Source organism: Oncorhynchus tshawytscha, linkage group LG21, assembly GCF_018296145.1.
Source record: "Oncorhynchus tshawytscha isolate Ot180627B linkage group LG21, Otsh_v2.0, whole genome shotgun sequence".
NCBI lineage: Eukaryota > Metazoa > Chordata > Actinopteri > Salmoniformes > Salmonidae > Oncorhynchus > Oncorhynchus tshawytscha.
The window spans coordinates 44,800,472-44,867,692 of record NC_056449.1 but is presented as its reverse complement, the minus strand read 5'-3'; the positions used below and the strand labels follow the sequence as shown (position 1 = coordinate 44,867,692).

Genomic DNA, 67,221 nt, shown 5'->3' with positions numbered 1-67,221 from the left:
CCCTAATCTTACCTAATTTCCACTCACTGTATATATACTTTTTCTACTGTATTATTGACTGTATGTTTGTTTTACTCCATGTGTAACTATGTGTTGTTTGTGTCGCACTGCTTTGCTTTATCTTGGTCAGGTCGCAGTTGTAAATGAGAACTTGGTTAAATAAAGGTGAAAAAATAAATACAAATCGTACTGTCACAGTGTAGTCTAATTACCATAGTTCTGTCAGTACTGTCAGTCTACCTACCATCATATTGTAAGTACTGTCAGTCTGTCTACCATTATACTGTCACAGTGTAATATACCTACCATCGTTCTGTCAGTACTGTCAGTCTACCAAACATTGTACGGTCATAGTGTAGTCCACATACAATCATACCGTCACAGAGTAGTGTGGGGCACTCTGTTCACAACGTTAACATCAGCAAACCGCTCGCCCACACGACGCCATACACCCTGTCTGCCATCTGCCTGGTTGAAATCGGGATTTATCCACTTCTCCAGCGTGCCAGTGGTGACCGAAGGTGAGGTGGGTTATGACCCTGAACTGCAGTCAGGTCAAGACCCCGATGAAGACGAGGAGAGGGGATGGCTGCCGTTTTACGGGCTCCTAACCAACTGTGCTCTTTGTGTGTTTTGAATCATTGTTTGTAACTTATTTTGTACATAATGTTGCTGCCACTGTCTCTTATGACCCGAAAAGATCTTCTGGACATCAGAACAAAGATTACTCAACAAAGATTTTTTTCTTTAATGAGTCCGACGCAAAGGATATACTGCTTTGCCAAGACAAATCCCCGTCATCAGCGTGAAGAAAAGACGGAGAAAAGGGAGAGGTGGTGCTTTGTAAGGATTCGCCACCACTTCCTTCCGTATTATTGGCCAACGATGGGTTTGATTCATCCTGGGCTGAAAACAAACTGGATGATCTATGATTAAGATGATTCTACCAACAGGACATTAAAAACTGTAATGTCTTATGTTTCACCGAGACGTGAACGACGACACGGATAATATAGTGCTGGCTGGCTTCTCCGTGCATCGGCAGGACAGAGCAGCTATGTCTGGTAAGATGAGCGGCGTGTGTGTGTCTATTTGTCAAAAACTGCTAGTGCGCGATGTCTAATATTAAAGAAGTATCGAGGTATTGTTTGACTGAGGTAGAATACCTCATTATAAGCTGTAGACCACACTATCTACCAAGTGAGTTCTCATCTTTATTATTCGTAGCTGTCTATTTACCACCACAAACCGATGCTGGCACTAAGACCACACTCAACGAGCTGCATAAGGCCTAAAGCAAACAAGAAAATGCTCATCCAGAAGCGGTGCTCCTAGTGGCCGGGGACTTTAATGCAGGAAAACTTAAATCCGTTTTACCTCATTTCTACCAGCATGCCACATGTGCAACCAGAGGAAAACAACTCTAGACCACCTTAACTCCACACAGAGACGCATACAAAGCTCTCCCTCGTCCTCCATTTGGCAAATCTGACCATAGTTCTATCCTCCTGATTCCTACAAGCAAAAACTAAAGCAGGAAATACCAGGTACTCTCAATATGGAAGTGTTCAGATGACATGGATGCTAAACTACAGGACTGTTTTGCAGCACAGACTGGAATATGTTCCGGGATTCACCCAATGGCATTGGAGTATACCACCTTAGTCACCGGCTTCATCAATAAGTGCATCGACGACGTTGTCCCCACAGTGACTGTACGTACATATCCAACCAGAAGCTGTGGATTACAGGCAATCTCCTCACCAAGCTAAAGGCTAGAGCTGCCACTTTCAGGGAGCAGGACACTAATCCGGACGCTTATGAGAAATCCCGCTATGCCCTCAGACAAACCATCAAACAGGCAAAGCGTCAATACAGGAATAAGATTGAATCCTGCTACACTGGCTCTGACGCTTGTTCAATGTGGCAGGGTTTGTAAACTATTAAGGACTAAAAATCTGAAACCCAGTCGCGAGCCTACCAGACGAGCTAAATGCCTTTTATGCTCGCTTCGAGGCAAGCAACACTGAAGCATGCATGAGAGCACCAGCTATTTTGGACGACTATGTGATCACGCTCTCCATAGCCGATGTGAGCAAGACCTTTAAACAAGTCAACATTCACAAAGCCGCGGGGCCAGACAGATTACCAGGTGTACTCAAAGCATGCACGGACTAACTGGCAAGTCTCTTCACTGACATTTTCAAACTCTCCCTGACCGAGTCTGTAATCCCTACATGTTTCAAACAGACCACCATATTCCCTGTGCCCAAGGAAGCGAAGGTAACCTACTTAAATGATTACCGCCCCGTAGCACTCATGTCAATAGCCAGGCTGGTCATGGCTCATATCAACAGCATCCTCCCGGATATCCTAGACCCACTCCAATTCGCATACCGCCCCAACAGATCCACAGATGACACCATCTCGATCGCACTACACACTGCCCTTTCCCACCTGGACAAAAGGAACACCTATGTGAGAATGCTGTTCATTGACTACAGCTCAGAATTCAACACCATAGTGCTCACAAAGCTCATCACTGAGCTAAAGACCCGGGGACTAAACACCTCCCACTGCAACTGGATCCTGGACGTCCTGACGGTGGTAAGGGTAGGCAACAACATCTGCCACGCTGATCCTCAACACTGAGGCCCCTTAGGGGTGCGTGCTTAGTCCCCTCCGGTACTCCCTGTTCACCCACGACTGCTTGGCCAAGCATAACACCAACACCATTATTAAGTTTGCTGATGATACAACAGTGGTAGGCCTGATCACCGACAATGATGAGCCAGCCTATAGGGAGGATGTCAGAGACCTGGCAGTGTGGTGCCAGGACAACAACCTCTCCCTCAATGTGAGGAAGACAAAGGAGCTGATCGTGGACTATAGGAAAAGAAGGGCATGTGACCGTTAGGCGCTAGAGAGGGTAGTATGTACAGTCCAGTACATCACTGGGGCCAAGATCCTGACATCCAGGACCTATATTGTTGGCGGTGTCAGAGGAAGGCCCAAAAAATTGTCAGACTGTTCCCTCTGCTACCGCATGGCAAGTGGTAACAGAGCGCCAAGTCTAGGACCAAAATGCTCCTTATTAACAGCTTCTACCCCCAAGCCATCAGACTGCTGAACAACTAATCAAATGGCCACCTGGACTATTTACATTGACCCCCCCCAAAAAAAAGAATAATACGTTTGAATAATAAGCTTTTTGTGCGTATAAAACACTTCTGGAATCCTTCATTTCAGCTCATTAAACCAACACTTAACATTTTAGCAGAAGCACTTAGCCAGAGTGGTGGGTGCGGAGGCAGGCGAAGAGAGCAGAGGGTTAAGGAAAAAACCGATTGTTATGTCTTTGTTTTAGGTTGGTCAGAGCGTGAGTTGGGGTGGGTTGTCTATGTTCGTTTTTCTATGTTGTGTTTTGCGTTTGGCCTGGTATGGTTCTCAATCAGAGGCAGGTGTCGTTAGTTGTCTCTGATTGAGAATCATACTTAGGTAGCCTTTTCCCACCTGTGTTTCGTGGGTGATTGTTTTCTGTCTTTGTGTATGTCACCAGACAGGACTGTTTCATTTCGTGTCATTCTCTTTGTTATTTTTGTTTTAGTGTTCTGCGTATAATAAATTCATCATGAACACGTACAACGCTGCACATTGGTCCTCCGATCCTTTATACTCCTCAGACGAGGAACGTTACAGAATCACCCACCGCCAAAAGACAAAGCAGCGTGGTATCGGGCAGCAGCAGAAATCCCTGGACTCATGGACATGGGAGGAGATTCTGGATGGCAAGGGACCCTGGGCAAAGGCTGGGGAATATCGCCACCCCAAAGCAGAGCTGGAGGCAGCGAAAGCTGAGCGGCGGTGGTATGAGGAGGCAGCACGGCAGCGTGGCTGGGACGAGAGGCAGACCCAAAAATGTATTGGGGGGTTGCACACGGGGAGTGTGGCTAAGTCAGGTAGGAGACCTGAGCCAACTCCCCATGCTTACCGTGGAGAGAGGTGGACCGGGCAGGCACCGTGTTATGCCGTGAGGCGCATGGTATCCCCGGTGCGCAGGCATAGCCCGGTGCGTTACATCGCAGCACCTCGTATCGGCCGGGCTAGAGTGGGTATCGAGCCAGGTGCCATGAAGCCGGCTCGGCGCATCTGGTCTCCAGTGCGTCTCCTCGGGCCGGGGTACATGGCACCAGCCCTAAGCACGGTGTCCCCGGATCGCCAGCGCAGCCCAGGGCGGTCTGTTCCACCTCGCCGTACTGGCCTGGCGACGGGGAGTATCCAGCCAGGTAGGGTTGTGCAGGCTCGGTGCTCGAGACCTCCAGTGCGCCTCCACAGTCCGGTCTATCCGGTGCCTCCTCCAAGCACCAGGCCTCCGGTGGCAGCTCCCCGCACCAGGCTGTCTCTCCGTCTCCATCCTCCAGGTGCTCCCGCCTGTACAGCGCTGCCAAAGTCTCCCGCCTGTCCTGAGCTGCCGGAGTCGCCCGTCTGACCCGAGCTGCCGGAGTCGCCCGTCTGACCCGAGCTGCCGGAGTCGCCCGTCTGTCCCGAGCTGCCGGAGTCGCCCGTCTGTCCCGAGCTGCCGGAGTCGCCCGTCTGTCCCGAGCTGCCGGAGTCGCCCGTCTGTCCCGAGCTGCCGGAGTCGCCCGTCTGTCCCGAGCTGCCGAAGTCGCCCGTCTGTCCCGAGCTACCGGAGTCGCCTGTCTGTCCCGAGCTGCCGGAGTCGCCCGTCTGTCCCGAGCTGCCGAAGTCGCCCGTCTGTCCCGAGCTGCCGAAGTCACCCGTCTGTCCCGAGCTGCCGGAGTCGCCCGTCTCTCCCGAGCTGCCGGAGTCGCCCGTCTCTCCCGAGCTGCCGGAGTCGCCCGTCTGTCCCGAGCTGCCGCAACCGCCCGTCAGTCAGGGGCTGCCGGAGCCGCCCGTCTGTCCTGAGTTGCCGGAGCCGCCCGTCTGTCCTGAGTTGCCGGAGCCGCCCGTCTGTCCTGAGTTGCCGGAGCCGCCCGTCTGTCCTGAGTTGCCGGAGCCGCCCGTCTGTCCTGAGCTGCCGGAGCCGCCCGTCTGTCCTGAGCTGCCGGAGCCGCCCGTCAGACAGGAGCTGCCGGAGCCGCCCGTCTGTCCTGAGCTGCCGGAGCCACCCGTCAGTCTGGAGCTGCCGGAATCGCCCTTCACTCCGGAGCTGCCGGAGTCTCCCGCCTGTCCAGTGCTGCCGGTATCTCCCGTCCATTCAGGACCCGTTGCTAGGGTCCCCAGTCCAAGATCGGCGGCAACACGTACCACGCTGCACATTGGTCCTCCGATCCTTTATACTCCTCAGACGAGGACGACGAACGTTACACTGATTTATTCCAGTGATAAATAGTCATGCCAAAACAACAGGCGAATAAATGACCGTCCCAAAACAGGACCCAAACAGCCCGGAAAAAATACAAACTATACCCTCCACAGCAGGCAGGCATACAAGGCTTAAACCAAACCCCAAATGAGGAACAGGTGAAACCAATAAGACATAACCAACAGAAAAGGGAAAAGGTGGCAGCTAGAAGACCGGTGACGATGACTGCCGAGCGTTGCCCGAACAGGAAGGTGGAATTTGTGACAGAGTGAGACATTTTCATAGGTTTTTCATACTTTTTGAATCAATCCCACAACCATGGCGTTGCAAGTGCACACAGGACAATGTTGCAATTATATTTTTGTTCTGTGCATATTTTAGATGAGACACCTGTCAAAGCTGTCATCAAGGCAAAGAGTGGCTACTTTGAAGAATCTCAAATATAAAATATATTTTGATATGTTTAACACTTTTTGGTTACTACTTGATTCCATATGTGTTATCTCATAGTGTTGATGTCTTCACTATTATTCTACAATGTAGAAAATAGTAAAAATGAAGAAAAACCCTGGAATGAGTCGGTATGTCCAAACTTTTGACTGGCACTGTACATTAATAAAAATGTATTCTTGAGACTTTATTTTTAACCTTTTAAATCATAAGATGTAGAGGTCCAGAGAGCCCAGCTCACCTGGGGATGGGGGATATACACAGGGAGGAGAGAGCACGAGTCAGGACAGTAAAGCCAATCCAACCATTGGCCCTGGATAATATGCTAGCATCACACGAAGCAGACTACCATAGTGAAGGAGGTTTACATAGTGCATCACGTACACTTTTATGGATGGAGCTTCTCTGTGCTCTGGAGGTCCTTGGACTCACTTGGTAACTTACCATACTTCTCTGACCAACTAGACATTACTTCAGCCATTCTCTGCCCGACTCCTTGTTGCCTGCTCCAGTCTATAGGTCTTCTTCTAGGTTCAAAACGATACAGCTTCACTGTAAAAGAAACCCACACTGCCATCTGGTGCAGTCAGGTGCAATGGCTCAGCATTTTAAAAGTATTCACCTGAATCTACGTCAAGCCTGGACAATGTTAGACGTCATATTTTTATGGTGTGCATGCAGCCCAAAATGGATTACCTCTCCGATTTACAATGGGAAAAAAGTGATTGATACAGATATGCAACACTCATCATTGTTGGGTTAAAGTGGGCTCTCGAGTTGGGACTGCATCTCCAGTACTAGAGGCGTCACTACAGACCCTGGTTTGATTCCAGGCTGTATCACAATTGGCCCAGCGTCGTCCGGGTTAGGGTTTGGTCGTGGTAGGCCGTTATTGTAAAAAATATTTTTTTTATTGACTCGTCTAGTTAAATAAAGATAGATAAAAAAGTGAAACATGGCCTTCAACATACATACTCACTTTAGACGAGGACTTGACCAAAGAATTTATTCCATATAATATTTTTCTGTTTTGTGTTTGATTCATCATGGGCTGGAACACTGTGGTGTTCAATGGGTTTGATTCATCATGGGCTGGAACACTGTGGTGTTCCCTGGGTTTGATTCATCATGGGCCGGAACACTGTGGTGTTCAATGGGTTTGATTCATCATGGGCTGGAACACTGTGGTGTTCAATGGGTTTGATTCATCATGGGCCGGAACACTGTGGTGTTCAATGGATTTGATTCATCATGGGCCGGAACACTGTGGTGTTCAATGGGTTTGATTCATCATGGGCTGGAACACTGTGGTGTTCAATGGGTTTGATTCATCATGGGCCGGAACACTGTGGTGTTCAATGGATTTGATTCATCATGGGCTGGAACACTGTGGTGTTCAATGGGTTTGATTCATCATGGGCTGGAACACTGTGGTGTTCAATGGGTTTGATTCATCATGGGCTGGAACACTGTGGTGTTCAATGGGTTTGATTCATCATGGGCCGGAACACTGTGGTGTTCAATGGGTTTGATTCATCATGGGCTGGAACACTGTGGTGTTCAATGGGTTTGATTCATCATGGGCTGGAACACTGTGGTGTTGCCTGGGTTTGATTCATCATGGGCCGGAACACTGTGGGGTTCAATGGGTTTGATTCATCATGGGTTGGAACACTGTGGTATTCAATGGGTTTGATTCATCATGGGCTGGAACACTGTGGTGTTCAATGGGTTTGATTCATCATGGGCCAGAACACTGTGGTGTTCAATGGGTTTGTTGGGTCAGTTCTGTTTGTGTAAAATAAAGATTAAAGTAGTGGTTTACTATTTCTGCAGTAAATTCATTTTTAATGTAAATGTCATGTCATAGAAGGGTCCAAACACCTGTCTTTTTAAAACTTACAGCAACCAGTGATTCCCTCCCTCGTTGTTCTGCAGTATGGGGGAAAAACGTGAACACCCAGTGATGTGTTCGCTTTGGGGACCTTTAACAGAATGTGACTGGCAGAACTGGGGTGGTATGCGGAGGATGAGGGCTGCAGTAGGCATCTCAGAGAGGGGGGAGTAAGGCCTAGGTAGGGTTGTAAAGGGTCGGAAACTTTTCTGTAAATTTCCAGAATCTTTCTACGTGAAGTTAAGCTCTGGAATTTGGGGAATTTTGTTTAAATTCATCAAAAAAGTTAGCTTATAACAGTGAACCTTTTTGTGGGATAAACAAGGCAGTTCTAGGTCTTGTGACATTGGATAAAGGTCTTGGGACATTTGGGTAAACTATCCACAATTCAATGGAATTGCAACCCTTTGCATGCACAGTGCTTCCATCACATGTACAGTGCTTCCTTCACATGTACAGTGCTTCCATCACATGTACAGTGCTTCCATCACATGTACAGTGCTTCCATCACATGCACAGTGCTTCCATCACATGTACAGTGCTTCCATCACATGTACAGTGCTTCCATCACATGTACAGTGCTTCCATCACATGTACAGTGCTTCCTTCACATGTACAGTGCTTCCTTCACATGTACAGTGCTTCCATCACATGTACAGCTGATTCTCAAGATCTTGCACACTAATGAGATGCTATTGAGCCCACTACTACACTGTCTGAGCCCAGGACTACATGCTTTCTGGTAAGTTTTGATAATAATACTGGGTAGGGTGAATACATTTTAAATTACATACATTGTATTTGTTAACAAGTAAATAGTAGCCTACAGCAAAGTGTGTTTAAATCATTTCTAACTTCTTCACAATGTGGGTTTTTAGCTTCCTTGAGCCTGGTAACTGAGGAGTGTTAATTCACCTGTTTCCATAGCTTCCTTGAGCCTGGTAACTGAGGAGTGTTAATTCACCTGTTTCCATAGCTTCCTTGAGCCTGGTAACTGAGGAGTGTTAATTCACCTGTTTCCATAGCTTCCTTGAGCCTGGTAACTGAGGAGTGTTAATTCACCCATTTCCATGCGTTTAATTTGAAAACATCTTACAAAGGAGTTGTTCAATCTAACTGCTTAACTATTTATCTGTACATGGAATTGTTTTTGTTTTTTTTACTAATTTTCTCCTAATCTTTACAGGAAAATGTCACGGGCACTATCTGATGTGTGGAGACATTTCACTGCAGCTAATGTAAACTCAGCAAAAAATGAAACGTCCCTTTTTCAGGACCCTGTCTTTCAAAGATAATTTGTAAAAATCCAAATAACTTCACAGATTTTCACTGTAAAGGGTTTAAACACTGTTTCCCATGCTTGTTCAATGAACCATACACAATTAATGAACATGCACCTGTGGAAAGGTTGTAAGACACTAGCAGCTTACAGACGGTAGGCAATTAAGGTCACAGTTATGAAAATTTAGGACACTAAAGAGGAATTTCTACTGACTCTGAAAAACACCAAAACAAAGATGCCCAGGGTCCCTGCTCATCTGCGTGAACATGCCTTAGGCATGCTGCAAGGAGGCATGAGGACTGCAGATGTGTCCCGGGCAATAAATGGCAATGTCTGTACCGTGAGACACCAAAGACAGCGCTACAGGGAGACAGGATGGACAGCTGATCGTCCTTGCAGTGGCAGGCCACGTGTAACAACACCTGCACAGGATCGGTACATCCGAACATCACACCTGCGGGACAGGTACAGGATGGCAACAACAACTGCCCGAGTTACACCAGGAACGCACAATCCCTCCATCAGTGCTCAGACTGTCTACAATAGGCTGAGAGAGGCTGGACTGAGGGCTTGTAGGCCTGTTGTAAGGCAGGTCCTCACCAGACATCACCAGCAACAACGTTGCCTATGGGCACAAACCCACCGTCGCTGGACCAGACCGGACTGGCAAAAAGTGCTCTTCACTGACAAGTCACGGTTTTGTCTCACCAGGGGTGATGGTCGCATTCGCGTTTATCGTCGAAGGAATGAGTGTTACACCGAGGCCTGTACTCTGGAGCGGGATCGATTTGGAGGTGGAGGGTCCGTCATGGTCTGGGGCGGTGTATCACAGCATCATCGAACTGAGCTTGTTGTCATTGCAGGCAATCTCAACGCTGTGCGTTACAGGGAAGACATCCTCCTCCCTCATGTGGTACCCTTCCTGCAGGCTCATCCTGACATGACCCTCCAGCATGACAATGCCACCAGCCATACTGCTCGTTCTGTGATTTCCTGCAAGACAGGAATGTCAGTGTTCTACCATGGCCAGAGAAGATCCCGGATCTCAATCCCATTGAGCACATCTGGGACCTGTTGGATCGGAGGGTGAGGGCTAGGGCCATTCCCCCCAGAAATATCCAGGAACTTGCAGGTGCCTTGGTGGAAGAGTGGGGTAACTCTGGTGCAGTCCATAAGGACTGCCGTACTTAATGCAGCTGGTGGCCACACCAGATACTGACTGTTACTTTTAATTTTGACCCCCTCCTTTGTTCAGGGACACATTATTCCATTTCAGTTGGTCACGTCTGTGGAACTTGTTCAGTTTATGTCTCCGTTGTTGAATCTTGTTATGTTCATACAAATATAAACATTAAGTTTGCTGAAAATAAACACAGTTGACAGTGTGAGGACATTTCTTTTTTTGCTGAGTTTATTTAGCTGGCTAGTTAGCTTGCTAGTAACAATGTAATCCTGCAGGCTAACTTGGTAACAAAGGATAAACTGTTGGCTAGCTAACATTAGATAGAAAAGCACATTTTAGCTTTCGCTTGCATCACATTGAGTATTGAATTAATTATTTAGGCTAGCTGGAAACAGGACATTATTGTGCAGAATGAAGAACTTGCTATTTTCAATTTACCTTGTTTAGCTTTTTTTGCTGCTCGTTCCTGCAGAATTTTGTTCGTCCTCTTCTTCCATTCTTCCTCTTCTTCCCTTCTTCCATCACTTTTTCCCCTCACATGTTTTCTAATCCTGTCAGACATCTCCTCCTCTGTCTGCTCTCAGTCCTCCCGCCTCCTCTCCATTTTCATTGGTTGTTCATAATAATTTCTGCCAAAATAATGATGGGCAACTGGGCATTTTTATACATGACCATAAGCATGATGGGATGTTAATTGCTTAATTAAGTCAGGAACCACACCTGTGAGGAAGCACCTGCTTTCAATATACTTTGTATCCTTCAGGTGTTTCCTTTATTTTGATAGTTACCTTCACATCTTGCTGATAAGCACACATACACACTCCTCTTCCAGTAACTCTGTCTTCACTATCCTCTAGCTGAGCAATCAGAGTTCACAACAAAGAAAACTCGTACCACGTGCTCAACTCACCACTCAAACATCCACACACACTATGCCTGGCATACTCCATCTGAAACAAACATGAAAGAACAGAAGCATGTAATATCATGAAGAGTTGTATTTAATCCGTTCAGGATCAGCATGGCATCTGTATAGACAGGACTCTGTAACACAGACAGGCTTCCAGTTTCTCTCCCCAAATCCGTCCTCACCACAGCAACGATAGTATTGTTTTAACAGGTTCCACAACACTAACTGGTCAGGGACATTTAAAGCTTTGCTTTTCAACGACTACATTATTTCAACAACAAAACAGATTGTTTATGCATAGTTGATTGGCTACCTTTCTGTTAAAGGCATGGCCATATATACCAGTCAAACATACTAATAACATACTAATAACATGGAATGCCAAATATACCAGTCAAACATACTAATAACATGGAATGCCAAATATACCAGTCAAACATACTAATAACATGGGATGCCATATATACCAGTCAAACATACTAATAACATACTAATAACATGGGATGCCAAATATACCAGTCAAACATACTAATAACATATATACCAGTAAAACATACTAATAACATATATACCAGTAAAACATACTAATAACATGGGATGCCAAATATACCAGTCAAACATACTAATAACATATATACCAGTAAAACATACTAATAACATATATACCAGTAAAACATACTAATAACATGGGATGCCATATATACCAGTCAAACATACTAATAACATACTAATAACATGGGATGCCAAATATACCAGTCAAACATACTAATAACATGGGATGACAAATATACCAGTCAAACATACTAATAACATGGAATGCTCTATTGTGTAGGTATGTTTTGTGTAATTTGGTCAATAATCTAAACTAGGGACATAGGGACCCATTTACGACTGAACCTTAAGGCCATTCGATGAAAAATCGTTGAATCAAAGCAACACACTCTCTCTATCGCTCTGTCTCTCTCTCTCTCTCTATCTGTCTTTCTCTCTCAATCTCTATCTCTCTCTCTATATATATATATATCTCTCTGTCTCTCTCAATCTCTATCTCTCTCTCTCTATATATATATATATCTCTCTGTCTCTCTCAATCTCTATCTCTCTCTCTCTATATATATATATCTATCTGTCTCTCTCAATCTCTCTCTCTCTCTATATATATATATATATATATATCTCTGTCTCTCTCAATCTCTATCTCTCTCTGTCTCTCTCTCTCTAATCCTACAGAAACTTCTAGTCCAATCTCTCAACTAAGAACTGTTGTGAGAGCGATTCCAGTCATCCCCCACATGACATGTCCTTTACAGCCATAGTCCAGTCTAATGTTCACCGCAGAGGTCAACGAAAAGCTACAGCATCACATACAGTGTGACACAGTGTCTTAAGTTAAAGGCAGATATACAGAGTCATCAAATCAGCTGTGGAGCAATATGGCCACTGTCATTCAATCAATATGTATCTAATATAATATGGCTGTTTTCATTGTTTAAACCAAAAGCCTGTTAGCAAACAGGCTAGAGGCTGAGGCACAGGCTGATGGTGTGGCTGAAGTGCTATTCCCTCTTCATACCCCGTCCCATGAGGCAGGCGAACACAGTCATCACCATCTTTGGTTTCACCTCCACCAGGTCCTCGGGTAGGGCGTACACACGGGCTCCGATCTTCCTTGCCATGGACACAGCGTACCTGGAGGCAGAGGTTAGAGGTCAGGGGTCAGTAAACCATATAACACTAGTTATTATAGTATTGTACCAGACTTTTCGAGCCCCAAACCTATACCGTAGTGTCCCAAATGACACATTGCAGTGTGTGTGTCTGCGTGTGTGTGGTACATGCGTGTGTGTGTGTATCTGCGTGTGTGTGTATGTGGTGCGTGTGTGTTATGTGCGTGTGTGTGTATGTGGTGCGTGTGTGTGTATGTGGTGCGTGTGTCTGCATGTGTATGTCAGACTGACTTGGCATTGTCCAATCTGTCAACGTCAGAGAGCGTTCCAGTCTTGACAAGGTCATAGTTCACGCTGCGTGGCTGGATGGAGTCAATCAGGTCCAGGACAGGAAGACTACTGCTGATACCACGATCCTGGAGAGAGAGAGTGAGACACACACACACACACACACCTGTAAACACTACTTTCAGAGTTTAGAGCTATATAGAAGCACTGGGGTTAGAGCTATAGAAACACTGGTTTTAGAGCTATAGAGAACACTGGGTTTAGAGCTATATAGAACCACTGGGTTTAGAGCTATAGAGAACACTGGGTTTAGAGCTATAGATAACACTGGGTTTAGAGCTATATAGAACCACTGGGTTTAGAGCTATAGAGAACACTGGGTTTAGAGCTATAGAGAACACTGGGTTTAGAGCTATAGAGAACCACTGGGTTTAGAGCTATAGAGAACACTGGGTTTAGAGCTATAGAGAACACTGGGTTTAGAGCTATATAGAACCACTGGGTTTAGAGCTATAGAGAACACTGGGTTTAGAGCTATAGAGAACCACTGGGTTTAGAGCTATAGAGAACACTGGGTTTAGAGCTATATAGAACCACTGGGTTTAGAGCTATAGAGAACACTGGGTTTAGAGCTATAGAGAACCACTGGGGTTAGAGCTATATAGAACACTGGGTTTAGAGCTATATAGAACCACTAGGTTTAGAGCTATATAGAACCACTGGATTTAGAGCTATAGAGAACACTGGGTTTAGAGCTATAGAGAACCACTGGTTTTAGGGCTATAGAGAACCACTGGTTTTAGGGCTATAGAGAACCACTGGTTTTAGGGCTATAGAGAACCACTGGTTTTAGGGCTATAGAGAACCACTGGTTTTAGGGCTATAGAGAACCACTGGTTTTAGGGCTATAGAGAACCACTGGTTTTTAGGGCTATAGAGAACCACTGGTTTTAGGGCTATAGAGAACACTGGGTTTAGAGCTATAGAGAACCACTGGGTTTAGAGCTATAGAGAACCGCTGGGTTTAGAGCTATAGAGAAACACTGGGTTTAGAGCTATAGAGAACCCCTGGGTCTATGGTTTAGTAACTGAGAGTTCCTAGTGATTCACAGATCACACAGTATAACAGACATTATAAAGCCACCCCGTTCCATATGTCTTGTCACCTTGAAGCTGGAGATCTTAGAGTTCTTCCCGGCTCCAGTCAGGGTTCTGTTGACCCAGTTGATGATGAGGTCATCGTTAGCAGCCTCTCCATGTCCAAGGTCCTCCAGAACATTCAGAGTGTATCTGAGGAGGTTATCTATTAGTCAGGTCTGATAGAGGATCAGGAGGTGGTTATCGGTTAGTCAAGTCTGATAGAGGGTCAGGAGGTTATCTATTAGTCAGGTATGATAGAGGATGAGGCAAATGTTATCTACTAGTCAGGTCTGATAGAGGATCAGGAGGTGGTTATCTATTAGTCAGGTCTGATAGAGGATTTTTATTCATTTTTATTTCACCTTTATTTAACCAGGTAGGCCAGCTGAGAACAAGTTCTCATTTACAGCTGCGACTTGGCCAAGATAAAGCAAAGCAGTGAGAGACAAACAACAACACAGAGTTACACATGGAATAAACAAACATACAGTCAATAATACAATAGAAAAAGTCTATATACAGTCAGTGTGTGCAAATGAGGTAAGATAAGGGAGGTAAGGCAATACAATAGGCCATAGTGGCGAAGTAATTACAATATAGCAAATTAACACTGGAGTGATAGATGTGCAGATGATGATGTGCAAGTAGAAATACTGCTGTGCAAAAGAGCAAAAAAACAAATATGGGGGTGAGGTAGGTGGTTGGTTGGATGGATTTTTTACAGATGGGCTCTGTACAGCTGCAGCGATCGGTAAGCTGCTCTGACAGCTGACGCTTAAAGTTAGAGAGGGAGATATAAGCCTCCAACTTCAGTGATTTTTGCAATTCGTTCCAGTCATTGGCAGCAGGGAACTGGAAGGAAAGGCGGCCAAAGGAGGAATTGGCTTTAAGGATGACCAGTGAAATATACCTGCTGGAGCGCGTGCTACGGGTGGGTGTTGTTATGGTGACAAGTGAGCTGAGCTAAAGGCTCACCTTAACCTAGCAAAGACTCATAGATGGATCAGGAGGTTATCTATTAGTCAGGTCTGATAGAGGAGCAGGAGGAGGTGATCTATTAGTCAGGTCCCACCCCCTCTCTCTACCCCCCCCTCCCTCCCTCTCTCTCTCTCCTACCTCCTCATCAGTTGCCAGACCAGAGCCAGGGTGAGGGTGGGGTTTCCGTCGTTAAGGTCCTGTCCTCCGATGCCGACCAGAGAGAACCCTGCCTTGGCCTTCCCGAGGTCCACTGCGTAGTTACAGTTCTCCAGCTTCTTCATGTTGGCCCCTAGCTTGGGGTAGGGAGGGCGGTTGACTTTGTGGTCCCAGTCCACTGCAACCTTAATCCTCTCATACAGCTGGAGGATGACCAGCGCATCTAACAGATCACTGGAGGGAGGAAGAGAGGGGGAGGGAGGGGGGGGGAAGAGAGGGGGAGGTAGAGGGAGGGGAGAGAGGGGGAGGGAGGGAGGGGGAGGGAGGGAAGAGAGGGGGGGGGGTAGAGGGAGGGGGAAGTAGAGGGAAGAGAGGGGGAGGGGGAGGGAGGGAGGGAGAGGGGGGAGGGAGGGAAGAGAGGGGGAGGTAGAGGGAGGGGAGAGAGGGGGAGGTAGAGGGAGGGAGGGAGGGAGGGAGGGAGGGAGGGAGGGAGGGAGGGAGGGAGGGAGGGAGGGAGGGAGGGAGGGGAGGGAGGGAGGGAGGGAGGGAGGAGGGGGGAGGGAGGGAAGAGGGGGGAGGTAGAGGGAGGGGGAGGGGGAGGGAGGGAGGGAGGGGGAGGGAGGGAAGAGAGGGGGAGGTAGAGCGAGGGGGTGTGGAAGTAGAGGGTGGGGAAGTAGAGGTAGTTACTCGTATATATGGTTAACATGAGGATTGATGTTATAGTAAAGGTAGTTACCCGTATATATGGTTAACATGAGGGTTGATATTATAGTAAAGGTAGTTACCCGTATATATGGTTAACATGAGGGTTGACTCCCAGAGAATTCATCCAGTTCCTGAAGGTTCTCTCCTCTCTCGTCTCACCTGAGGAAACAGGAGGAGTTACCACTGGGTGTGTTTAGTAGGGGAGAAGTGTGTGTGTGTGTGTGTGTGTTACCACTGGGTTTATTTAGTAGGGGAGACGTGTGTGTGTGTGTGTTACCACTGGGTTTATTTAGTAGGGGAGAAGTGTGTGTGTGTGTGTTACCACTGGGTGTGTTTAGTAGGGGAGGCGTGTGTGTGTTACCACTGGGTGTGTTTAGTAGGGAGAAGTGTGTGTGTGTGTGTTACCACTGGGTGTGTTTAGTAGGGGAGGCGTGTGTGTGTGTTACCACTGGGTGTGTTTAGTAGGGGAGACGTGTGTGTGTGTGTGTGTTACCACTGGGTGTATTTAGTAGGGGAGAAGTGTGTGTGTGTGTGTTACCACTGGGTGTGTTTAGTAGGGGAGACGTGGGTGTGTTACCACTGGGTGTATTTAGTAGGGGAGACGTGTGTGTGTGTGTGTTACCACGGTGTATTTAGTAGGGGAGACGTGTGTGTGTGTGTTACCACTGGGTGTATTTAGTAGGGGAGACGTGCGTGTGTGTGTGTGTTACCACTGGGTGTATTTAGTAGGGGAGACGTGTGTGTGTCTGTGTTACCACTGGGTGTATTTAGTAGGGGAGACGTGTGTGTGTGTGTTACCACTGGGTTTATTTAGTAGGGGAGATGTGTGTGTGTGTGTGTTACCACTGGGTGTATTTAGTAGGGGAGTGTGTGTGTGTGTGTGTGTGTGTGTGTGTGTGTGTGTGTGTGTGTGTGTGTGTGTGTGTGTGTGTGTGTGTGTTACCACTGGGTGTATTTAGTAGGGGAGACGTGTGTGTACTGTACATGGAACAATATGTTAAAGATGTCAAAACCTCCACCTTGACACCGGCCAGCTGAAGATAATTGGTGAAAGAAGCTGGCTAGTTATATCCTAGGCTAGATATCCTAGGCTAGATATCCTAGGCTAGATATCCTAGGCTAGATATCCTAGGCTAGATATCCTAGGCTAGATATCCTAGGCTAGATATCCTAGGCTAGATATCCTAGGCTAGATATCCTAGGCTAGATATCCTAGGCTAGATATCCTAGGCTAGATATCCTAGGCTAGATATCCTAGGCTAGATATCCTAGGCTAGATATCCTAGGCTACTTCCAGACCTGGTTAGACTGCTAGTTATCTGTAGAAAGGTGAGTGACTGTAACTGTTTTGACAGGGTGAATGTCCAAACTCTTCCCACCTTCAAACACACACAAGAGACAGCCACATCAAAACACACCTCCCAGACCCACATCTGGTTCTCAGACGGGTCTTTCTTTTTCCCAACACAGTCAGAACCACACCCCGTTATTCAGAGTGGTGTTCTACTACGCTCCCATTGGCTAGCTAACGTTGTCTCAGTTCAGTGAAAACCACACCCCGTTATTCAGAGTGGTGTTCTACTACGCTCCCATTGGCTAGCTAACGCTGTCTCAGTTCAGTCAGAACTACACCCCGTTATTCAGAGCGGTGTTCTACTACGCTCCCATTGGCTAGCTAACGCTGTCTCAGTTCAGTCAGAACCACACCCCGTTATTCAGAGTGGTGTTCTACTACGCTCCCATTGGCTAGCTAACGCTGTCTCAGTTCAGTCAGAACCACACCCCGTTATTCAGAGCGGTGTTCTACTACGCTCCCATTGGCTAGCTAATGTTGTCTCAGTTCAGTGAAAACCACACCCCGTTATTCAGAGTAGTGTTCTACTACGCTCCCATTGGCTAGCTAATGTTGTCTCAGTTCAGTGAAAACCACACCCCGTTATTCAGAGCGGTGTTCTACTACGCTCCCATTGGCTAGCTAGCGTTGTCTCAGTCACAGGTGATCAGTGCAGAGACGTGACCTTCCAAGGTAAGGATGGAAAGTGTCATTTAACAGTTAGCTGCCTACAGTAATGCAGGCCTATTATCATCATGTTTGGTAACATTTGCCCATGTATTTATTTTCAGCGTTTCAATGAGTTGTAAAAATGTCTCTGAGAACTCTGCTGAATTCCCTGTATTGAAGGTCAGCTAAGTTAACCGAGGCTACTTAACGTTACTAGGTCGGTATTTGTAGTTGTTATATTATCATTAGTAGTCTATTATCAGGTTAAAGCATATTCTAATTATTCATAATTTCTCAAATATTTATTACTAGGTCGGTATTTGTAGTTGTTATATTATCATTAGTAGTCTATTATCAGGTTAAAGCATATTCTAATTATTCATAATTTCTCAAATATTTATTAGCAGCTATTGAATCTGAGCGTTAAGGGACGTCAATGGCTAGCTCGGTCCATGACATTATGTTATTATATTTTTCAGCCTTGAAATACAAATACAGGTATATCTACATGGACACTAGGTATATCTACAGGGGTACTAGGTATATCTACAGGGGGTATATCTACAGGGGTACTAGGTATATCTACAGGGGTACTAGGTATATCTACAGGGGTACTAGGTATATCTACAGGGGGTATATCTACAGGGGTACTAGGTATATCTACAGGGGGGCACTAGGTATATCTACAGGGGGTATATCTACAGGGGGTATATCTACAGGGGTACTAGGTATATCTGCAGGGGTATATCTACAGGGGTACTAGGTATATCTACAGGGGTATATCTACAGGGGCCCTAGGTATATCTACAGGGGGTATATCTACAGGGGGTATATCTACAGGGGCACTAGGTATATCTGCAGGGGGTATATCTACAGGGGTACTAGGTATATCTACAGGGGGTATATCTACAGGGGGTATATCTACAGGGGGTATATCTACAGGGGCACTAGGTATATCTACAGGGGTACTAGGGGTATATCTACAGGGGTATATCTACAGGGGGTATATCTACAGTACTAGGTATATCTACAGGGGTATATCTACAGGGGCACTAGGTATATCTACAGGGGTATATCTACAGGGGTACTAGGTATATCTACAGGGGGTATATCTACAGGGGTACTAGGTATATCTACAGGGGTATATCTACAGGGGTACTAGGTATATCTACAGGGGTATATCTACATGGGTACTAGGTATATCTTCAGGGGTACTAGGTATATCTACATGGGCACTAGGTATATCTACAGGGGTACTAGGTATATCTACAGGGTACTAGGTATATCTACAGGGTACTAGGCATATCTACAGGGGCACTAGGTATATCTACAGGGGCACTAGGTATATCTACAGGGGTACTAGGTATATCTACAGGGGTATATCTACAGGGGCACTAGGTATATCTACAGGGGTACTAGGTATATCTACAGGGGTACTAGGTATATCTACAGGGGTATATCTACAGGGGCACTAGGTATATCTACAGGGGTACTAGGTATATCTACAGGGGTATATCTACAGGGGTACTAGGTATATCTACAGGGGGTATATCTACAGGGGGTATATCTACAGGGGCACTAGGTATATCTACAGGGGTACTACGTATATCTACATTGGTACTAGGTATATCTACAGGGGTACTTGAGAAGTCATGAGACCATAGGCTTACTAGTAAAATACGCATGAGTGTGTACTTCCGAGGTACTCTGGGCAGAGCAGAATTGACTTGGTGGTACATGGGGCGGCAGGGTAGCCTAGCGGTGGACTAGTAACTGGAAGGTTGCAAGTTCAAACCCCCGAGCTGACAAGGTAAAAATCTGTCGTTCTGCCCCTGAACAGGCAGTTAACCCACTGTTCCTAGGCCATCATTGAAAATAAGAATTTGTTCTTAACTGACTTGCCTAGTAAAATAAAGGTTAAAAAAATTAAATAAAAACATGTAGAGTATATTGTAAGTGTACCCACCCTCCAGTTTGGCCCAGTCCAGGTCCTGCCCCTCAGGCTTGGTGAGTGATGGGTATTTATTAAACAGGTTGGCAACGAAGGCCAGGTTGAGTTTGGGGTTCCCACAGACCACATCAGTAGGGGTCACAAACTGTCTACAGCCCAACCTGTCAGCCTGAACCAGCATACTCTCTGCCCTACGCAGGTCATCTTTCTCCTGGAGAGGGGTAAGAGAGAGAGAGAGAGCTGACAGTTATATACACAGATTTAACAAAAAAAACAGAGCAAACTAGAATGCTATTTGGCCCTAAACAGAGAGTACACAGTGGCAGAATACCTGACCACGGTGACTGACCCAAACTTAAGGAAAGCTTTGACTATGTACAGATTCAGTGAGCATAGCCTTGCTATTGAGAAAGGCCGCCGTAGGCAGACATGGCTCTCAAAAGAAGACACTGCCCACAAAATGAACTGAGTTGCACTTCCTAACCTCCTGCCCAATGTATGACCATATTAGAGACACATATTTCCCTCAGATTACCCAGATCCACAAAGAATTCTTGAACAAATCCAAATTTGATAAACTCCCATATCTACTGGGGGAAATTCCAGAGTGTGCCATCACAGCAGCAAGATGTGTGACCTGTTGCCACAAGAAAAGGGCAACCAGTGAAGAACAAACACCATTGTAAATAAAACCATATTTATGTTTATGTTTTTTCCATTGTGTACTTTAACTATTTGCAAATCATGACAACATTGTAACACTGCTGCTGGTTTCTGTTTATTATCTATGCATAGTCACTTTACAAATTACCCCCTGTATATATCCTCATTACTAACCTGTATTTACCTATCAGCAGGTCAGACTATATTTACCTATCAGTAGGTCAGACTATATTTACCTATCAGCAGGTAAGTCTATATTCATCCATCAGCAGGTAAGTCTATATTTATCCATCAGCAGGTCAGTCTATATTTATCTATCAGCAGGTCAGTCTATATTTATCCATCAGCAGGTCAGTCTATATTGACCTATCAGCAGGTCAGTCTATATTAATCCATCAGCAGGTCAGTCTATAATTATCCATCAGCAGGTCAGTCTATATTTATCCATCAGCAGGTCAGTCTATATTTATCTATCAGCAGGTCAGTCTATATTTATCTATCAGCAGGTCAGACTATATTTATCCATCAGCAGGTCAGTCTATATTGACCTATCAGCAGGTCAGTCTATATTTATCCATCAGCAGGTCAGTCTATATTTATCTATCAGCAGGTCAGTCTATATTTATCTATCAGCAGGTCAGACTATATTTATCCATCAGCAGGTCAGTCTATATTGACCTATCAGCAGGTCAGTCTATATTTATCCATCAGCAGGTCAGGCTATATATATCCATCAGCAGGTCAGACTATATTTACCTATCAGCAGGTCAGTCTATATTTATCCATGAGCAGGTCAGACTATATTTGTCTATCAGCAGGTCAGACTATATTTACCTATCAGCAGGTCAGACTATATTTATATAGCAGTAGGTCAGACTATATTTACCTATCAGCATGTCAGACTATATTTATCTATCAGCAGGTCAGACTATATTTACCTATCAGCAGGTCAGACTATATTCATCTATCAGCAGGTCAGACTATATTGACCTATCAGCAGGTCAGACTATATTCATCTATCAGCAGGTCAGACTATATTTACCTATCAGCAGGTCAGACTATATTTACCTATCAGCAGGTCAGACTATATTTATATATCAGCAGGTCAGACTATGTCACCTATCAGCAGGTCAGTCTATATGTATCCATCAGCAGGTAAGTCTATATTCATCCATCAGCAGGTAAGTCTATATTTATCCATCAGCAGGTCAGTCTATATTATCTATCAGCAGGTCAGTCTATATTTATCCATCAGCAGGTCAGTCTATATTGACCTATCAGCAGGTCAGTCTATATTTATCCATCAGCAGGTCAGTCTATATTTATCCATCAGCAGGTCAGTCTATATTTATCCATCAGCAGGCCAGACTATATTTATCCATCAGCAGGTCAGTCTATATTTATCTATCAGCAGGTCAGTCTATATTTATCTATCAGCAGGTCAGACTATATTTATCCATCAGCAGGTCAGTCTATATTTACCTATCAGCAGGTCAGTCTATATTTATCCATCAGCAGGTCAGGCTATATATATATCCATCAGCAGGTCAGACTATAATTACCTATCAGCAGGTCAGTCTATATTTATCCATGAGCAGGTCAGACTATATTTGTCTATCGGCAGATCACTCTATATTTTATCCATCAGCAGGTCAGTCTATATTTATCTATCAGCAGGTCAGACTATATGTACCTATCAGCAGGTCAGTCTATATTTATCCATCAGCAGGTCAGACTATATATTTACCAATCAGCAGGTCAGTCTATATTTATCTATCAGCAGGTCAGTCTATATTTATCTATCAGCAGGTCAGTCTATATTTGTCTATTGGCAGGTCAGTCTATATTTATCCATCAGCAGGTCAGTCTATATTTAACTATCACCAGGTCAGACTATATTTATCTATCATTAGGTCAGACTATATTTACCTATCAGCAGGTCAGACTATATTTACCTATCAGCAGGTCAGACTATATTTACCTATCAGCAGGTCAGACTATATTTACCTATCAGCAGGTCAGACTATATTTATATATCAGTAGGTCAAACTATAATTACCTATCAGCAGGTCAGACTATATTTACCTATCAGCAGGTCAGACTATATTTACATGTCAGCAGGTCAGACTATATTTATATAGCAGTAGGTCAGACTATATTTACCTATCAGCGGGTCAGACTATATTTATCTATCAGCAGGTCAGACTATATTTACATATCAGCAGGTCAGTCTATATTTATCCATCAGCAGGTCAGACTATATTTTTTTATCCATCAGCAGGTCAGACTATATTTATCCATCAGCAGGTCAGTATATATGTATCCATCAGCAGGTCAGTCTATATTTGCATATCAGCAGGTCAGTCTATATTTATCCATCAGCAGGTCAGACTATTTTACCTATCAGCAGGTCAGTCTATATATTTATCCATCAGCAGGTCAGTCTATATTTACCCATCAGCAGGTCAGTCTATATTTATCTATCAGCTGGTCAGTCTATATTTATCTATCAGCAGGTCAGACTATATTTACATATCAGCAGGTCAGTCTATATTTATCCATCAGCAGGTCAGACTATTTTACCTATCAGCAGGTCAGTCTATATATTTATCCATCAGCAGGTCAGTCTATATTTATCTATCAGCAGGTCAGACTATATTTGTCTATCGGCAGATCAGTCTATATTTATCCATCAGCAGGTCAGTCTATATTTATCTATCAGCTGGTCAGTCTATATTTATCCATCAGCAGGTCAGTCTATATTTAACTATCAGCAAGTAATTCATATTTAGAAGCTTTTGCTCTGTAGTACAATTACTAATGTGTGTGTGTGTGTGTGTGTGTGTGTGTGTGTGTGTGTGTGTATGTGTGTGTACTGTGTGTATGTGTGCGTGTGCGTGTGTGTGTGTGTGTGGCCCTGAGGGAGAGAATCTGGAGGAGTTGATGACACACAATGTGCAGGCTGAACAGAACAGGAGGAAATGGTTTCATCCGCAGGGAAATTCCTACCTTCTGATAGTCCCATATCCTCCTCCTGCATTCCACAGTTCTATTAACCCTGGAGCCTACTACTACTTCAGACAAACAGCCCGCTTCCCAAATGGGACTCTGTTCCCTATATAGTGCACTACTTTTGACCGGGGCCCTATAGTAGTGCACTATTTATGGAATAGGGTGCCATATTGGGACGGAAACATAGGTTATGTGGAATGGAAATGACAGGATGTCATGTAGAACATGGAATCATGACAGCTCTACGTGTTCTATTTCTATCACCAGATCTGAATGGGCTGTCTGACCTGGTCCAATCAGGGTTCACCTCTTGACTATATGACCTGGTCCAATCAGGGTTCACCTCTAGACTATATGACCTGGTCCAATCAGGGTTCACCTCTAGACTGTATGATCTGGTCCTATATGACCTGGTCCAATCAGGGTTCACCTCTAGACTGTATGTCCTGGTCCTATATGACCTGGTCCAATCAGGGTTCACCTCTAGACTGAATGACCTGGTCCAATCAGGGTTCACCTCTAGACTGTATGACCTGGTCCTATATGACCTGGTCCAATCAGGGTTCACCTCTAGACTGAATGACCTGGTCCAATCAGGGTTCACCTCTAGACTGTATGACCTGGTCCTATATGACCTGGTCCAATCAGGGTTCACCTCTAGACTGAATGACCTGGTCCAATCAGGGTTCACCTCTAGACTGTATGACCTGGTCCTATATGACCTGGTCCAATAAAAGCTTCACCTCTAGACTGAATGACCTGGTCCAATCAGGGTTCACCTCTAGACTGTATGACCTAGTCCAATCAGGGTTCACCTCTAGACTGTATGATCTGGTCCAATTAGGGTTCACCTCTAGACTGTATGACCTAGTCCAATCAGGGTTCACCTCTAGACTATATGACCTGGTCCAATCAGGGTTCACCTCTAGACTGTATGACCTAGTCCAATCAGGGTTCACCTCTAGACTATATGACCTGGTCCAATCAGGGTTCACCTCTAGACTGAATGACCTGGTCCAATCAGGGTTCACCTCTAGACTATATGACCTGGTCCAATCAGGGTTCACCTCTGTGCTGTGTAACCTCGTCCAATCAGGGTTTCATTCAGCTCAACACAAATTGAACAAACAAGATCACAATGGTGTGAACGGGAGCTGACAGCATCGTGATTTAGACCTGAGATTGTCCAATCGGATGCCTCTGATAAGAGACCAGGGGTCAGAGGTTATCACTGTCACCATGAAAATAGACCATCCAACATTCCAACAGGACTTTGTTAGTTAGTTAACAGCACTCATTCACACACCTGGTGAGAGCCATATACTGTACACTGTGTGCACATAACATTAAGAATACCGTCCTAATATTGAGTTACACCCCCATTTGCCCTCAGAACAGCCTCAATTCATCGGGGCATGGACTCTACAAGGTATCGAAAGCGTTCCACAGGGATGCTGGCCCATGTTGACTCCAATGCATCCCAGTTTTGTCAAGTTGTCTGGATGTCCTTTGGGTGGTGGACCATTAATACACACAGGAAACTGTTGTGTGAAAAATCGAGCAGCGTTGCAGTTCTTGACCCAAACCTGTGGCACCTACTACCAGACCCTGTTCAAAGACACGTTCATCTTCCAATTCACCCTCTGAATGGAACACATACACAATCCATTTCTCAATTGTCTCAAGACTTATAAATCCTTCTTTAACCTGTCTCTTCATCGAAAACCACTTCCTAGTACGAGTTCATCTGGGGGTTGAATGAACAATAACCAACAACCTGTTATATGGTGTCAGTGGGAAGCAAGGCCACAGTGTGATAATTATGTCAACATGCAGAGCACGCCCCCATCCACATCGATGGGGCTGTAGTGGAGTCGAGAGCTTCAAATTCCTTGGTGTCAAATCAAATTGTATTAGTCACATGTGCCGAATACAACAGGTGTAGACCTCACAGTGAAATGCTGAATACAACAGGTGTAGACCTCACAGTGAAATGCTGAATACAACAGGTGTAGACCTCACAGTGAAATACTGAATACAACAGGTGTAGTAGACCTCACAGTGAAATGCTGAATAAAACCTAAGAGTGAAACACTTACTTACGAGCCCCTAACCAACAATGCAGTTTCAAAAAAATACAGATAAGAATAAGAGATAAAAGTAACAAGTAATTAAAGATCAGCAGTAAAATAACAATAAGAGGCTATATACAGGGGGTACCAGTACAGAGTCAATGTGGAGGCTATATAACAGGGTAATTACGGTATCAGAGTCAATGTGGAGGCTATATACAGGGTATTACGGTACAGAGTTAATGTGGAGGCTATATACAGTGGGCACTGGTACTGAGTCAATGTGGAGGCTATATACAGGGGTACCGGTACAGAGTCAATGTGGAGGATATATACAGGGGTACCGGTACAGAGTCAATGTGGAGGATATATACAGGGTATTACGGTACAGAGTTAATGTGGAGGCTATATACAGTGGGCACTGGTACAGAGTCAATGTGGAGGCTATATACAGGGGGTACCGGTACTGAGTCAATGTGGAGGCTATATACAGGGGGCACCGGTACTGAGTCAATGTGGAGGCTATATACAGGGGGTACCGGTACAGAGTCAATGTGGAGGCTATATACAGGGGGTACAGAGTCAATGTGGAGACTATATACAGGGGGTACCGGTACAGAGTCAATGTGGAGGCTATATACAGGGTATTACGGTACAGAGTCAATGTGGAGGCTACATACAGGGTATTACGGTACAGAGTCAATGTGGAGGCTATATACAGGGGTACCGGTACTGAGTCAATGTGGAGGCTATATACAGGGGGCACCGGTACTGAGTCAATGTGGAGGCTATATACAGGGGGTACCGGTACAGAGTCAATGTGGAGGCTATATACAGGGGGTACCGGTACAGAGTCAATATGGAGGCTATATACAGGGGGTACAGAGTCAATGTGGAGGCTATATACAGGGGGTACTGGTACTGAGTCAATGTGGAGGCTATATACAGGGGGTACCGGTACAGAGTCAATGTGGAGGCTATATACAGGGTATTACGGTACAGAGTCAATGTGGAGGCTATATACAGGGGGTACCGGTACAGAGTCAATGTGGAGGCTATATACAGGGTATTACGGTACAGAGTCAATGTGGAGGCTACATACAGGGTATTACGGTACAGAGTCAATGTGGAGGCTATATACAGGGGGCACCGGTACTGAGTCAATGTGGAGGCTATATACAGGGGTACCGGTACAGAGTCAATGTGGAGGCTATATACAGGGTATTACGGTACAGAGTCAATGTGGAGGCTATATACAGGGAGTACCGGTACTGAGTCAATGTGGAGGCTATATACAGGGGTACCGGTACAGAGTCAATATGGAGGCTATATACAGGGGTACAGAGTCAATGTGGAGGCTATATACAGGGGTACTGGTACTGAGTCAATGTGGAGGCTATATACAGGGGTACCGGTACAGAGTCAATGTGGAGGCTATATACAGGGTATTACGGTACAGAGTCAATGTGGAGGCTATATACAGGGGGTACCGGTACAGAGTCAATATGGAGGCTATATACAGGGGTACAGAGTCAATGTGGAGGCTATATACAGGGGTACTGGTACTGAGTCAATGTGGAGGCTATATACAGGGAGTACTGGTACAGAGTCAATGTGGAGGCTATATACAGGGGGTACAGAGTCAATGTGGAGGCTATATACAGGGGTACTGGTACTGAGTCAATGTGGAGGCTATATACAGGGAGTACTGGTACAGAGTCAATGTGGAGGCTATATACAGGGGGTACAGAGTCAATGTGGAGGCTATATACAGGGGGTACCGGTACTGAGTCAATGTGGAGGCTATATACAGGGGGTACCAGTACAGAGTCAATGTAGAGGCTATATACAGGGGGTACCAGTACAGAGTCAATGTAGAGGCTATATACAGTGGGGCAAAAAAGTATTTAGTCAGCCACCAATTGTGCAAGTCCTCCCACTTAAAAAGATGAGGCCTGTACTTTTCATCATAGGTACACTTCAACTATGACAGACAAAATGAGAGAATCCAGAAAATCACATTGTAGGATTTAATTAATTTATTTGCAAATTATGGTGGAAAATAAGTATATAAGCCTATTTAACTGCTGCTCTTAAATTATTTGTTACTTTTTTTCATATTTATTATTATTATTAATTTTTTATTTTAGGTACATTTTAGGTACACCACATCAGTACAACAAGCTGGCAACATTGTCAATAAACAGGAAAAGGACTGTTCTGTTTTAGACCACACTGCAAATCATAGACTTCAAAACAATGAGCTGAAGTCTTGGTGGATAAAGCAACAAACACAACAAAGGCCCAGAGACAGATCCCCCAGAGGCTGAGCCCCCAGAGGCAGGGCCCCCAGAGACAGAGCTCCCAGAGGCAGAGCCCCCAGAGGCAGGGCCCCCAGAGACAGAGGAGCCCCCAGAGGCAGAGCCCCCAGAGGCAGAGCTCCCAGAGGCAGAGCCCCCAGAGGCAGAGCTACAGCAGTTGTGAAGGACCATTACAATATTACAGTCCTACAGAAGCTCTCTAAATCACTCACAGTGATGTGGAACACACACACATTACTCATTACAGTGATGTTCACACACACACACACACACACACACACACACACACACACACACACACACACACACACACACACACACACACACACACACACACACACACACACACACACACATTACTCATTACAGTGATGTGGAACACTGTGCTATCTGTTACCAAGTGCCTAGAGCTCTTTAAAATACAGGAGACCTTGTTTTCCTCATGTCACTCCCTGTCTCATTCCTTCCTGTCTCTCCCTGTCTCATTCCTTCCTGTCACTCCCTGTCTCATTCCTTCCTGTCTCTCCCTGTCTCATTCCTTCCTGTCACTCCCTGTCTCATTCCTTCCTGTCACTCCCTGTCTCATTCCTTCCTGTCACTCCCTGTCTCATTCCTTCCTGTCTCTCCCTGTCTCATTCCTTCCTGTCTCTCCCTGTCTCATTCCTTCCTGTCACTCCCTGTCTCATTCCTTCCTGTCACTCCCTGTCTCATTCCTTCCTGTCACTCCCTGTCTCATTCCTTCCTGTCTCTCCCTGTCTCATTCCTTCCTGTCTCTCCCTGTCTCATTCCTTCCTGTCACTCCCTGTCTCATTCCTTCCTGTCTCTCCCTGTCTCATTCCTTCCTGTCTCTCCCTGTCTCATTCCTTCCTGTCTCTCCCTGTCTCATTCCTTCCTGTCATTCCCTCTCTCATTCCTTCCTGTCTCTCTCTGTCTCATTCCTTCCTGTCTCTCCCTGTCTCATTCCTTCCTGTCACTCCCTGTCTCATTCCTTCCTGTCTGTCCCTGTCTCATTCCTTCCTGTCACTCCCTGTCTCATTCCTTCCTGTCTCTCCCTGTCTCATTCCTTCCTGTCATTCCTTCTCTCCTTTCTTCATGTCTGTCCCTGTCTCATTCCTTCCTGTCTCTCCCTGTCTCATTCCTTCCTGTCACTCCCTGTCTCATTCCTTCCTGTCTCTCCCTGTCTCATTCCTTCCTGTCACTCCCTCTCTACTTTCTTCATGTCTGTCCCTGCCTCATTCCTTCTCTCCTTTCTTCATATCTGTCCCTGCCTCATTCCCTCTCTCCTTTCTTCCTAGTCTCTCCCTGTCTCATTCCTTCTCTCCTTTCTTCATGTCTGTCCCTGCCTCATTCCCTCTCTCCTTTCTTCATGTCTGTCCCTGTCTCATTCCCTCTCTCCTTTCTTCATGTCTGTCCCTGTCTCATTCCCTCTCTCCTTTCTTCATGTCTGTCCCTGCCTCATTCCCTCTCTCCTTTCTTCATGTCTGTCCCTGCCTCATTCCCTCTCTCCTTTCTTCCTAGACTCTCCTTGCCTCATTCCTTCTCTCCTTTCTTCCCTACTATCTCTCTATCCCTCCTTTCCATCTCTCTCTCTCTCTCTCTCTCTCACTCTCCCTGTTCCTGCATCCCTCATATCTCTCTCTCCTTCCCATCTGTCTGTCTCTCTCTGTCCCTATCTCCCTCTATCTCCCTGTCCCTCGATTCCATCTCTATTTCCTTCCCATCTGTCTCTCTCTGTCCATGTCTCCCTCCCATCTCCCCCTCCCTCAGTCCCATCTCTTTCTCCTTCCCATCTGTCTCTCTCTGTCCCTGTCTCCCTCCCATCTCCCCCTCCCTCAGTCCCATCTCTCTCTCTATCACCCTCCCATCTCCCCCTCCCTCAGTCCCATCTCTCTCTCTATCACCCTCCCTTCTCCCCCGTACGTCAGTCCCATCTCTCTCTCCATCCCACTATCTCTCTGCCAGGTCTTTCCAGGAAGTGTTCCCAGCTTACGTGCTTTGCTGAATCATGTACTGAGCCTTGACCTCTGATTGGCTATATGTACAGGAGTCTTGATCTCTGATTGGATAAGAGACAACAAATGAGCAGAAGCTCATTATGGGTCTGATTGTGTAACACAGGAAATGAGGCACTTCACATGTTGACCATCCCAGAAGAAGAAAGGCAGGAGGACTCAGTCCTTGAATAAGGAGGGGTTTCATCCAATAGAAGAAAGGCAGGAAGGGTTTCATCCAATAGAAGAAAGGCAGGGGGGTTTCATCCAATAGAAGAAAGGCAGGAGGACTCAGGCCTTGAATAAGGAGGGGTTTCATCCAATAGAAGAAAGGCAGAAGGGGTTTCATCCAATAGAAGAAAGGCAGGAGGACTCAGTCCTTGAATAAGGAGGGGTTCATCCAATAGAAGAAATGCAGGAGGACTCAGTCCTGGAATAAGGAGGGGTTTCATCCAATATAAGAAATGCAGGAGGACTCAGTCCTTGAATAAGGAGGGGTTTCATCCAATAGAAGAAAGGCAGGAAGGGTTTCATCCAATAGAAGAAAGGCAGGGGGTTTCATCCAATAGAAGAAAGGCAGGAGGACTCAGTCCTTGAATAAGGAGGGGTTTCATCCAATAGAAGAAAGGCAGGAGGACTCAGGCCTTGAATAAGGAGGGGTTTCATCCAATAGAAGAAAGGCAGAAGGGGTTTCATCCAATAGAAGAAAGGCAGGAGGACTCAGGCCTTGAATAAGGAGGGGTTTCATCCAATAGAAGAAAGGCAGAAGGGGTTTCATCCAATAGAAGAAAGGCAGGAGGACTCAGTCCTTGAATAAGGAGGGGTTCATCCAATAGAAGAAATGCAGGAGGACTCAGTCCTGGAATAAGGAGGGGTTTCATCCAATATAAGAAATGCAGGAGGACTCAGTCCTTGAATAAGGAGGGGTTTCATCCAATAGAAGAAATGCAGGAGGACTTGAATAAGGAGGGGTTTGATTTTCAAAGTCCCTCAGTTTAGCATATTTTATGTTCAAGTTGGGTTCACATGAACAGTCAGTTCCAGGAAGTGCTTCATGAGAGAGGGGTAGGAGAACAGGAGAGAGGGGTAGGAAACAGGAGAGATGGGTAGGAGAACAGGAGAGAGGGGTAGGAGAACAGAAGAGAGGGGTAGGAGCGCAGGAGAGAGGGGTAGGAGAACAGGAGAGAGGGGTAGGGGAACAGGAGAGATGGGTAGGAGAGCAGGAGAGAGGGGTAGGAGAACAGGAGAGAGGGGTAGGAGAGCAGGAGAGAGAGGGGTAGGAGAACAGGAGAGATGGGTAGGAGAGCAGGAGAGAGGGTAGGAGAGCAGGAGAGAGGTGTAGGAGAGCAGGAGAGAGGGGTAGGAGAACAGGAGAGATGGGTAGGAGAACAGGAGAGAGGGGTAGGAGAACAGGAGAGAGGGGTAGGAGAACAGGAGAGAGGGGTAGGAGAACAGGAGAAAGGGGTAGGAGAGCAGGAGAGAAGGGTAGGAGAACAGGAGAGATGGGTAGGAGAGCAGGAGAGAGGGGTAGGAGAGCAGGAGAGAGGGGTAGGAGAGCAGGAGAGAGGGGTAGGAGAACAGGAGAGATGGGTAGGAGAGCAGGAGAGAGGGGTAGGAGAACAGGAGAAAGGGGTAGGAGAGCAGGAGAGAGGGGTAGGAGAGCAGGAGAGAGGGGTAGGAGAGCAGGAGAGAAGGGTAGGAGAACAGGAGAGATGGGTAGGAGAGCAGGAGAGAGGGGTAGGAGAGCAGGAGAGAGGGGTAGGAGAGCAGGAGAGAGGGGTAGGAGAACAGGAGAGATGGGTAGGAGAGCAGGAGAGAGGGGTAGGAGAACAGGAGAAAGGGGTAGGAGAGCAGGAGAGAGGGGTAGGAGAACAGGAGAGATGGGTAGGAGAGCAGGAGAGAGGGGTAGGAGAGCAGGAGAGAGGTGTAGGAGAGCAGGAGAGAGGGGTAGGAGAACAGGAGAGATGGGTAGGAGAACAGGAGAGAGGGGTAGGAGAACAGGAGAGAGGGGTAGGAGAACAGGAGAGAGGGGTAGGAGAACAGGAGAAAGGGGTAGGAGAGCAGGAGAGAAGGGTAGGAGAACAGGAGAGATGGGTAGGAGAGCAGGAGAGAGGGGTAGGAGAGCAGGAGAGAGGGGTAGGAGAGCAGGAGAGAGGGGTAGGAGAACAGGAGAGATGGGTAGGAGAGCAGGAGAGAGGGGTAGGAGAACAGGAGAAAGGGGTAGGAGAGCAGGAGAGAGGGGTAGGAGAGCAGGAGAGAGGGGTAGGAGAGCAGGAGAGAGGGGTAGGAGGGCAGGAGAGAGGGGTAGGAGAGCAGGAGAGAAGAGGCAGGTCTAAAACTATTCTCTTCTGAAAACAACAAAAAAATGCTTCCATTATACAACACACACACACACACACACAGACACACACACGGACTACAAGATACAGGAAACCCTCCTATCCTATAAATGCTATAGCAGCTGTCATGTGGAGAGGAGGAAGTGCTTTGAAAGGCTGGTAATGGTTCACATCAACACCATTATCCCAGAAACCCTAGACACACTCAACACTGTCCTTTCTCACCTGAACTAAAGGAACACCTATGTGAGAATGCTGTTCATTGACTACAGCTCAGCGTTCAACACCATAGTGCCCACAAAGCTCATCACTAAGCTAAGGACCCTGGGACTAAACACCTCCCTCTGCAACTTGATCCTGGACGGGCTGCCCCCAGGTGGTAAGGGTAGGTAACAACACGCCTGCCATGCTGATCCTCAACACTGGGGCCCCTCAGGGGTGCGTGCTTAGTCCCCTCCTGTACTCCCTGTTCACCCACAACTGTGTGGCAGCGCATGACTCCAACACCAGCATTAAGTTTGTTGATGACACAACAGTGGTAGGCCTGACCACTGACGACGATGAGACAGCCTACAGGGAGGAGGAGAGAGACCTGGCCGTGTGGTGCCAGGACACCAACAACACTAAGACCAGGGAGCTGATCGTGAACACACATCACCCTTGAAAAAGTTTGGCATGGGCCCTCAAAAAACATGTTACTGAACTGACCCTGTATATAGTCACCTTCCCCCTATACATATCTACCTCCATCACTACAGTATCCCTGTGTCCTTCCCCCTATACATATCTACCTCCATCACTCCAGTATCCCTGTCTCCTTCCCCCTATACATACCTACCTCCATCACTCCAGTATCCCTGTCTCCTTCCCCCTATACATATCTACCTCCATCACTACAGTATCCCTGTCTCCTTCCCCCTATACATATTTACCTCCATCACTCCAGTATCCCTGTCCCCCTATACATATCTACCTCCATCAATCCAGTATCCCTGTCTCCTTGCCCCTATACATATCTCCCTCCATCACTCCAGTATCCCTGTCCCCCTATACATATCTACCTCCATCACTCCAGTATCCGTCTCCTTCCCCCTATACATATCTACCTCCATCACTCCAGTATCCCTGTCTCCTTCCCCCTATACATATCTACCTCCATCACTACAGTATCCCTGTGTCCTTCCCCCTATACATATCTACCTCCATCACTCCAGTATCCCTGTCTCCTTCCCCCTATACATACCTACCTCCATCACTCCAGTATCCCTGTCTCCTTCCCCCTATACATATCTACCTCCATCACTACAGTATCCCTGTCTCCTTCCCCCTATACATATTTACCTCCATCACTCCAGTATCCCTGTCCCCCTATACATATCTACCTCGATCAATCCAGTGTCCCTGTCTCCTTGCCCCTATACATATCTCCCTCCATTACTCCAGTATCTGTGTCCCCCTATACATATCTACCTCCATCACTCCAGTATCCGTCTCCTTCCCACTATACATATCTACCTCCATCACTACAGTATCCCTGTGTCCTTCCCCCTATACATATCTACCTCCATCACTCCAGTATCCGTCTCCTTCCCACTATACATATCTACCTCCATCACTCCAGTATCCCTGTCTCCTTCCCCCTATACATATCTACCTCCATCACTACAGTATCCCTGTCTCCTTCCCCCTATACATATCTACCTCCATCACTCCAGTATCCCTGTCTCCTTACCCCTATACATATCTACCTCCATCACTCCAGTATCCCTGTCTCCTTCCCCCTATACATATCTACCTCCATCACTACAGTATCCCTGTCCCCCTATACATATCTACCTCCATCACTCCAGTATCCCTGTCTCCTTCCCCCTATACATATCTACCTCCATCACTCCAGTATCCCTGTCTCCTTCTCCCTATACATATCTACCTCCATCACTCCAGTATCCCTGTCCCCCTATACATATCTACCTCCAACACTCCAGTATCCCTGTCTCCTTCTCCCTATACATATCTACCTCCATCACTACATTATCCCTGTCCCCCTATACATATCTACCTCCATCACTACAGTATCCCTGTCCCCTATACATATCTACCTCCATCACTCCAGTATCCCTGTCTCCTTCTCCCTATACATATCTACCTCCATCACTCCAGTATCCCTGTCTCCTTCCCCCTATACATATCTACCTCCATCACTCCAGTATCCCTGTCTCCTTCTCCCTATACATATCTACCTCCATCACTCCAGTATCCCTGTCTCCTTACCCCTATACATATCTACCTCCATCACTCCAGTATCCCTGTCTCCTTCTCCCTATACATATCTACCTCCATCACTCCAGTATCCCTGTCTCCTTCTCCCTATACATATCTACCTCCATCACTCCAGTATCCCTGTCTCCTTCCCCCTATACACATCTACCTCCATCACTCCAGTATCCCTGTCCCCCTATACATATCTACCTCCATCACTCCAGTATCCCTGTCTCCTTCCCCCTATACATATCTACCTCCATCACTCCAGTATCCCTGTCTCCTTCCCCCTATACACATCTACCTCCATCACTCCAGTATCCCTGTCCCCCTATACATATCTACCTCCATCACTCCAGTATCCCTGTCTCCTTCCCCCTATACATATCTACCTCCATCACTCCAGTATCCCTGTCTCCTTCCCCCTATACATACCTACCTCCATCACTCCAGTATCCCTGTCCCCCTATACATATCTACCTCCATCACTACAGTATCCCTGTATATCCTTCCCCCTATACATATTTACCTCCATCACTCCAGTATCCCTGTCCCCCTATACATACCTACCTCCATCACTCCAGTATCCCTGTCTCCTTCCCCCTATACATATCTACCTCCATCACTACAGTATCCCTGTATATCCTTCCCCCTATACATATTTACCTCCATCACTCCAGTATCCCTGTCCCCCTATACATATCTACCTCCATCAATCCAGTATCCCTGTCTCCTTGCCCCTATACATATCTCCCTCCATCACTCCAGTATCCCTTCCCCCTATACACATCTACCTCCATCACTCCAGTATCCCTGTCCCCCTATACATATCTACCTCCATCACTCCAGTATCCCTGTCTCCTTCCCCCTATACATATCTACCTCCATCACTCCAGTATCCCTGTCTCCTTCCCCCTATACACATCTCCCTCCATCACTCCAGTATCCCTGTCCCCCTATACATATCTACCTCCATCACTCCAGTATCCCTGTCTCCTTCCCCCTATACACATCTACCTCCATCACTCCAGTATCCCTGTCTCCTTCCCCCTATACACATCTACCTCCATCACTCCAGTATCCCTGTCTCCTTCCCCCTATACACATCTACCTCCATCACTCCAGTATCCCTGTCTCCTTCCCCCTATACACATCTACCTCCATCACTCCAGTATCCCTGTCTCCTTCCCCCTATACACATCTACCTCCATCACTCCAGTATCCCTGTCTCCTTCCCCCTATACATATCTACCTCCATCACTCCAGTATCCCTGTCTCCTTCTCCCTATACACATCTACCTCCATCACTCCAGTATCCCTGTCTCCTTCTCCCTATACATATCTACCTCCATCACTCCAGTATCCCTGTCTCCTTCCCCCTATACATATCTCCCTCCATCACTCCAGTATCCCTGTCCCCCTATACATATCTACCTCCATCACTCCAGTATCCCTGTCTCCTTCCCCCTATACATATCTACCTCCATCACTCCAGTATCCCTGTCTCCTTCCCCCTATACACATCTACCTCCATCACTCCAGTATCCCTGTCCCCCTTCCCCTATACATATCTACCTCCATCACTCCAGTATCCCTGTCTCCTTCCCCCTATACATATCTACCTCCATCACTCCAGTATCCCTGTCTCCTTCCCCCTATACACATCTCCCTCCATCACTCCAGTATCCCTGTCCCCCTATACATATCTACCTCCATCACTCCAGTATCCCTGTCTCCTTCCCCCTATACACATCTACCTCCATCACTCCAGTATCCCTGTCTCCTTCCCCCTATACACATCTACCTCCATCACTCCAGTATCCCTGTCTCCTTCCCCCTATACATATCTACCTCCATCACTCCAGTATCCCTGTCTCCTTCCCCCTATACATATCTACCTCCATCACTCCAGTATCCCTGTCTCCTTCCCCCTATACATATCTACCTCCATCACTCCAGTATCCCTGTCTCCTTCCCCCTATACATATCTACCTCCATCACTCCAGTATCCCTGTCTCCTTCTCCCTATACACATCTAACTCCATCACTCCAGTATTCCTGTCTCCTTCTCCCTATACACATCTACCTCCATCACTCCAGTATCTCTGTCTCCTTCCCCCTATACATATCTCCCTCCATCACTCCAGTATCCCTGTCCCCCTATACATATCTACCTCCATCACTCCAGTATCCCTGTCTCCTTCCCCCTATACATATCTACCTCCATCACTCCAGTATCCCTGTCTCCTTCCCCCTATACACATCTACCTCCATCACTCCAGTATCCCTGTCCCCCTATACATATCTACCTCCATCACTCCAGTATCCCTGTCTCCTTCCCCCTATACATATCTACCTCCATCACTCCAGTATCCCTGTCTCCTTCCCCCTATACACATCTAACTCCATCACTCCAGTATCCCTGTCCCCCTATACATATCTACCTCCATCACTCCAGTATCCCTGTCTCCTTCCCCCTATACACATCTACCTCCATCACTCCAGTATCCCTGTCTCCTTCCCCCTATACATATCTACCTCCATCACTCCAGTATCCCTGTCTCCTTCCCCCTATACATATCTCCCTCCATCACTCCAGTATCCCTGTCTCCTTACCCCTATACACATCTACCTCCATCACTCCAGTATCCCTGTCTCCTTCCCCCTATACACATCTACCTCCATCACTCCAGTATCCCTGTCTCCTTCTCCCTATACACATCTAACTCCATCACTCCAGTATCCCTGTCTCCTTCCCCCTATACACATCTACCTCCATCACTCCAGTATCCCTGTCTCCTTCTCCCTATACACATCTAACTCCATCACTCCAGTATCCCTGTCTCCTTCTCCCTATACATATCTACCTCCATCACTCCAGTATCCCTGTACATTGTTAATATGGTATTAGAACTGACCCTGGAACTGACCCTATACAGTATATAGATTGTATCCAGACATGTTGATTTGAAGAGGGACTCACATTGTATCCAGACATGTTGATCTCAATGCGTTGCTCGTTCTCTTTGCTGCCGTCAGGAGCGATCATGTTCAGCAGGTGATAGTAAGCCCTAGAGTCCTGCAGGAGACAGTCAGAGAGTTACTCTCCAGCTAGGAAACACAGTGTTATACTCCTCAGGACAACACAGAACACATAAACATGTCGGAATTCAAGTCAGAGAAATACATTAAATTATAAGGAAGGACGTTGATGTCAAAGAGAGTTCAACATTCATTACAGTACCTTCACTAAGTTAAAGAAGTCTGATACTGTCTGAAGCATGGCAGGAGACACAGAGGCATGACAGGTAGACAGGGAGAGAGAGACAGAGAAATGAGACAGAAACAGAAAGGTAGACAGAGAGACATGGAGAGAGACAGGGAGACAGAGAAATGAGACAGACAGATAAAATAGACAGAGAAATTAGACAGAGACAGACAGGAAGAGAGAAAAGGAGAGAGAGAGAAATGAGACAGACAGGGAGAGAGAAAAGGTGACAGAGAAATGAGACAGACATGGAGAGAGACAGGGAGACAGAGAAATGAGACCGAGACAGACACAGAGAAATTAGACAGAGAAATTAGACAGAGACAGACAGGGAGAGAGAAAAGGAGAGAGATAAATGAGACAGACATGGAGAGAGAAAAGGAGACAGAGAACTGAGACAGACATGGAGAGAGACAGGGAGACAGAGAAATGAGACAGAGATAAAAAGAGAGAGATAACTAGGTGATTCATCAGACTGACTGAGGCAGTTGACATTTACATACAGGCAGTTGAAGGAGAGGTGAAGGAGAAAGAGAGGAGAGACATATATACAGCACATTCAGAAAGTATTCAGACCCCGTGACTTTTTCCACATTTTGTTACATTACAGCCTTATTCTAAAATTCATTGAATTGTTTTCTTCCTCAGCAATCTACACACAATACCCCACGATGACATCACAGTACCCCATGATGACATCACAATACCCCATGATGACATCATAATACCCCACAATGACAAATTTGCTAATTTATATATTTTTTAAAACAGAAATACCTTATCTACATAAGTATTCAGACCCTTCGCTATTAGACTCGAAATTCCGCTCAGATGCATCCTGTTTCCATTGATAATCTTTGAGATGTTTCTATAACTTGTTGGAGTCCACCTGTGGTAAATTCAATTGATTGGACATGATTTGGAAAGGCACACAACTGTCTATATAAGGTTCCACAGTTGACAGGGCATGTCAGAGCAAAAACGAAGCCATGAGGTGGAAGGAATTATCCGTAGAGCTCCGAGACAGGATTGTGTCAAGGAACAGATCTGGGGAAGGGTAGCAAAACATTTCTGCAGCATTGAAGGTCTCCAAGAACACAGTGGCCTCCATCATTCTTTAATGGAAGAAGGTTGGAACCACCAAGACTCTTCCTAGAGCTGGCTGCCCAGCCAAACTGAGCAATCGGGGGAGAAGGGTCTTGGTCAGGGAGGTGACCATGAACTCAATGGTCACTCTGACAGAGCTCCAGAGCTTCTCTGTGGAGATGGGAGAATCTTCCAGAAGGACAACCATCTCTGCAGCACTTCACCAATTAGGCCTTTATGGTAGAGTGGCCAGACGGAAGCCACTCCTCAGTAAAAGGCACATGACAGCCAGCTTGGAGTTTGCCAAAAGGCATGTAAAGATTCTTAGAACACGAGAAACAAGATTCTCTGGTCTGATGAAACCAAGATTGAACTCGTTGACCTGCATGCCAAGCGTCACATCTGGAGGAAACCTGGCACCATCCCTACAATGAAGCATGGTGGTGGCAGCATCATGCTGTGGGCATGTTTTTCAGCAGCAGGGACTGGGAGACTAGTCAGGATTGAGGAAAAGATGAACGGAGCAAAGTACAGAGAGATCCTTGATGAAAACCTGCTCCAAAGTGGTCAGGACCTCAGACTGGGGTGAAGGTTCACCTTCCAACTGGAAAATGACAATAAGCACACAGCCAAGACAACACAGGAGTGGCTTCGAGGCAAGTCTCTGAATGTCCTTGAGTGACCTGGCCAGAGCCCGGACTTGAACCTGATTTAAACATCTCTGGAGTTCCCTGAAAATAGCTATGCAGCAACTCTCCCCATCCAACCTGACAGAGCTTGAGAGGATCTGCAGAGAAGAATGGGAGAAACTCCCCAAATACAGGTGTGTCAAGCTTGTAGTGTCATACCCAAGAAGACTCAAGGCTGTAATTGTTGCCAAAGGTGCTTCAATGAAGTACTGAGTAAAGTGTCGGAATACTTATGTAAATGTGATATTTCAGTTATTTCATTAAAAAAATTATTATAATAATGAGCAATTGTTTTTTTAAATAGTTATTGCTTTTTCATTATGGGGTATTGTGTGTAGATTGACGGGGATGAAACAATATGTTTTTTTAGAATAAGATATATATATACATTTGGGTCAGAAGTTTAAATACACTCAATTAGTATTTGGTAGCATTGCTTTTAAATTGTTTAACTTGGGTCACACGTTTCGGGTAGCCTTCCACAAGCTTCCCACAATAAGTTGGGTGAATCTTGGCCCATTCCTCCTGACAGAGCTGGTGTAACAGAGTCAGGTTTGTAGGCCTCCTTGCTCGCACACGCTTTTTCAGTTCTGCCCACAAACTTTCTAGAGGATTGAGGTCAGGGCTTTGTGATGGCCACTCCAATACCTTGACTTTGTTGTCCTTAAGCCATTTTGCCACAACTTTGGAAGTATGCTTGGGGTTACTGTGCATTTGGAAGACCCATTTGCAACCAAGCTTTAACTTCCTGACTGATGTCTTGAGATGTTGCTTCAATATATCCACATAATTTTCCTACCTCATGATGCCATCTATTTTGTGAAGTGCACCAGTCCCTCCTGCAGCAAAGCCCCCCACAACATAATGCTGCCACCCCCGTGCTTCACGGTTGGGATGGTGTTCTTCGGCTTGGAAGCCTCCCCCTTTTTCCTCCAAACATAACAATGGTCATCATGGCCAAACAGATACATTTTTGTTTCATCAAACCAGAGGACATTTCTCCAAGAAGTGCGATCTTTGTCCCCATGTGCAGTTGCAAACCGTAGTCTGGCTTTTTTTATGACAGTTTTGGAGCAGTGGCTTCTTCCTTGCTGAATGGCCTTTCAGGTTATGTCGATATAGGACTCGTTTTACTGTGGATATAGATACTTTTGTACCCGTTTCCTCCCGCATCTTCACAAGGACTTTAGCTGTTGTTCTGGGATTGATTTGCAATTTTCACACCAAAGTACGTTCATCTCTAGGAGACAGAACCCGTCTCCTTCCTGAGCGGTATGACGGCTGCGTGGTCCCATGGTGTTTATACTTGCGTACTATTGTTTGTACAGATGAACGTGGTACCTTAAGGCGTTTGGAAATTTCTTTTTTTTCTAAGGTCTTAGCTGATTTCTTTTGATTTTCCCATGATGTCAAGCAAAGAGGCACTGAGTTTGAAGGTAGGCCTTGAAATACATCCACAGGTACACCTCCAATTGACTAAAATGATGTCAATTAGCCTATCAGAATCTTCTAAAGCCATAAAGCTGTTTAAAGGCACAGTCAACTTAGTTTATGTAATCTTCTGACTCACTGGAATTGTGATACAGTGGATTATAAATGAAATAATCTGTTACTTGTGTCATGCACAAAGTAGATGTCCTAACAGACATGCCAAAGCTATAGTTTGTTAACAAGACATTTGTGGAGTGGTTGAAAAACAAGTTTTAATGACTCCAACATAAGTGTATGTAAACTTCCCGACATCTATATATTTATATATATTTAATACGAGAGAGAGAGAGAGAGAGAGAGAGAGAGAGAGAGAGAGAGAGAGAGAAAACTGGGCAGGGCAGGCAGTAAGGGAGATATTCTCTGGTATCATGTAACATACTGTTGAGAGCCTGCACTTTGACTAGTAGCATAAAGCAATTAGCAGGTTGGTGAATCAGATCATTTAAAGATGTTGAACTTGGGTTAGGATTGTGTTTAGGAAAAGAGGTCAGGGAAAAAGGTCAGAGGTTACCTTGATGTCAGAGGAGAGGTTGTTGATCTTGCTGAAGCCAGCATTCTCTAGGTGAAAGTTAGCCCAGCGGAGCAGAAGCTCTTCAGGAGACAGCTTCATCAAATCCTCCAGACTCTCTCCCTCACGCAGCAACGCAGCTAGGGCTACACACACACACCATACACACACCATACACACACAGAGACGTTAACACTACCCTACCTGTGTGTGTGTGTGTGTGTGTGTGTGTGTGTGTGTGTGTGTGTGTGTGTGTGTGTGTGTGTGTGTGTGTGTGTGTGTGTGTGTGTGTGTACCTTCGTTCCTACTGAGTTCTATATCAGCGAACAGCCCTATCTTGATGATTTGCCACAGCAGGCCCAGTACCAGATGTGGTTTCCCCTCTCTCAGATCCAGAGCTCCGATGTTCACTACATGACAACCAATAGCAGAGGCAGAATTCAGAGCCAGGTTGAGATTCTCCTGTAGGAGAAAGGAGTGTGAGAGAGAGAGAGAGAGACAGAGAGAGAGAGAGAGAGACAGAGAGAGAGCGAGACAGAGAGAGAGAGAGACAGAGAGAGAGACAAAGACAGAGACAGAGAGAGAGACAGAGAGAGAGAGAGAGAGAGAGGGGTCATGAGCAGATTCACTGAAATTTTCAGCATGTTTTTACAAAAAAATAAAAAAAGATAGATTTAGAATTGGATACATCATAACCTTCACTTCAAATCAAAACGCCAAACCGACAACCTGATTTTGGATAAAATGACCTGGAAGGATTCCTACTGCAAAAGACTCTTATTCCCATTCAGCAAATGATCTGGCAAACCAACGACCAGCAAAAGAAGCACAACAGAAACCTGAAAATACCATCCAACTTGGAACTGAGTGAGTAATGTTTAGTCTGAAACTACTTTTAAACCCAAGGAGAAAAAATCTATCACAACAATCAATTCTACTTTATAAGGACTGAATGTTAAGCTAAGGCTACCAAGCTTGCTAGGACATAAAAGATAAGGCTGCAATTAGAGGTGAGGTGAGGAGAGGTGTCAAAGCCCTTGAGCCCAACAAGGGCAGCAGAGTTTCCTCCCTCAGTCAGTGGCCCTGCTCCATGGCTTCCCAGAGGTCATCTCAACACGGTACCCCTTGGATGTAAAAAATGAGAAGCTCGGAAAGACTACAAAAAGAAGCTCCTCATAGACAATCCAGAGACATGTTTTGCTGACGACTGCAAAAATGGGAACGTAAGAAACCTAATCTTCCACACAGACCATCCCCTGGTACAGTGCTATATTAACCAGACCATCCCCTGGTACAGTGCTATATTAACCAGACCATCCCCTGGCACAGTGCTATATTAACCAGACCATCCCCTGGTACAGTGCTATATTAACCAGACCATCCCCTGGTACAGTGCTATATTAACCAGACCATCCCCTGGTACAGTGCTATATTAACCAGACCATCCCCTGGTACAGTGCTATATTAACCAGACCATCCCCTGGTACAGTGCTATATTAACCAGACCATCCCCTGGTACAGTGCTATATTAACCAGACCATCCCCTGGTACAGTGCTATATTAACCAGACCATCCCCTGACACAGTGCTATATTAACCAGACCATCCCCTGGTACAGTGCTATATAAACCAGACCATCCCCTGGCACAGTGCTATATTAACCAGACCATCCCCTGGCATGGTGCTATATTAACCAGACCATCCCCTGGCACAGTGCTATATTAACCAGACCATCCCCTGGTACAGTGCTATATTAACCAGACCATCCCCTGGTACAGTGCTATATTAACCAGACCATCCCCTGGTACAGTGCTATATTAACCAGACCATCCCCTGGCACAGTGCTATATTAACCAGACCATCCCCTGGTACAGTGCTATATTAACCAGACCATCCCCTGGTACAGTGCTATATTAACCAGACCATCCCCTGGCACAGTGCTATATTAACCAGACCATCCCCTGGTACAGTGCTATATTAACCAGACCATCCCCTGGTACAGTGCTATATTAACCAGACCATCCCCTGGTACAGTGCTATATTAACCAGACCATCCCCTGGCACAGTGCTATATTAACCAGACCATCCCCTGGTACAGTGCTATATTAACCAGACCATCCCCTGGTACAGTGCTATATTAACCAGACCATCCCCTGGCACAGTGCTATATTAACCAGACCATCCCCTGGTACAGTGCTATATTAACCAGACCATCCCCTGGCACAGTGCTATATTAACCAGACCATCCCCTGGCACAGTGCTATATTAACCAGACCATCCCCTGGCACAGTGCTATATTAACCAGACCATCCCCTGGCACAGTGCTATATTAACCAGACCATCCCCTGACACAGTGCTATATTACCCAGACCATCCCCTGGCACAGTGCTATATTAACCAGACCATCCCCTGGTACAGTGCTATATTACCCAGACCATCCCCTGGTACAGTGCTATATTAACCAGACCATCCCCTGGCACAGTGCTATATTAACCAGACCATCCCCTAGCACAGTGCTATATTAACCAGACCATCCCCTGGCACAGTGCTATATTAACCAGACCATCCCCTGGCACAGTGCTATATTAACCAGACCATCCCCTGGCACAGTGCTATATTAACGAGACCATCCCCTGGCACAGTGCTATATTAACCAGACCATCCCCTGGCACAGTGCTATATTAACCAGACCATCCCCTGACACAGTGCTATAGTAACCAGACCATCCCCTGGTACAGTGCTATATTAACCAGACCATCCCCTGGTACAGTGCTATATTACCCAGACCATCCCCTGGCACAGTGCTATATTAACCAGACCATCCCCTGGCACAGTGCTATATTAACCAGACCATCCCCTGGCACAGTGCTATATTAACCAGACCATCCCCTGGTACAGTGCTATATTAACCAGACCATCCCCTGGTACAGTGCTATATTTACCAGACCATCCCCTGGTACAGTGCTATATTAACCAGACCATCCCCTGGTACAGTGCTATATTAACCAGACCATCCCCTGGTACAGTGCTATACCATCCCCTGGTACAGTGCTATATTAACCAGACCATCCCCTGGTACAGTGCTATATTAACCAGAGACCATCACCTGACAAAAAAAAAGCTTTGCACACTTGGCATTTCTCAACCAGCTTCATGAGGTAGTCACCTAGAACGCATTTCAATCGACAGGTGTGCCTTGTTAAAAGTTCATTTGTGGAATTTCTTTCCTTCTTAATGCATTTAGAGCTCTTTAACCCACCTGTATGGTGAAGGGAGTTAGAGCTCTTTAACCCACCTGTATGGTGAAGGGAGTTAGAGCTCTTTAACTCACCTGTATGGTGAAGGGAGTTAGAGCTCTTTAACCCACCTGTATGGTGAAGGGAGTTAGAGCTCTTTAACCCACCTGTATGGTGAAGGGAGTTAGAGCTCTTTAACTCACCTGTATGGTGAAGGGAGTTAGAGCTCTTTAACCCACCTGTATGGTGAAGGGAGTTAGAGCTCTTTAACCCACCTGTATGGTGAAGGGAGTTAGAGCTCTTTAACCCACCTGTATGGTGAAGGGAGTTAGAGCTCTTTAACCCACCTGTATGGTGAAGGGAGTTAGAGCTCTTTAACCCACCTGTATGGTGAAGGGAGTTAGAGCTCTTTAACCCACCTGTATGGTGAAGGGAGTGAGCTTCTTCTTATTGATTGTCCTCTCATCAATGGTGTCTGGGACTGACAGGTTGATCATTTTACTGCAGGACAACAGGAGAGACAGACATTGCAGTCAACTGGTGGGGATGGTGATGTGTGGCACTTCATTGTTCCTGTAAGTTGCTGTGGATCAGAGCGTCTGCTAAGATGACAGAAAAACAATGTGTGTGTGTTCTCACCAGAGGATGATGCCATCTCCTACAGCAGTGAACAAACTGTTGGGGGTGTTGGGGTTCATAGGGAGGACGTGTTTACAGTCAGGGTCCTTCTCCAGCGCTGCATTGATCCAGTTAACAAACGCATAACGCTCCTCCTCTACAAAACACAACCACACTGGGGGTTAATAACACAAACACACTGGGGGTTAATAACACAACCACACTGGGGGTTAATAACACAACCACACTGGGGGTTAATAACACAAACACACTGGGGGTTAATAACACAACCACACTGGGGGTTAATAACACAACCACACTGGGGGTTAATAACACAACCACACTGGGGGTTAATAACACAACCACACTGGGGGTTAATAACACAACCACACTGGGGGGTTAATAACACAACCACACTGGGGGTTAATAACACAACCACACCGGGGTTAATAACACAACCACACTGGGGGTTAATAACACAACCACACTGGGGGTTAATAACACAACCACACTGGGGGTTAATAACACAACCACACTGGGAGTTAATAACACAACCACACTGGGTTAATAACACAACCACACTGGGGGTTAATAACACAACCACACTGGGTTAATAACACAACCACACTGGGGTTAATAACACAACCACACTGGGGTTAATAACACAACAACACTGGGGGTTAATAACACAACCACACTGGGGTTAATAACACAACCACACTGGGGGTTAATAACACAACCACACTGGGGTTAATAACACAAACACACTGGGGGTTAATAACACAACCACACTGGGGGTTAATAACACAACCACACCGGGGTTAATGACACAACCACACTGGGTTAATAACACAACCACACCGGGGTTAATAACACAACCACACTGGGGGTTAATAACACAACCACACCGGGGGTTAATAACACAACCACACTGGGGTTAATAACACAACCACACTGGGGGTTAATAACACAACCACACTGGGGGTTAATAACACAACCACACTGGGGGTTAATAACACAACCACACCGGGGTTAATAACACAACCACACTGGGGGTTAATAACACAACCACACCGGGGTTAATGACACAACCACACTGGGGGTTAATAACACAACCACACTGGGGGTTAATAACACAACCACACTGGGGGTTAATAACACAACCACACTGGGGGTTAATAACACAACCACACTGGGGGTTAATAACACAACCACACTGGGGGTTAATAACACAACCACACTGGGGGTTAATAACACAACCACACTGGGGGTTAATAACACAACCACACTGGGGGTTAATAACACAACCACACTGGGGGTTAATAACACAACCACACTGGGGGTTAATAACACAACCACACTGGGGGTTAATAATAACACAACCACACTGGGGTTTATAACACAACCACACTGGGGGTTAATAACACAACCACACTGGGGGTTAATAACACAACCACACTGGGGGTTAATAACACAACCACACTGGGGGTTAATAACACAACCACACTGGGGGTTAATAACACAACCACACTGGGTTAATAACACAACCACACTGGGTTAATAACACAACCACACTGGGGGTTAATAACACAACCACACTGGGGGTTAATAACACAACCACACTGGGGTTAATAACACAACCACACTGGGGGTTTATAACACAACCACACTGGGTTAATGACACAACCACACTGGGGGTTAATAACACAACCACACTGGGGGTTAATAACACAACCACACTGGGGGTTTATAACACAACCACACTGGGTTAATAACACAACCACACTGGGGGTTAATAACACAACCACACTGGGGGTTAATAACACAACCACACTGGGGGTTAATAACACAACCACACTGGGGGTTAATAACACACTAAGACTGCTGTGCTACCTGAGAATGAGTGTTGTGTTCCTTCACTGGACAGCTCACTGGTTCCTCCTATAGCCAGAATCCCCTCCTTCCTGTTGATGGCCTTCCGGAAGCTCTTAGCTATGTCATCACCCTTCAGCTCCTTGGCGATCTGTATAAACACATGTTATACATGTCTCATGTCTGATAGGATGACCTCATCACCAGACCATGAGCCTGTCTCATGTCTGATAGGACGACCTCATCACCAGACCGTGAGCCTGTCTCATGTCTGATAGGACGACCTCATCACCAGACCGTGAGCCTGTCTCATGTCTGATAGGACGACCTCATCACCAGACCGTGAGCCTGTCTCATGTCTGATAGGACGACCTCATCACCAGACCGTGAGCCTGTCTCATGTCTGATAGGACGACCTCATCACCAGACCGTGAGCCTGTCTCATGTCTGATAGGACGACCTCATCACCAGACCGTGAGCCTGTCTCATGTCTGATAGGACGACCTCATCACCAGACCGTGAGCCTGTCTCATGTCTGATAGGACGACCTCATCACCAGACCGTGAGCCTGTCTCATGTCTGATAGGACGACCTCATCACCAGACCTTGAGCCTGTCTCATGTCTGATAGGGCGACCTCATCACCAGACCGTGAGCCTGTCTCATGTCTGATAGGACGACCTCATCACCAGACCGTGAGCCTGTCTCATGTCTGATAGGACAACCTCATCACCAGACCGTGAGCCTGTCTCATGTCTGATAGGACGACCTCATCACCAGGCCGTGAGCCTGTCTCATGTCTGATAGGACGACCTCATCACCTGACCGTGAGCCTGTCTCATGTCTGATAGGACGACCTCATCACCAGACCGTGAGCCTGTCTCATGTCTGATAGGACGACCTCATCACCTGACCGTGAGCCTGTCTCATGTCTGATAGGATGACCTCATCACCTGACCATGAGCCTGTCTCATGTCTGATAGATCCTCATGCTGTGGATCAGTAGGTAACGGAAGAGCTGAATCACCTTCTGTTTTACCTCTGTGGTCACCCTCTTCACATTTCTGTGGTCACCCTCTTCACATTTCTGTGGTCACCCTCTCTTCACATTTATGTGGTTACCCTCTCTTCACATTTCTGTGGTCACCCTCTCTTCACATTTCTGTGGTCACCCCCTCTTCACATTTCTGTGGTCACCCCCTCTTCACATTTCTGTGGTCACCCCCTTCACATTTCTCACTGTCAATCGTGAATCATAATTCTTCCAGTTTTACAGTTTAAAATTCCATCTGCGTTATTCCGTGTATATTCAGTTCTGTTATTTTCAATAATATCATCAAATATTTCAGCTCTGATCTAATTGGATGAAACCAGCACCATTCACCAGAGTAGCCTGTTCTCTACGAGTAGAACAGAGACTGAAGAATTCTGCACATGCACAGAGGCTTCAGGACCTTAGCTGTCGGGAACAGGGATCCAGAAATGTTGGATCGGAAGCCACTCTGAAAAAACGAATGCAAATGCAAACAAATGACTATAGGTCCTTCCCATGAACCCTGGCTGCTTGCAACACTGACAGCCTATAAGACATTGTGTGTGTGTGTGTGTGTGTGTGTGTGTGTGTGTGTGTGTGTGTGTGTGTGTGTGTGTGTGTGTGTGTGTGTGTGTGTGTGTGTGTGTGTGTGTGTGTGTGTGTGTGTGAGCCAGTGCGTGTGTGTGAGCCAGTGCATGTGTGTGTGTGTGTGTGTGTGTGTGTGTGTGTGTGTGTGTGTGCCAGTGCGTGTGTGCGTGTGTGTGTGTGTGTCTGTCTGTCTGTCTGTCTGTCTGTGTGTTTGGAGGTAATCATATTAAGTGGTGCGATGTAAGGACTCAGTCCAAGATGGCAGCCTGCCAGACATCAGATCCTGACTCATCATGCCCAACAGAATGGAAGCTGTTTAGTGACTCATCATGCCCAACAGAATGGAAGCTGTTTAGTGACTCATCATGCCCAACAGAATGGAAGCTGTTTAGTGACTCATCATGACCAACAGAATGGAAGCTGTTTAGTGACTCATCATGACCAACAGAATGGAAGCTGTTTAGTGACTCATCATGACCAACAGAATGGAAGCTGTTTAGTGACTCATCATGACCAACAGAATGGAAGCTGTTTAGTGACTCATCATGCCCAACAGAATGGAAGCTGTTTAGAGTGCAGACTCAGAAACAACCTTCAAATCAAATCAAATCTAATCTAATTTTATTTGTCACATACACATGGTTAGCAGATGTTAATGCGAGTGTAGCGAAATGCTTGTGCTTCTAGTTCCGACAATGCAGTAATAACCAACAAGTAATCTAACTAACAATTTCAAAACTACTGTCTTATACAGTGTAAGGGGATAAAGAATATGTACATAAAGATATATGAATGAGTGATGGTACAGAGCAGCATAGGCAAGATACAGTAGATGGTATCGAGTACAGTATATACATATGAGATGAGTATGTAAACAAAGTGGCATAGTTAAAGTGGCTAGTGATACATGTATTACATAAGGATGCAGTAGATGATATAGAGTACAGTATATACGTATGCATATGAGATGAATAATGTAGGGTATGTAACATTATATTAGGTAGCATTGTTTAAAGTGGCTAGTGATATATTTTACATCATTTCCCATCAATTCCCATTATTAAAGTGGCTGGAGTTGAGTCAGTGTCAGTGTCAGTGTGTTGGCAGCAGCCACTCAATGTTAGTGATGGCTGTTTAACAGTCTGATGGCCTTGAGATAGAAGCTGTTTTTCAGTCTCTCGGTCCCAGCTTTGATGCACCTGTACTGACCTCGCCTTCTGGATGATAGCGGGGTGAACAGGCAGTGGCTCGGGTGGTTGTTGTCCTTGATGATCTTTACGGCCTTCCTGTGACATCGGGTGGTGTAGGTGTCCTGGAGGGCAGGTAGTTTGCCCCGGTGATGCGTTGTGCAGACCTCACTACCCTCTGGAGAGCCTTACGGTTGTGGGCGGTGCAGTTGCCGTACCAGGCGGTGATGCAGCCCGCCAGGATGCTCTCGATTGTGCATCTGTAGAAGTTTGTGAGTGCTTTTGGTGACAAGCCGAATTTCTTCAGCCTCCTGAGGTTGAAGAGGCGCTGCTGCGCCTTCTTCACGATGCTGTCTGTGTGAGTGGACCAATTCAGTTTGTCTGTGATGTGTATGCCGAGGAACTTAAAACTTGCTACCCTCTCCACTACTGTTCCATCGATGTGGATAGGGGTGTTCCCTCTGCTGTTTCCTGAAGTCCACAATCATCTCCTTAGTTTTGTTGACGTTGAGTGTGAGGTTATTTTCCTGACACCACACTCCGAGGGCCCTCACCTCCTCCCTTCTGGTTAGGGAATGTTTTAATCGTTGCTATGGGAACGACATCTTCAACGCACGTTCTAATGTTGTTATCTGACGCAACACGAAACATCTCCCAGTCGACGTGATGGAAGCAGTCTTGGAGTGTGGAGTCAGCTTGGTCAGACCAGCGTTGAACAGACCTCAGCGTGGGAGCTTCTTTTTTTAGTTTCTGTCTGTAGGCAGGGATCAACAAAATGGAGTCGTGGTCAGCTTTTCCGAAAGGAGGGCGGGGCAGGGCCTTATATGCGTCGCAGAAGTTAGAGTAACAATGATCCAAGGTTTTTCCACCCCTGGTTGCGCAATCAATATGCTGATAAAATTTAGGGAGTCTTTTACTAAGCCCTATGCAGACTTAGGGTCCCATCCATAAACAACCCTTAGACCGTAGCCCCGGGGCACTTCTCCCCTTCCTCTTCCCATTGCCCTAGCCCTAAGCCTCTAGCCTTTTCCAACTCTTCAAAGCTGATGTGATGTGATGTGTTGTGATGTGTGTGTGTGTGTGTGTGTGTGTGTGTGTGTGTGTGTGTGTGTGTGTGTGTGTGTGTGTGTGTGTGTGTGTGTGTGTGTGTGTGACTCACCGAGAGGAACCGTCGAAGCTGATCTGGTTGTCTTTGTTGCGGTCCAGTTTTTTATGATCTCTCTGACCTTGTATCCTGGCAACGGTAGGTTAGCTTCTTTAAACAGGTCAGTCAGCTCCATGTCACAGATAAAACCATTACTGTTAGTATCTGGAGAGAGAGGGGAGATAGGGAGGGAGAAGAGAGGGAGGGAGGGAGAAAGGTAGGAGAGAGGGAGAGAGGGGGAGAGGAGGAGGGAGAGAGAGGGGGAGAGAGGGAGAGAGGGAGGGAGAGACAGAGAGGGGGAGAGACAGAGAGGGAGAAGAGAGGGAGGGAGGGAGAAAGATAGGAGAGAGGGAGAGAGGGGGGGAGAGGAGGAGGGAGAGAGGGGGAGAGAGGGAGAGAGGGAGAGAGAGACAGAGAGGGGGAGAGACAGAGAGGGGAGGGAGGGAGGGAGGGAGGGAGGGAGGGAGGGAGGGAGGGAGGGAGGGAGGGAGGGAGGGAGGGAGGGAGGGAGGGAGGGAGGGAGGGAGGGAGGGAGGGAGGGAGGGAGAGAGAGGGGGGAGAGGGAGAGAGGGGGAGAGAGAGAGAGAAAGAGAAAGGGGGAGAAGGAGGGAGAGAGAGAGGGAGAAAGGGGGAGAAAGGGGGAGAGGGAGGGAGAGAGAGAGGGGGAGAGGGAGGGAGAGAGACAGGGAGAAAGGGAGAGAGGGAGGGAGAGGGAGAGGGAGAGAGGGAGAAAGGGAGAGAGGGAGAAAAGGAGAGAGGGGGAGAGGGAGAGAGAGAGGGAGAGAGGGGGAGAGAGAGAGGGGGAGAGGGAGGGAGAGAGAGAGGGAGAAAGGGGGAGAGGGAGAGAGAGAGAAATGGACAGAAAGGTGTGGAGAGAGAGAGAGAAAGCAATGAGCAGTTGTGTTGTTATGTACAGTTGAAGTCTACTGTTTACATACACTTATGTTGGAGTCATTAAAACTTGTTTTTCAACCACTCCACAAATGTCTTGTTAACAAACTATAGCTTTGGCAAGTCTGTTAGGACATCTACTTTGTGCATGACACAAGTAACAGATTATTTCATTTATAATCCACTGTATCACAATTCCAGTGGGTCAGAAGATTACATAAACTAAGTTGACTGTGCCTTTAAACAGCTTTACGGCTTTAGAAGATTCTGCTAGGCTAATTGACATCATTTTAGTCAATTGGAGGTGTACCTGTGGATAAATGTCAAGGCCTACCTTTAAACTCAGTGCCTCCTTGCTTGACATCATGGGAAAATCAAAAGAAATCAGCCAAGACATTAGAAAAAAAATTGTAGACCTCCACAAGTCTGGTTCATCCTTGGGAGCAATTTCCAAATGCCTGAAGGTACCACGTTCATCTGTTCAAACAATAGTACGCAAGTATAAACACCATGGGACCACGCAGCCGTCATACCGCTCAGGAAGGAGATGCATTCTGTCTCCTAGAGATGAACGTACTTTCGTGCGAAAAGTGCAAATCAATCCCAGAAGAACAGCCAAAGACCCTGTGAAGATGCTGGAGGAAACAGGTACAAAAGTATCTATATCCACAGTAAAACGAGTCTTATATCGACATAACCTGAAAGGCCATTCAGCAAGGAAGAAGCCACTGCTCCAAAACCGCCATTAAAAAAAGCCAGACTACGGTTTGCAAAATGCACATGGGGACAAAGATCGTACTTCTTGGAGAAATGTCCTCTTGTCTGATGAAACAAAAATGTATCTGTTTGGCCATGATGACCATTGTTATGTTTGGAGGAAAAAGGGGGAGGCTTCCAAGCCGAAGAACACCATCCCAACCGTGAAGCACGGGGGTGGCAGCATCATGTTGTGGGGGTGCTTTGCTGCAGGAGGGACTGGTGCACTTCACAAAATAGATGGCATCTTGAGGGAGAAAAAATATGTGGATATATTGAAGCAACATCTCAAGACATCAGTCAAGAAGTTAAAGCTTGGTCGCAAATGGGTCTTCCAAATGCACAGTAACCCCAAGCATACTTCCAAAGTTGTGGCAAAATGGCTTCAGGACAACAAAGTCAAGGTATTGGAGTGGCCATCACAAAGCCCTGACCTCAATCCTATAGAAAGTTTGTGGGCAGAACTGAAAAAGCTTGTGTGAGCAAGGAGGCCTACAAACCTGACTCAGTTACACCAGCTCTGTCAGGAGGAATGGGCCAAGATTCACCCAACTTATTGTGGGAAGCTTGTGGAAGGCTACCTGAAATGTTTGACCCAAGTTAAACAATTTAAAGGCAATGCTACCAAATACTAATTGAGTGTATGAAAACTTCTGATCCACTAGGAATGTGATGAATGAAATAAAATCTGAAATCAATCATTCTCTCTACTATTATTCTGACATTTCACATTCTTAAAATAAAGTGGTGATCCTAACTGACCTAAAAACAGAGCATTTTTACTGGGATTAAATGTCATTAATTGTGAAAAACTGAGTTTAAATGTATTTGGTTAATGTATGTAAACTTCTGACTTCAACTGTAAATAACATCATGATCAGAGGGAAGATTTGACAATCTTGTGATTTACTACAATCACAGACTGGATCACTTGCAGTCTGTTTCCACGAGGAAAACACCTCACACTGAATACACTGTATATGCACATATACATTATACACTATCTATACAAAGGTATGACACCCCTTCAAATTACTGGATTGAGCTATATCAGCCACACCCGTTGCTGACAGGTGTATAAAATCGAACACACAGCCATGCAATCTCCATAGACAAAGATTGGCAGTATAATCTCCTTACTGAAAAGCTCTGTGACATCAACGTGGGACCGTCGTTGGATGTCACCTTTGCAACAAGTCAGTTCGTAGAATTTCTTCCCTACTAGAGCTTCCCCGGTCAACTGTTAGTGCTGTTATTGTAAAGTAGAAACATCTTGGAGCAACAACGGCTCAGCCGCAAAGTGGTAGGCCACACAAGCTCAGAGAACGGGACCACCGAGTGCTGAAGCACGTAGCGCATAAAAATAATTTGTCCTTGGTTGCAACACTCCCTTCCAACCTGCCTCTGGAAGCAATGTCAGCAGAAGGACTGTTCGTCGGGAGCTTCATGAAATGGGTCTCCATGGCCGAGCAGCAGCACACAAGCCTAAGATCACCATGCACAATGCCAAGCATCGGCTGGAGTGGAGTAAAGCTCGCCGCCATTGGAACAGTGGAAACGCGTTTTCTGGAGTGATGAATCACGCTTTACAATCTGGCAGTCCCACGGACGAATCTGGGTTTGGAGGATGCCAGGAGAACGCTACCTGCCCCAATGCATAGTGCCAACTGTAAAGTTTGGTGGAGGAGACATAATGGTCTGGGGCTGTTTTTCATGTTTCGGGCCCCTTAGTTCCAGTGAAGGGAAATCTTAACGCTACAGCATACAATGACATTCTAGACGATTCTGTGCTTCCTACTTTGTGGCAACAGTTTGGGGAAGGCCCTTTCCTGTTTCAGCATGACAATGCCTCTGTGCACAAAGCCAGGTCCATACAGAAATGGTTTGTCAAGATCGGTGTGGAAGAACTTGCCTGGCCTGCACAGAGCCCTGACCTCAACACCATCAAACACCTTTGGGATGAATTGGAACGCCGACTGCGAGCCGGGCCTAATCACCCCCAATATCAGTGCCCGACCTCACTAATGCTCTGGTGGCTGAATAGAAGCAAGTCCCCGCAGCAATGTTTCAACATCTAGTGGAAAGCCTTCCCAGAAGAGTGGAGGCTGCTATGGCAGCAAAGGGGGGGGGGGGGCAACTCCATATTCATGGCCATGATTTTGGAATGAGATGTTCGACGAACAGGTGTCCACATACTTTCGGTCATGTAGTGTATTGAATGCACTCACCAACTTTCTGGAAGGCCTCTCTGAGCTCCTCCATCTCGTCTTTAGGTATCTTTCCCGCCATCTCCTCTGATCACACTGAGTCTGGAAAGCAGGAGAGAGGGAGAGAGAAAATGAGAGAAGAGAGAGGGGGGTTATAGAGCGTTGGGGATGATGAAAGGAAAAGAGAGCGAGTGTACAATGTAAAACACCATATAATGCACGCAGAGCAGAATTAGGCCGATGCCCACTAATAATCCAAATCCAGAAAAGAGACGTTCAATTCTGAAACCACCTAAAAGAAAGTGATTCCCAAACCTTCCATAACAAAGCCATCACCTACAGAGAGATGAACCTGGAGAAGAGTCCCCTAAGCAAGCTGTCCTGGGGCTCTGTTCACAAACACAAACAGACCTCACAGAGCCCCAGGACAGCAGCACAATTAGACCCAAACAAATCATGAGAAAAATAAACTATAATTACTTGACACATTGGAAAGTATTAATTAACAAAAAAACAGAGTAAACTAGAATGCTATTTGGCCCTAAACAGAGAGTACACAGTGGCAGAATACCTGACCACGGTGACTGACCCAAACTTAAGGAAAACTTTACAGACTCAGTGAGCATAGCCTTGCTATTGGCCGCCGTAGGCAATAATGGCTCTCAAGAGAAGACAGGCTATGTGCTCACTGCCCACAAAATGAGGTGGAAACTGAGCTGCACTTCCTAACCTCCTGCCAGATGTATGACCATATTAGAGACACATATGTCCCTCAGATTACACAGATCCACAAGGAATGAAAAGATAAACTCACATATCTATTGTGAACAGTGTGCCATCATTACAGCAAGATTTGTGACCTGTTGCTACAAGAAAAGTGAAAACCTATATTTATGTTTATTTATCTTCCCTTTTGTACTTTTAACTATTTGCACATCATTACAACACTGTATGTATGTATGTATGTATATATATATATATATATATATATATATATATATATATATATATATATATATATATAAAATTACATTTGAAATTATCTTTATTCTTTTGGAGCTTTTGTGAGCGTAATGTTTATAAATTTGTGTACAGAATATGAGAGACATTTTTGTGCGTATAGAACATTTCGGGGATCTTTTGTTTCAGCTCATAAAACACGGCACCAACACTTTACAAGTTGCCTTAATATTTTTGTTCAGTGTAGAATCAAAACTGGGCCATTTTTGTATTTTGGCAACATATCTTCTGTGATGGCCTCACAATGTTCTCACCAAAATGCTCCCTACAACCTAATGAAACATCTGGGAACCTTTAAACAACAGATTAAATGTAGGAACGTTCTTGCAGCATCAGGCAAATGTTCTGTATGTGTTATGAGAACATAGGCCACTACCTAACAAATGTTCTGTATGTGTTATGAGAACATAGGCCACTACCTAACAAATGTTCTGTATGTGTTATGAGAACATAGGCCACTACCTAACAAATGTTCTGTATGTGTTATGAGAACATAGGCCACTACCTAACAAATGTTCTGTATGTGTTATGAGAACATAGGCCACTACCTAACAAATGTTCTGTATGTGTTATGAGAACATAGCACTACCTAACAAATGTTCTGTATGTGTTATGAGAACATAGGCCACTACCTAACAAATGTTCTGTATGTGTTATGAGAACATAGACCACTACCTAACAAATGTTCTGTATGTGTTATGAGAACATAGGCCACTACCTAACAAATGTTCTGTATGTGTTATGAGAACATAGGCCACTACCTAACAAATGTTCTGTATGTGTTATGAGAACATAGGCCACTACCTAACAAATGTTCTGTATGTGTTATGAGAACATAGGCCACTACCTAACAAATGTTCTGTATGTGTTATGAGAACATAGGCCACTACCTAACAAATGTTCTGTATGTGTTATGAGAACATAGGCCACTACCTAACAAATGTTCTGTATGTGTTATGAGAACATAGGCCACTACCTAACAAATGTTCTGTATGTGTTATGAGAACATAGACCACTACCTAACAAATGTTCTGTATGTGTTATGAGAACATAGGCCACTACCTAACAAATGTTCTGTATGTGTTATGAGAACATAGACCACTACCTAACAAATGTTCTGTATGTGTTATGAGAACATAGGCCACTACCTAACAAATGTTCTGTATGTGTTATGAGAACATAGGCCACTACCTAACAAATGTTCTGTATGTGTTATGAGAACATAGGCCACTACCTAACAAATGTTCTGTATGTGTTATGAGAACATAGGCCACTACCTAACAAATGTTCTGTATGTGTTATGAGAACATAGGCCACTACCTAACAAATGTTCTGTATGTGTTATGAGAACATAGGCCCCTACCTAACAAATGTTCTGTATGTGTTATGAGAACATAGGCCACTACCTAACAAATGTTCTGTATGTGTTATGAGAACATAGACCACTACCTAACAAATGTTCTGTATGTGTTATGAGAACATAGGCCACTACCTAACAAATGTTCTGTATGTGTTATGAGAACATAGGTTACTACCTAACAAATGTTCTGTATGTGTTATGAGAACATAGGCCACTACCTAACAAATGTTCTGTATGTGTTATGAGAACATAGGCCACTACCTAACAAATGTTCTGTATGTGTTATGAGAACATAGGCCACTACCTAACAAATGTTCTGTATGTGTTATGAGAACATAGACCACTACCTAACAAATGTTCTGTATGTGTTATGAGAACATAGGCCACTACCTAACAAATGTTCTGTATGTGTTATGAGAACATAGGCCACTACCTAACAAATGTTCTGTATGTGTTATGAGAACATAGGCCACTACCTAACAAATGTTCTGTATGTGTTATGAGAACATAGGCCACTACCTAACAAATGTTCTGTATGTGTTATGAGAACATAGACCACTACCTAACAAATGTTCTGTATGTGTTATGAGAACATAGGCCACTACCTAACAAATGTTCTGTATGTGTTATGAGAACATAGGCCACTACCTAACAAATGTTCTGGCTACTTGCTGGGAAAACATTACTTGTAGATTGTGTCATTACATTACCTGGAAACGTAATGAGAACTTTTGGGGAACGTTCGTTCTGTGGTGATTGTTACCGAAGTTGTACACAACATTGTAATCAATGTTAAGAGAACATTTCAAGGATATTTAATTAAAAAACATTTTATTTTATTTTATATAATATTTTGTAATCAAAAACATTATCTGAATGATGCTATCATCCTAATGTTAAATAAAACCCTAATGGGAATGTTAGATAACGTTCTGGGAATGTTCCCGGTTTGCTGGGACTGTTCCTTCACTCTGACATCTTACTGAGACAGGAGGTTAGAGTGGAGGAGACAGGAGGTTAGAGTGGAGGAGACAGGAGGTTAGAGTGGAGGAGACAGGAGGTTAGAGTGGAGGAGACAGGAGGTTAGAGTGGAGGAGACAGGAGGTTAGAGTGGAGGAGACAGGAGGTTAGGTAGTGGAGGAGACAGGAGGTTAGAGTGGAGGAGACAGGAGGTTAGAGTGGAGGAGACAGGAGGTTAGAGTGGAGGAGACAGGAGGTTAGAGTGGAGGAGACAGGAGGTTAGAGTGGAGGAGACAGGAGGTTAGAGTGGAGGAGACAGGAGGTTAAAGTGGAGGAGACAGGAGGTTAGAGTGGAGCGAAGTCTGCTTGGAGGACCTGTGGTTTAAGGTGTAGTGGCTAGGAAATAGGATGTAGTGGCTAGGAAATAGGATGTAGTGGCTAGGAAATAGGGTGCAGTCGCTAGGAAATAGGGTGTAGTGGCTAGGAAATAGGATGTAGCGGCTAGGAAATAGGGTGTAGTGGCTAGGAAATAGGGTGTAGTGGCAGGAAATAGGGTGTAGTGGCAGGAAATAGGGTGTAGTGGCTAGGAAATAGGGTGTAGTGTCTAGGAAATAGGATGTAGTGGCTAGGAAATAGGATGTAGTGGCTAGGAAATAGGGTGTAGTGGCTAGGAAACTCAGCATATCTCTACTGCCTGTTTCAGAGCTCAGGGATGTGCTGGGTGAGATGTAGAGATTCCTGGGTCTCGGGTTACAAACCAAAACACCAGATCACCTGCAGAATCAGTCATTAGAGGGGGGTAGGGGCTACAGCAGAACAGACAGCAGAACAAGCAGGTTCGATTTAGATTCATAGAAACTTTTCTGAGATGAGAGAAGGGGGTTGTACTAAGGAGAAACACATGTGTTAACTTTCACCTCATACAGTTGTTCCCACATGCTTCAAGAGGGCCACCATTGTTCCTGTTCCCAAGAAAGCTAAGGTAACTGAGCTAAACGACTACTGCCCCGTAGCACTCACTTCCGCCATCATGAAGTGCTTTGAGAGACTAGTCAAGGACCATATCACCTCCACCCTACCTGACACACTAGACCCACTCCAATTTGCTTACCGCCCAAATAGGTCCACAGACGATGCAATCTCAACCACATTGACATTTTTATTTAAGCACGTCAGTAAAGAACAAATCTTATTTTACAATGACAACCTACCGAGGAACAGTGAGTTAACTGCCTTGTTCAGGGGCAGAACAACAGATATTTACCTTGTCAGTTCGGGGATTTGATCCAGCAACCTTTCAGTTACTGGTCTAATGCTCTAATCACTGGGCTACCCCACACCGCTCATCCATATATTTATATGTATATATTCTTATTCCATTATTTTACTTAGATTTGTGTGTATTAGGTAGTTGTTGGGGAATTGTTAGATTACTTGTTAGATATTACTGCACTGTCGGAACTAGAAGCACAAGCATTTCGCTACACTCGCATTAACATCTGCTAACCATGTGTATGTGACCATTAACATCTGCTAACCATGTGACCATTAACATCTGCTAACCATGTGACCATTAACATCTGCTAACCATGTGACCATTAACATCTGCTAACCATGTGTATGTGACCAATAACATATGCTAACCATGTGACCAATAACATATGCTAACCATGTGTATGTGACCAATAACATCTGCTAACCATGTGACCAATAACATCTGCTAACCATGTGACCAATAACATCTGCTAACCATGTGACCAATAACATCTGCTAACCATGTGTATGTGACCAATAACATATGCTAACCATGTGTATGTGACCAATAACATATGCTAACCATGTGACCAATAACATATGCTAACCATGTGACCAATAACATATGCTAACCATGTGTATGTGACCAATAACATATGCTAACCATGTGACCAATAACATATGCTAACCATGTGTATGTGACCAATAACATCTGTTAACCATGTGACCAATAACATATGCTAACCATGTGTATGTGACCAATAACATATGCTAACCATGTGACCAATAACATATGCTAACCATGTGTATGTGACCAATAACATCTGATTTGAACATATCCTCCAATGGGATTTCAACAAGTTCTTGGCTCATTGCATTCCATGTCTGTGTCAATTACCAGTTCATCAGACTATTCTCTCATCATTGATTTCATTTACTTATTTAAGCCATTTGAGATGTTTCTGTGTAGTTACAGTGCCTTGCGAAAGTATTCGGCCCCCTTGAACTTTGCGACCTTTTGCCACATTTCAGGCTTCAAACATAAAGATATAAAACTGTATTTTTTTGTGAAGAATCAACAACAAGTGGGACACAATCATGAAGTGGAACGACATTTATTGGATATTTCAAACTTTTTTAACAAATCAAAAACTGAAAAATTGGGCGTGCAAAATTATTCATCCCCCTTAAGTTAACACTTTGTAGCGCCACCTTTTGCTGCGATTACAACTGTAAGTCGCTTGGGGTATGTCTCTATCAGTTTTGCACATCGAGAGACTGAAATTTTTCCCATTCCTCCTTGCAAAACAGCTCGAGCTCAGTGAGGTTGGATGGAGAGCATTTGTGAACAGCAGTTTTCAGTTCTTTCCACAGATTCTCGATTGGATTCAGGTCTGGACTTTGACTTGGCCATTCTAACACCTGGATATGTTTATTTTTGAACCATTCCATTGTAGATTTTGCTTTATGTTTTGGATCATTGTCTTGTTGGAAGACAAATCTCCGTCCCAGTCTCAGGTCTTTTGCAGACTCCATCAGGTTTTCTTCCAGAATGGTCCTGTATTTGGCTCCATCCATCTTCCCATCAATTTTAACCATCTTCCCTGTCCCTACTGAAGAAAAGCAGGCCCAAACCATGATGCTGCCACCACCATGTTTGACAGTGGGGATGGTGTGTTCAGGGTGATGAGCTGTGTTGCTTTTACGCCAAACATAACGTTTTGCATTGTTGCCAAAAAGTTCAATTTTGGTTTCATCTGACCAGAGCACCTTCTTCCACATGTTTGGTGTGTCTCCCAGGTGGCTTGTGGCAAACTTTAAACAACACTTTTTATGGATATCTTTAAGAAATGGCTTTCTTCTTGCCACTCTTCCATAAAGGCCAGATTTGTGCAATATACGACTGATTGTTGTCCTATGGACAGAGTCTCCCACCTCAGCTGTAGACCTCTGCAGTTCATCCAGAGTGATCTTGGGCCTCTTGGCTGCATCTCTGATCAGTCTTCTCCTTGTATGAGCTGAAAGTTTAGAGGGACGGCCAGGTCTTGGTAGATTTGCAGTGGTCTGATACTCCTTCCATTTCAATATTATCGCTTGCACAGTTGCTCCTTGGAATGTTTAAAGGGGCTGAATAATTTTGCACGCCCAATTTTTCAGTTTTTGATTTGTTAAAAAAGTTTGAAATATCCAATAAATGTCATTCCACTTCATGATTGTGTCCCACTTGTTGTAGATTCTTCACAAAAAAATACAGTTTTATATCTTTATGTTTGAAGCCTGAAATGTGGCAAAAGGTCGCAAAGTTCAAGGGGGCCGAATACTTTCGCAAGGCACTGTATCTAATGTTGGTGAGGCATGTTACTTCTTAATCACTATGATAAATAAAATGGTTTTCTTGAGTGTACTTTTAAAAGAGATTTACTTCAGAAAATCAGTCACCGAGCCAGACATAGAGGATAGCAGGAAGATTGGAATGCTGTGAACCAACAGGTTGTGAGTTCAAATCCCACGTGGGGACATGTTGAATATTAATTGCTGTGTAAATGAACATGCACAATGTCAACGTGTGTTAAATATGTACTGTCGGTTAAAAATATTAGATGCTAAAAGCACTGTGTTTGTAACTAATTCCACAGCCTTTTTTAAAAGTAAGATACAATAATTTCTAGTTGAATGAACATATGAGACAATTTGAGCAAAACACACAGAACGACTGATAAGTTGACTGAATTTCTTCAAACATTGGAGCTAAATGTTGACCAACTAAAAAAGTTGAGAAAAACAACAACAAAAAAGTCTGTGGAACCAGTTACTGAATCATATTTAGATGAAAAGTCTGTGGAACCAGTTACTGAATCATATTTAGATGAAAAGTCTGTGGAACCAGTTACTGAATCATATTTAGATGAAAAGTCTGTGGAACCAGTTACTGAATCATATTTAGATGAAAAGTCTGTGGAACCAGTTACTGAATCATATTTAGATGAAAAGTCTGTGGAACCAGTTACTGAATCATATTTAGATGAAAAGTCTGTGGAACCAGTTACTGAATCATATTTAGTTGAAAAGTCTGTGGAACCAGTTACTGAATCATATTTAGTTGAAAAGTCTGTGGAACCAGTTACTGAATCATATTTAGTTGAAACAACAAGATTTTATTTTTTAAAGTGTGGATCGAAAGAGCACTGTGAGAGTTACCCCATAACGTTACATTTGAATAATACAGGCAAGTGTAATGTAGTGGTACTTTAACACTCAAAATGTAACAATATAATCAACTACTTTATACACTCTGTAGAGTGTGGCCATGTCATCTAGTATTATAGTATTAAGTATTATAGTATTAAAATAGTATAGTATTAAGTATTATAGTATTAAGTATTATAGTTTTGAAATATTATAGTATTAAGTATTATAGTATTATAGTATTAATTATTATAGTATTAAGTATTATGTATCATAGTATTAAAATATTATAGTATTATAGTATTAAAATATTATAGTATTAAGTATTATAGTATTACAGTATTAAAATATTATAGTATTATAGTATTAAGTATTATAGTAGTATAGTATTAAGTATTATAGTATTAAAATATTATAGTATTATAGTATTATAGTATTAAACTATTATAGTATTAAAATATTATAGTATTATAGTATTAAACTATTATAGTATTAAAATATTATAGTATTATAGTATTAACATATTATAGTATTATAATATTATAGTATTAAAGTATTATAGTATTATAATATTACAGTATTAAAATATTATAGTATTATAGTATTATAGTATTAAGTATTATAGTATTACAGTATTAAAATATTATAGTATTATAGTATTAAGTATTATAGTAGTATAGTATTAAGTATTATAGTATTAAAATATTATAGTATTATAGTATTATAGTATTAAACTATTATAGTATTAAAATATTATAGTATTATAGTATTATAGTATTATAATATTATAGTATTAAAGTATTATAGTATTAAAGTATTAATGTATTATAGTATCAAAGTATTATAGTATTATAGTATTATAGTATTATAGTATTATAGTATTATAGTATTATAGTATTATAGTATTATAGTATTAAAGTGTTATAGTATTAAAGTATTATAGTATTAAAGTGTTATAGTATTAACTATTTAAGGGTTGATTTAAAGGGATATTTTGGAATTGTGGCAATAAGGCCCGTTTACCTACTTAGAGTCAGATGAACTTGTGGATACCACGTGTTTATCTACTTAGAGTCAGATGAACTTGTGGATACCACGTGTTTATCTACTTAGAGTCAGATGAACTTGTGGATACCACATGTTTATCTACTTAGAGTCAGATGAACTTGTGGATACCACGTGTTTATCTACTTAGAGTCAGATGAACTTGTGGATACCACGTGTATGTCTCTGTGTGTAGTTTGATGGATGTTGCTATCTAGCGTAAGCTCAATAACTGGAAGTCTATGGGTATCTGCTAGCGTAGTAACTGGGGATTTGTGAAACGTCCTCTTCAGCCTGAAGGGTCCAACTTGCGTCGCCTCATCACCTGGCTCTTGAGGTGGTGCGGTCGGCTAAGACACTTCAAGGAGGACGGTCCTGAGCAGTGGTGTAAAGTACTTCAGTAAAAATACTTTAAAGAACTACATCATTTTTCTGGGTATCTGGCCTTTACCTCACTATTTATATTTTTGACAACTTTTACTTTACCTTCACTACATTCCTGAAGAAAACATTGTACTTTTTACTCCATATATTTTCCTTGACACCCAAAAGTACCTGTTACATTTTGAATGCTTAGCAGGACAGGAAAATGGTCCAATTCACACACACTCAAGAGAACATCCCTGGTCATCCCAACTGCCTCTGATCTGGAGGACTCACAAAACAGAAAACATCCCTGGTCATCCCTACTGCCTCTGATCTGGCAGACTCACTAAACAGAGAACATCCCTGGTCATCCCTACTGCCTCTGATCTGGAGGACTCACTAAACAGAGAACATCCCTGGTCATCCCTACTGCCTCTGATCTGGAGGACTCACTAAACAGAGAACATCCCTGGTCATCCCTACTGCCTCTGATCTGGAGGACTCACTAAACAGAGAACATCCCTGGTCATCCCTACTGCCTCTGATCTGGAGGACTCACTAAACAGAGAACATCCCTGGTCATCCCTACTGCCTCTGATCTGGCAGACTCACTAAACAGAGAACATCCCTGGTCATCCCTACTGCCTCTGATCTGGAGGACTCACTAAACAGAGAACATCCCTGGTCATCCCTACTGCCTCTGATCTGGAGGACTCATTAAACAGAGAACATCCCTGGTCATCCCTACTGCCTCTGATCTGGAGGACTCATTAAACAGAGAACATCCCTGGTCATCCCTACTGCCTCTGATCTGGAGGACTCACTAAACAGAGAACATCCCTGGTCATGCCTACTGCCTCTGATCTGGAGGACTCATTAAACAGAGAAAATCCCTGGTCATCCCTACTGCCTCTGATCTGAAGGACTCACTAAACAGAGAACATCCCTGGTCATCCCTACTGCCTCTGATCTGGAGGACTCACTAAACAGAGAACATCCCTGGTCATCCCTACTGCCTCTGATCTGGAGGACTCACTAAACAGAGAACATCCCTGGTCATCCCTACTGCCTCTGATCTGGAGGACTCATTAAACAGAGAACATCCCTGGTCATCCCTACTGCCTCTGATCTGGAGGACTCATTAAACAGAGAACATCCCTGGTCATCCCTACTGCCTCTGATCGGTAGGACTCATTAAACACAAATGATTTGTTTGTAAATGATGTCGGAGTGTTGGAGTGTCCCTGGATTTCAGTAAAGTAAAAAAACAAGAAAATGGTGCTGTCTGGTTTGCTTAATATAGGGATTTTTTAAATATTATTTATACTTTTACTTTTGATACTTAAGTATATTTTAAAACAAATACTTTTAGACTTTTACTCAAGTAGAATTATACTGGGTGTCACGGTCTGACCATCGTTCGTATGTGTTTTCCTTGTTTTAGTGTTGGTCAGGACGTGAGCTGGGTGGGCATTCTATGGTGTGTGTCTGGTTTGTCTATTTCTATGTTTGGCCTGATATGGTTCTCAATCAGAGGCAGGTGTTAGTCATTGTCTCTGATTGGGAACCATATTTAGGTAGCCTGTTTTGTGTTGGGTTTTGTGGGTGATTGTTCCTGTCTCTGTGTTTGCACCAGATAGGACGGTTTAGGTTTTCACTTTTCTTGTTTTGTTTAGTCTGTTCATGTAGAGTCGTCTTTCTAAATTAAACATGAATAACCACCACGCTGCATTTTGGTCTGCCTCTCTTTCACCACAGGAAAACCCTTACACTGGGTGACTTTTACTTGAGTCATTTTCTATGAAGGTATCTTTACTTTTACTACAGTATGACAGTTGGGTACTTCTTCCACCACTGGTCCCGAGGTTGCGCCAGGTATGGGCTGAACCAGGGGGAAGTGATGCTCGCTAAGCAAGCAGCATGACATCATTTAAACTAGCATGCTACCAGATACCAATAGACTTCCAGTCCTCATGAAATTACCTCTAAATTCCTTCAAACTGGACACAAAGACAAATTCTATCCACAAGTCCATTTGATTCTGGGGAATTAGATAAAGAGACTCATTGCCAAAATCCTGAAGTATCCCTTTAAACACTGCAAAATGTGTAAAACTGTGTAGAGATTGGCAGCAGTCCAACATCCCCTAGAACATCAAGTTCTCTCGGAGAAGGGTTACGGTTAGGAATGTGTCCTTGGTTCTGCTGACTCACCGGCTGTCTGTTTCAGGAGCAGCACTAGCTGTAGTAGCAGGCTGGATCCCTTAGAGGGAACACTCACACACATCCACACACATACACCCACACAGACACAACGAAGTTGCAGCCAGAGGGGTTGAGTTGCAACACAACCAAATTCAGGCTTTTTTACTGAAGAATGTTTTCATTTCATATGATTGTGTTTTACTTTTCATGTGTAAGTGATGTATAATAGTAATGCATCTAATGAATGAATTACCAGGGAGATGCAGTCGCTCTGAAAGGTGCCAAGAGAAATACATTTAGCTGTAGGCCGTGTCTCATTGATCATTGTTTTCCAAACTGGGAATGTTTTGGCTTTAGGCTATATTTCACTAACCAGGAAAGAATGGACAATGGCCACTAATGATAAAAATAAAACAGAGAGAGAGAGAGAGAGAGACAGAGAGGGAGACAGAGAGAGAGAGTAAGGGAGAGAGAGAGAGAGACAGAGTGAGACAGACAGAGAGAGAGTAAGAGAGAGAGAGAGACAGACAGAGTAAGAGAGAGAGTAAGGGAGAGAGAGAGTAAGGGAGAGAGAGAGAGTAAGGGAGAGATTGAAAGAGAGAGAGAGAGAGAGAGTAAGGGGGAGAGAGAGAGTAAGGGAGAGAGAGAGAGAGAGAAAGAGAGAGA

General features: G+C 44.9%; 1 protein-coding gene across 1 annotated transcript; it reads right to left on the bottom strand.

The window, feature by feature from the left end:
• Positions 1-11,118: 11,118 nt before the first annotated feature.
• Positions 11,119-55,243, bottom strand: LOC112237048 (plastin-3-like). The gene is made up of 15 exons (XM_042303031.1): positions 55,183-55,243; positions 51,390-51,472; positions 51,323-51,340; positions 47,378-47,507; positions 45,506-45,641; positions 45,286-45,367; positions 41,928-42,093; positions 41,635-41,777; positions 37,573-37,668; positions 19,948-20,143; positions 16,060-16,138; positions 15,257-15,508; positions 14,167-14,290; positions 13,004-13,128; positions 11,119-12,734 (listed from the first exon to the last, which is right to left on the bottom strand). Exons 1-15 carry the CDS (start codon positions 55,241-55,243, stop codon positions 12,602-12,604), a joined length of 1,824 nt encoding a protein of 607 aa, XP_042158965.1. The 3' UTR covers positions 11,119-12,601.
• Between the last annotated feature and the right edge of the window lie 11,978 nt (positions 55,244-67,221).

Coding starts and splice junctions, on each gene's coding strand:
- LOC112237048 (XM_042303031.1), bottom strand. CDS start 55,243: ATGGCGGGAAAGATACCTAAAGACGAGATGGAGGAGCTCAGAGAGGCC. Junction 45,368..45,505: donor GGAGATGGCATCATCCTCTG/GTGAGAACACAC, acceptor GTTGTCCTGCAG/TAAAATGATCAACCTGTCAG. Junction 37,669..41,634: donor ACCTCTCCTCTGACATCAAG/GTAACCTCTGAC, acceptor TGTCTCCTGCAG/GACTCTAGGGCTTACTATCA.